A 70958-nucleotide genomic window follows, 5' to 3' on the forward strand; every position below is an offset into this window, starting at 1 on the left:
GCTTGGAACTGGGCTAATGAAGACGGGCAGACGCCATACACTGTGCGATGAGGGAAATTTTGCCCGGACAGCGGCACTACGGCCTACTCTTATATCGAATTCCATCTGTCAAAGGGATCTTTTACGTCCACTCCAATGTAGACACGGGACCTCGGTTTTTCGTCCCATCCGAAAGACTAGACAGCTGTCCTTGTCCGCCTCGAAAAGAATAGAGTCCCTATATATGATATAAACGAAGAAAGGGGATGGGGTGGGGCGGGGGTGGGGGGGATGAGGTATTTGACATTTTCATGTGGCCTCGTCCAGTCGATAAAACCAGTCAGTTAGTTCAGTCGAATAATCCAGTCGAATAAACCAGTCGAATAATTCAGTCGAAAAGTTCAGTCGAATAAACCAGTCGAATAGTTCAGTCGAATAATTCAGTCGAATAATCCAGTCGAATAATTCAGTCGAATAAACAAGTCGCTCAATATTAAGCAGCGGTGGCAGCGGGCTAAGATGATATGGTAGCAAATCATGCTCTTAGACATAGCTGAAGGAGCCGGGGCATGGGGTAGAGACCGGGGGGCTTCCCAACTAGTTTCAAGAAATGAAAAGAAATGAAATGGGGTTTAACGTCCTTCTGTTCTGCTTGGAACTGGGCTAATGAAGACGGGCAGACGCCATACACTGTGCGATGAGGGAAATTTTGCCCGGACAGCGGCACTACGGCCTACTCTTATATCGAATTCCATCTGTCAAAGGGATCTTTTACGTCCACTCCAATGTAGACACGGGACCTCGGTTTTTCGTCCCATCCGAAAGACTAGACAGCTGTCCTTGTCCGCCTCGAAAAGAATAGAGTCCCTATATATGATATAAACGAAGAAAGGGGATGGGGTGGGGCGGGGGTGGGGGGGATGAGGTATTTGACATTTTCATGTGGCCTCGTCCAGTCGATAAAACCAGTCAGTTAGTTCAGTCGAATAATCCAGTCGAATAAACCAGTCGAATAATTCAGTCGAAAAGTTCAGTCGAATAAACCAGTCGAATAGTTCAGTCGAATAATTCAGTCGAATAATCCAGTCGAATAATTCAGTCGAATAAACAAGTCGCTCAATATTAAGCAGCGGTGGCAGCGGGCTAAGATAATATAGTAGCAAATCATGCTCGTAGCCATAGCTGAAGGAGCCGGGGGCATGGGGTAGGGACCGGGGGGCTTCCCAACTAGTTTCAAGAAATGAAAAGAAATGAAATGGGGTTTAACGTCCTTCTGTTCTGCTTGGAACTGGGCTAATGAAGACGGGCAGACGCCATACACTGTGCGATGAGGGAAATTTTGCCCGGACAGCGGCACTACGGCCTACTCTTATATCGAATTCCATCTGTCAAAGGGATCTTTTACGTCCACTCCAATGTATACACGGGACCTCGGTTTTTCGTCCCATCCGAACGACTAGACAGCTGTCCTTGTCCGCCTCGAAAAGAATAGAGTCCCTATATATGATATGAACGAAGAAAGGGGATGGGGTGGGGCGGGGGGGGGGGGTGAGGTATTTGACATTTTCATGTGGCCTCGTCCAGTCGATAAAATCAGTCAGTTAGTTCAGTCGAATAATTCAGTCGAATAAACCAGTCGAATAATTCAGTCGAAAAGTTCAGTCGAATACTTCAGTCGAATAGTTCAGTCGAATAATTCAGTCGAATAAACAAGTCGCTCAATATTAAGCAGCGGTGGCAGCGGGCTGAGATGATATGGTAGCAAATCATGCTCTTGGACATAGCTGAAGGAGCCGGGGCATGGGGTAGAGACCGGGGGGCTTCCCAACTAGTTTCAAGAAATGAAAAGAAATGAAATGGAGTTTTAACGTCCTACTGTTCTGCTTGGAACTGGGCTAATGAAGACGGGCAGACGCCATACACTGTGCGATGGGGGAAATTTTGCCCGGACAGCGGCACTACGGCCTACTCTTATATCGAATTCCATCTGTCAAGGGATCTTTTACGTCCACGTCAATGTGGACACGGGACCTCGGTTTTTCGTCCCATCCGAAGGACTAGACAGCTGTCCTTGTCCGCCTCGAAAAGAATAGAGTCCCTATATATGATATGAACGAAGAAAGGGGATGGGGTGGGGCGGGGGTGGGGGGGATGAGGTATTTGACATTGTCATGTGGCCTCGTCCAGTCGATAAAATCAGTCAGTTAGTTCAGTCGAATAATCCAGTCGAATAATTCAGTCGAAAAGTTCAGTCGAATAAACCAGTCGAATAGTTCAGTCGAATAATTCAGTCGAATAATCCAGTCGAATAATTCAGTCGCTCAATATTAAGCAGCGGTGGCAGCGGGCTAAGATAATATAGTAGCAAATCATGCTCGTAGCCATAGCTGAAGGAGCCGGGGGCATGGGGTAGGGACCGGGGGGCTTCCCAACTAGTTTCAAGAAATGAAAAGAAATGAAATGGGGTTTAACGTCCTTCTGTTCTGCTTGGAACTGGGCTAATGAAGACGGGCAGACGCCATACACTGTGCGATGAGGGAAATTTTGCCCGGACAGCGGCACTACGGCCTACTCTTATATCGAATTCCATCTGTCAAAGGGATCTTTTACGTCCACTCCAATGTAGACACGGGACCTCGGTTTTTCGTCCCATCCGAAAGACTAGACAGCTGTCCTTGTCCGCCTCGAAAAGAATAGAGTCCCTATATATGATATGAACGAAGAAAGGGGATGGGGTGGGGCGGGGGAGGGGGATGAGGTATTTGACATTTTCATGTGGCATCGTCCAGTCGATAAAATCAGTCAGTTAGTTCAGTCGAATAATCCAGTCGAATAAACCAGTCGAATAATTCAGTCGAAAAGTTCAGTCGAATAAACCAGTCGAATAGTTCAGTCGAATAATTCAGTCGAATAAACAAGTCGCTCAATATTAAGCAGCGGGCTAAGATAATATGGTAGCAAATCATGCTCGTAGACATAGCTGAAGGAGCCGGCGCATGGGGTAGGGACCGGGGGGCTTCCCAACTAGTTTCAAGAAATGAAAAGAAATGAAATGGGGGTTCAACGTCCTTCTGTTCTGCTTGGAACTGGGCTAATGAAGACGGGCATACGCCATACACTGTGCTATGATGGAAATTTTGCCCGGACAGCGGCACTACGGCCTACTCTTTTATCGAATTCCATCTGTCAAGGGATCTTTTACGACCACGTCAATGTGGACACGGGACCTCGGTTTTTCGTCCCATCCGAACGACCAGACAGCTGTACTTGTCCGTTACTTATTGATGATAATCTTAATAATAAATTGTCAGTGCGCTTTGGACAGGAGGTATGATATCATTTAATTCCAAGTTTTTAGTAAACTTGTCTCTTTAGTTTTGAAGCATATTTTATTGATAGACACTGTGACTCATTCCATCTAGATAGCAATACAGAACTAAATTAAAATATTTTGCATAATGGTCAATATGAATTTGGTAATGGATCCGGGTCAATCAGTTTTCCTTCTTTTAGCTCTTTAATATTTATCACATTTATTTATGATATTTATCACATATACTTGTATCACTACGAAAGGTTCCAGATTTAATTTCAGTTAAGCTCTACTTTCAATGTACCTTTAAAAAAAAAGCGTCTATAGCATACCCCCGTTCTCGTTTTTAAGAGAGTAAGGGACACGCCATTTTCCAATATTATGCAAAAATTAATGGATTTATATGCCTAAATAGTATAGAAAAAATGATAAAATAATGTAATTATAAGCCCGAACCATTACATTAGCAACGGAAAGAAAATACCTCCGTCTGAAAAGTAAATGATGTTGTAATACTTACAGTATGGTCATCAATATCATCCATATTTAACGGCACATTGTGTTAATTCCATGAAATATTATAAAACACTACGTTCTAAAAACGTTAGGGGCACGTATTAACTGGCCTACTACTACTATGCTATGTGTTTAACGTCCACTTCCACATATATGAAATGTGTCCAAAAGGGGGCTGCTTTTAAGTATGTTTTTTTGTGTATTGCTTGTGAAGAGCTAGACTCAGTGTCTAGACTCTGAGTCAAACTCTTCTTCGGCAATACACAGAAGAGGCAATTAAGTAATAAATTAAAAAAAAAAAAAAAAGAAAGTAATAAAACATCTGTAACTAATTACGTTGTGAAAAAGTCTGCAAATTTGTGACAAAATTTGCAACAAGTCCAACTAATCAAGATGCAATACAGTTCGGTCTACAACAAAGAGAAACAGAATAATGAAAGAAGTAACAGGATAATAAAACCAGAAGAATGATCAAAATACCCCCCCCCCCCCACGCACACCAACTCTAAAACAAACTAAAATATCAAAGTATCACCTGTAAATAAATAGATGTCTTTGAATATAACGTTATTAACGAACTATATATATATTGAACTATCTATACCCCATAATCTTGTTTCATACATATACGAATTAACTAATTGTCACATATTTCTGATTGTATATACTATATAATAGTGTCGAAAGTTTATTATTCTTATATCCGTTAATTTTAGAAGGATATTGAACTTTCTTTACATAATATTAGGTGTTGTAACTTCAACTGTATAATAATGGGGAGCGCCTTGCATCTCTAATTGAAGATCTTTTTTTCTTTATTTTTCTTTTTTTAAATTTGTTTATTTACAGGCTCTTGTATATGATGGCACCCAATGATATGATGATATTCAAATATATAATTCCTAGAAAGCTCAGTATAGTGTAAGTTGATTCGTTATCATTGTTGATTCGATCTTGGTCAAATGTGTAACCCTTTCAACGCCCATGTATATAATATTGAAATCTGTATATACTTGTCATATGGCATTATGTTTATGTTGTTTTCACCTTTTTAAGTTTGTTGTTTGAAATACAATGTACTTATATTTCTGTAAATAATTTCTTACGGGAAATGAAATTACATGTATATAAGACCTGGAATGTTTTCAGACCCCATAAATAATGTATCTTTAGATTATGTATATTATATTGATTGAATAAATCTTGCTAGAAAAATTTACAGATCCAATTATTTAGTTTTATTCTTTTATTTTATTTCTATATTTATTTTAGAATCTTTTAATACTTTTAAAAGACTAATTAGAACTTATACCTAATGTCAAAAAACAGATAACTTAAAGTTGTTTTTGTGTACAAATTTTTTTCTTTTTTATCCTTTTCCATGTAAGCACTAAATATAACACATTGACACTGTGAGCTGGCTCAAATATCGACCGAATTATACGATTGAGTTATTTGATGAGACTTCTTCTTGTATCCTCATGCAAGTCGATAAAACAAGTCAGATACGTGAGTGTCGTTAACACTAATCCAATATGGGGTCATAGGGTAGTAGCTGGGGGGTGGGGGGCTTTCAAACTAGTTTCAAGCCCAATTTTTTTGGCAAAAGTAGTTTGATAATATAGGTATTTAAGCGATGCTTAAGCCATAACCGTAGGAGCCAGGGGATCGGGAGGAGGGGTGGGAGAGGTCTTCACCAGTCTTAAGTGATACATGTACTTAAGTAGATACTAATATTCCCCCGCCCCCCCCCCCCCCCCCACCTCGAAAAAAATAGAGTCCCTATATATGATAGAAAGGTGATGCGATGGGGATACGTGGGGATGAGGTATTTTACTTTTTCATGTGGCCTCGTCCAGTCGAATAATTCAGTCAAATAGTTCAGTCGAATAATTCAGTCGAATAAACAAGTCGCTTAATATTAAGCAGCGGTGGCAGCGGACTAAGATAATGTAGTAGCAAATCATGCTCATAGCCATAGATGAAGGAGCCGGGGGCATGGGGTAGGGGCCGGGGGGCTTCCCAACTAGTTTCAAGAAATGAAATGGGGTTTAACGTCCTACTGTTCTGCTTGGAACTGGGCTAATGAAGACGGGAATACGCCATACACTGTGCTATGAGGGAAATTTTGCCCGGACAGTGGCACTACGGCCTACTCTTATATCGAATTCCATCTGTCAAGGGATCTTTTACGTCCACGCCAATGTATACACGAGACCTCGTATGTCGTATGTCCGTCTTCATTAGCCCAGTTCCAAGCAGAACAGAAGGACGTTAAACCCCCATTTTATTTCTTTTCATTTCTTGAAACTAGTTTGGAAGCCCCCCGGTCCCTACCCCGTGCCCCCGGCTCCTTCGGGTATGGCTACGAGCATGATTTGCTACTAATTATTTTAGCCCGCTGCCACCGCTGCTTAATATTGAGCGACTTGTTTATTCGACTGAACTATTCGACTGGTTTATTCGACTGAACTTTTCGTCTGAATTATTCGACTGGTTTATTCGACTGGATTATTCGACTGAACTAACTGACTGATTTTATCGACTGGACGAGGCCACATGAAAATGTCAAATACCTCATCTTCCCCCACCCCGCCCCACCCCATCCCCTTTCTTCGTTCATATCATATATAGGGACTCTATTCTTTTCGAGGCGGACAAGGACAGCTGTCTAGTCGTTCGGATGGGACGAAAAACCGAGGTCCCGTGTGCACATTCGCGTGGACGTAAAAGATCCCTTTGACAGATGGAATTCGATATAAGAGTAGGCCGTAGTGCCGCTGTCCGGGCAAAATTTCCCTCATAGCACAGTGTATGGCGTATGCCCGTCTTCATTAGCCCAGTTCCAAGCAGAACAGTGGGACGTTAAAACCCCATTTCATTTCTTGAAACTAGTTGGGAAGCCCCCCGGTCCCTACCCCATGCCCCGGCTCCTTCAGCTATGGCTACGAGCATGATTTGCTACTAATTATCTTAGCCCGCTGCCACCGCTGCTTAATATTGAGCGACTTGTTTATTCGACTGAATTATTCGACTGAAGTATTCGACTGGTTTATTCGACTGAACTTTTCGACTGAATTATTCGACTGGTTTATTCGACTGGATTATTCGACTGAACTAACTGACTGATTTTATCGACTGGACGAGGCCACATGAAAATGTCAAATACCTCATCCCCCCCCCCCGCCCCACCCCATCCCCTTTCTTCGTTCATATCATATATAGGGACTCTATTCTTTTCGAGGCGGACAAGGACAGCTGTCTAGTCTTTCGGATGGGACGAAAAACCGAGGTCCCGTGTCTACATTGGAGTGGACGTAAAAGATCCCTTTGACAGATGGAATTCGATATAAGAGTAGGCCGTAGTGCCGCTGTCCGGGCAAAATTTCCCCCATCGCACAGTGTATGGCGTCTGCCCGTCTTCATTAGCCCAGTTACAAGCAGAAAAGAAGGACGTTAAACCCCATTTCATTTCTTTTCATTTCTTGAAACTAGTTGGAAAGCCCCCCCGGTCCCTACCCCATGCCCCGGCTCCTTCAGCTATGTCTACGAGCATGATTTGCTACCATATTATCTTAGCCCGCTGCTTAATATTGAGCGACTTGTTTATTCGACTGAATTATTCGACTGAAGTATTCGACTGGTTTATTCGACTGAACTTTTCGACTGAATTATTCGACTGGTTTATTCGACTGGATTATTCGACTGAACTAACTGACTGATTTTATCGACTGGACGAGGCCACATGAAAATGTCAAATACCTCATCCCCCCCCCCCCGCCCCACCCCATCCCCTTTCTTCGTTCATATCATATATAGGGACTCTATTCTTTTCGAGGCGGACAAGGACAGCTGTCTAGTCTTTCGGATGGGACGAAAAACCGAGGTCCCGTGTCTACATTGGAGTGGACGTAAAAGATCCCTTTGACAGATGGAATTCGATAAAAGAGTAGGCCGTAGTGCCGCTGTCCGGGCAAAATTTCCATCATAGCACAGTGTATGGCGTATGCCCGTCTTCATTAGCCCAGTTCCAAGCAGAACAGAAGGACGTTGAACCCCCATTTCATTTCTTTTCATTTCTTGAAACTAGTTGGGAAGCCCCCCGGTCCCTACCCCATGCCCCCGGCTCCTTCAGCTATGTCTACGAGCATGATTTGCTACCATATTATCTTAGCCCGCTGCTTAATATTGAGCAGCTTGTTTATTCGACTGAATTATTCGACTGAACTATTCGACTGAAGTATTCGACTGGTTTATTCGACTGAACTTTTCGACTGAATTATTCGACTGGTTTATTCGACTGGATTATTCGACTGAACTAACTGACTGATTTTATCGACTGGACGATGCCACATGAAAATGTCAAATACCTCACCCCCCCCCCCCCCCGCCCCACCCCATCCCCTTTCTTCGTTCATATCATATATAGGGACTCTATTCTTTTCGAGGCGGACAAGGACAGCTGTCTAGTCTTTCGGATGGGACGAAAAACCGAGGTCCCGTGTCTACATTGGAGTGGACGTAAAAGATCCCTTTGACAGATGGAATTCGATATAAGAGTAGGCCGTAGTGCCGCTGTCCGGGCAAAATTTCCCTCATCGCACAGTGTATGGCGTCTGCCCGTCTTCATTAGCCCAGTTCCAAGCAGAACAGAAGGACGTTAAACCTCATTTCATTTCTTGAAACTAGTTGGGAAGCCCCCCGGTCCCTACCCCATGCCCCCGGCTCCTTCAGCTATGGCTACGAGCATGATTTGCTACTATATTATCTTAGCCCGCTGCCACCGCTGCTTAATATTGAGCGACTGAATTATTCGACTGGATTATTCGACTGAATTATTCGACTGAACTATTCGACTGGTTTATTCGACTGAACTTTTCGACTGAATTATTCGACTGGTTTATTCGACTGGATTATTCGACTGAACTAACTGACTGATTTTATCGACTGGACGAGGCCACATGACAATGTCAAATACCTCATCCCCCCCAACCCCGCCCCACCCCATCCCCTTTCTTCGTTCATATCATATATAGGCACTCTATTCTTTTCGAGGCGGACAAGGACAGCTGTCTAGTCGTTCGGATGGGACGAAAAACCGAGGTCCCGTGTGCACATTGGCGTGGACGTAAAAGATCCCTTGACAGATGGAATTCGATATAAGAGTAGGCTGTAGTGCCGCTGTCCGGGCAAAATTTCCCCCATCGCACAGTGTATGGCGTCTGCCCGTCTTCATTAGCCCAGTTCCAAGCAGAACAGTAGGACGTTAAAACCCCATTTCATTTCTTTTCATTTCTTGAAACTAGTTGGGAAGCCCCCCGGTCTCTACCCCATGCCCCGGCTCCTTCAGCTATGTCTAAGAGCATGATTTGCTACCATATCATCTTAGCCCGCTGCCACCGCTGCTTAATATTGAGCGACTTGTTTATTCGACTGAAGTATTCGACTGAACTATTCGACTGAAGTATTCGGATGAACTTTTCGACTGAATTATTCGACTGGTTTATTCGACTGGATTATTCGACTGAACTAACTGACTGATTTTATCGACTGGACGAGGCCACATGAAAATGTCAAATACCTCATCCCCCCCCCCCCGCCCCACCCCATCCCCTTTCTTCGTTCATATCATATATAGGGACTCTATTCTTTTCGAGGCGGACAAGGACAGCTGTCTAGTCGTTCGGATGGGACGAAAAACCGAGGTCCCGTGTATACATTGGAGTGGACGTAAAAGATCCCTTTGACAGATGGAATTCGATATAAGAGTAGGCCGTAGTGCCGCTGTCCGGGCAAAATTTCCCTCATCGCACAGTGTATGGCGTCTGCCCGTCTTCATTAGCCCAGTTCCAAGCAGAACAGAAGGACGTTAAACCCCATTTCATTTCTTTTCATTTCTTGAAACTAGTTGGGAAGCCCCCCGGTCCCTACCCCATGCCCCCGGCTCCTTCAGCTATGGCTACGAGCATGATTTGCTACTATATTATCTTAGCCCGCTGCCACCGCTGCTTAATATTGAGCGACTTGTTTATTCGACTGAATTATTCCACTGGATTATTCGACTGAACTATTCGACTGAACTATTCGACTGAACTTTTCGACTGAATTATTCGACTGGTTTATTCGACTGGATTATTCGACTGAACTAACTGACTGGTTTTATCGACTGGACGAGGCCACATGAAAATGTCAAATACCTCATCCCCCCCACCCCCGCCCCACCCCATCCCCTTTCTTCGTTTATATCATATATAGGGACTCTATTCTTTTCGAGGCGGACAAGGACAGCTGTCTAGTCTTTCGGATGGGACGAAAAACCGAGGTCCCGTGTATACATTGGAGTGGATGTAAAAGATCCCTTTGACAGATGGAATTCGATATAAGAGTAGGCCGTAGTGCCGCTGTCCGGGCAAAATTTCCCTCATCGCACAGTGTATGGCGTCTGCCCGTCTTCATTAGCCCAGTTCCAAGCAGAACAGTAGGACGTTAAAACCCCATTTCATTTCTTTTCATTTCTTGAAACTAGTTGGGAAGCCCCCCGGTCCCTACCCCATGCCCCCGGCTCCTTCAGCTATGGCTACGAGCATGATTTGCTACTATATTATCTTAGCCCGCTGCCACCGCTGCTTAATATTGAGCGACTTGTTTATTCGACTGAATTATTCGACTGGATTATTCGACTGAATTATTCGACTGAACTATTCGACTGGTTTATTCGACTGAACTTTTCGACTGAATTATTCGACTGGTTTATTCGACTGGATTATTCGACTGAACTAACTGACTGGTTTTATCGACTGGACGGGGCCACATGAAAATGTCAAATACCTCATCCCCCCCACCCCCGCCCCACCCCATCCCCTTTCTTCGTTCATATCATATATAGGGACTCTATTCTTTTCGAGGCGGACAAGGACAGCTGTCTAGTCGTTCGGATGGGACGAAAAACCGAGGTCCCGTGTCCACATTGACGTGGTCGTTAAAGATCCCTTAACAGATGGAATTCGATATAAGAGTAGGCCGTAGTGCCGCTGTCCGGGCAAAATTTCCCTCATCGCACAGTGTATGGCGTATGCCCGTCTTCATTAGCCCAGTTCCAAGCAGAACAGTAGGACGTTAAAACCCCATTTCATTTCTTTTCATTTCTTGAAACTAGTTGGGAAGCCCCCCGGTCTCTACCCCATGCCCCGGCTCCTTCAGCTATGTCTAAGAGCATGATTTGCTACCATATCATCTTAGCCCACTGCCACCGCTGCTTAATATTGAGCGACTTGTTTATTCGACTGAATTATTCGACTGAACTATTCGACTGGTTTATTCGACTGAACTTTTCGACTGAATTATTCGACTGGTTTATTCGACTGGATTATTCGACTGAACTAACTGACTGATTTTATCGACTGGACGAGGCCACATGATAATGTCAAATACCTCATCCCCATCGCCCCCCTAACCCAACATATCATATATAGGGACTCTATTCTTTTGGAGGTGGACAAGGACAGATGTCTAGTCGTTCGGATGGGACGAAAAACCGAGGTCCCGTGTACACATTGGCGTGCACTTAAAAGATGGGGGCATATGGGGATGAGGGAAAAAGTCAAGCATGACTTTATTAAGCCGCGGTGGCAATAACTAAGATAACACCTTAAAGTTTTAATTTGAACAATCAAATTTGAACATGAGGGGACGTAAAAAATAAACAAAAACAATGATAAAAGATATTGGAATTAGTGCGTTTTTTCTTTAACTTATACAGATTACAAACGATTCCAAAATTTTAATAAGCCATCGACCGGTTTATTCGACTGACTATTTGTTTTGGACTTAGGGTCGACTCATGCATTTCTAGCAAAGGGACCTTTTAATCGAATGTTTTGTTGACAAAAAGAAGCCAGAGTAAAGAGAACAACAAGCGGGAAATGGATCTTCGTCCTTTGTGTAAATATGGCGAAAAGTGCTATCGTCAAAACCAACAACACCAAAAACAATACAGACATCCAAAATCGAAAAGGAAACGTGACGATGAAGTATGATTTTAAATCGAAATGTACTCGTTAACAGGCCTGTCATTTTAAATCGTCAAAAACAGAGTTGTTACATACATGCCACGGCATAAACCCAACGGCCCAAAATTTGAGTCAAAACGACCAAAAGTTTTGACCACGACCATGTTTTGTTTTTGACATACATGTACATTAGCAAATAACAAACACATGTAGCAATATACTGCTTGCCAGCCAAGTGGCACATGGGTTATGGAAAAATCATGGCCATAAATCATGTCATAACATTAACACCCAGGGCCAGGCCAAAAGTTTTTTTTTTGTTCTTCTATTTCAGTAAAGTACCTCTACCAGTTCCCATGATTGTAGGGACTTTAAAATTCTTTAGGGGATGTTCAGGGGGACTAGCCATGACCTTACATCAAATTTCAGCTGAATTGGTCTATAACTTTTTATTTTTGGGGGTGGAGGGGAGGGGGGTGGTGGCCGAATGGTTAGCGTGTGTGCATTGTATTAGGTCTAGTTTAGTGAACTGGCATGGTTTTGATTCCCTGGTTGTACGTGACAAGGAGTAGGGTCGCCTGTTCAACCGCATGGGTTTTCACTGGACTGGATCTTCTGGTTTCCTCCACTGCTAAAGACCTCTCTAGGCACAAGCAAATTATTGACAGAAAGTTGAACCATATGACCTGGTTCGTGTCGAGTGGACTTTAAACTCAATTCCTCTCTCTTTTATGCTTTGTTCATTGTATCATCATGGAAAGAGGCTATCAAATTTTTATTTTGAAGATTCGGACAACTAGCAGTACTGTTAGAAATAATTTTAATATTTTATAGGAGGATGAAGAATTAGTGAAGAAGAATAAAATAGATGATGAAGCTGTAGATGAGACGGAGGATAAAAATTCAGATGATGAAGATGTTAAAAAGAGTGTGGAAACTGGATCATCAAAAGCCGATTCTGAGAAAGAAGAAGAAAAAGAAGCAACCAGTCATTCTGGTATAGATCATTTAACAAGTTATAATTTTCTTGTCAAAGTAGTTCAACAGTTAATAAAACAAAGCATCTTCCTCTTGATCTTTCTAAATTAATATTTAATCTTGTTATAGAACTTGCCCAACACTTGTTAAGAAATATAATATAACAAATTTCAAAAGTAAAGAGATTTTGCTTGTTTAAGTTAAACTTTTATAGACCTAAATTAAAGAGATTTTGCTCCTGTAAGTCATGGAATTATTTTCAGACCTAAATTAAAGCGGTTTTACAACTTTTGTGTCATGGACAGAAAGACTGATTCTATCTCTGCATCAATAGAAATAAGGCAGATCAGGGGGTTCACTAATCATAAACATAGAAGATTTATAAAGTTTGCTGTCAATTTGTTTTTACATGGCTGTGTCTTTAATTAAACCTTTTCTATTTTAGCAGAGAGAAAAGAATCAGAGCCAGTTGATGAAGTTGATGACTCAGAAGCACCAAAATCACCAGAGGATATTAAAGAAAATATTAAACAGAAATATTTAGTAGAATTCGCAGAAGATTTCTATCAAATGTGGGAATTTTGTAAGAAGGAGAATCCTGGAAATCCAGAAGGTAAAAATAAAATCAGAAATTAGATATTTCATTTATTGATAGTAAATAAAAGATTACTCTCATTTTGCTTTGTAATTAATATTTCAATACTGGTATAAAAGATAACTTCAGCCTTTGTAGATTGGTCATTATCCAGTATTAAAATAATTTTAACAGACCACAACCCAAAGTACAAACTATTTTCACTTTTGATTAACAAATGAACACTCCGACATTAGAAACAAATAGTCATGCCATGTCCTATTCACATATCTGAATGCTGTACAATACTTTTTGAAAAAAAAATACCAACTTTCAGTTTCCCTGTGGGATTTGACTGTAACCCCAAATTCCACACTGGACAATCATGTCTATATCCTTGACTGAGTTACAGCATTAAGTGTTCGTTGTGATTATCAAGGATCAGTTTAGTATGTTTTATTTATTCGAAAATTTCAGACAAGGTTAATATATTATATTGTTACATATTTAAACCCATTTTTATTTACTGTATCATGTGAATTCTGGGACTGCTTCTTTAGATATTTTGTCTTTCATTTTGTTTCAGAAACATTTAAATCCTCATTAGGCTTTACCTTAGTGGGTCCGTTTGATATTTTGGCTGGGAAACATAAAGGTGTAAAGATAAACAGTCGGGGAAAAAGACCGAATTATTTATTACATTGGAGATATTATTATGATCCACCAGAGTTTACTACTATTATTAATGGAGACAGACAATCACAGTTTCACTTGGGTTATTATAGGTGAGTGAGTACCAGTGTATATTTGACCAAGAATCCCCCGTTTCACTTAGGTTATTAAAGGTGAGTACTAGTGGATATTTGATTAAGAATCCCAGTTTCACTTGGGTTATTATAGGTGAGTACCAGTGTGTATTTGACCGAGAATCCCAGTTTCACTTCGGTCATTATAGGTGAGTACCAGTGTATATTTGATCGAGAATCCCAGTCACTTGGGTTATTATGTGTATTGGTTTGGCTAAGTACATTACTGAAGGGTCCTAACAAATGCGCTTTAGGTTTTAGATCATAAGGTCTGTCATCAAGTAAAGTGGTTTCGATCCCACACTTTTACGTGACAAGGAGTAGGGATGCCTCTGTCTAACCTTGTGGGATTTCTCCACTGCTAAACAATATTGTAGGCCTACCATACATGTATGTTATTCCCGAAATGACCTTGTTTGTGTCCAGCGGACAATCAACTCTCTCTCTCTCTCTCTTTCTCTCAGTACATTACTTTTTTATTTATAGAACAAGAAAGATATGAAATAAACCTAGACTTTTTGTAAGTAAAATGGTTGTCCTGCTTAATATACAATACAGTAGATTTAGGTCTGCGTAACATACAATACAGTAGATTTAGCCCTACATTGTATACAATATGGTAGTTGTAGGTCTGGTAATATTGAGCAAAATCCCCAAACAAGTGAATAGATAATAAATACAATACCAAATTAAAGCCAATTGTGGGACTTCGAATATTGTGAAATCTTTAACATTGGGCCTGCTTGATTTTTCCGCCGATAGGTGAGCCGGTTTCTACTACGGCGTACGCCGGTCAGGTTACCGTATCAAAGCAAATCAAGTGACCGGGCTGATAAACAATATGGCGTCGAATAATGATATAATATTAAACCGGTTACATGACATGTTTTAATCAAAAACAGTATTCTTGAAAGTATGACCTGAAAGTGCCCGCAAAATAAGGAGAAAATTATTATTAGTTATGTTACTGAGAAAAAATAAATGACATTTGAACTTCTGGTTTTTTGAAGCTCAAATTCAACTTCAAAACATTTGGTTTAATTTTAACACTTTAAAATTAGTGTTTTATGGCATTCCTAAATAACGTGAATTTTTTCTCGTTGACATGTTCACCATCTTGCGCCGGTGTTTGCCGCTGCCGCCAAAGCGGCGCATTCGGCGTACGCCGCAGCCGAACTTTTGTCGACTTCCGGTGAAATCAAGTGACCTCGCGCAAAAACTGCTGAACTGTGGTCAGCCAGTATGCGCTGGTATTGACAAATCAAGCAGGGCCAATGATTTGGTTCTGTTTAGTATTTACAAAGATATGATGAATTAGTTTCTATAATAAAGATTTTATACTAAGAGGCTAATGCATATTTAAAGGAGGGGGGGGGGGGGGGGTGAAAAGCATAGAGCTGTAACTCCTGTAAAAATGAATCTATGCATTGTCCTCAAATTTTTTATGTGGTTAATTTTACAATAGTATCACTGACAACAAACAGAAATTTATTTCCATATAAATATCTAAATGAAGTGGACCATGATTTATGTTTTTTCAGAGATGACCCTGCAGAAATGCCAGCTTTTGTAGCAGCTAATTCAGCTAAAGAAAATGGTAACATAGTATTTCGAGGACAGAATTTGTTTGCTTCATTAAAGTTAGTAAATTGCAACTATATCTTGAAAATCATGCCAAAATTTTAAACAGCGTTTATGCAAGTTATGAATTTCAACAATTTCTTCATTGCATGGTGATTACCTTTCAAAACATGTCTAGTCGGTTGGATGGGATAAAGTACTTAGGTCCATCATTGGCATGCACGTAAAAGAACCCTTAACAGTTGGAATTCAAGGAAGAATAAGTGTAAGCACCTCTCTCTGTAGGATCAAAATTTCACTCGTAGCAGACTGCATGGTGTCTTCGTTAGACTTTTGGTGCAACAAAGTGGGACGTTAAGCCCCATTTCATTTAGTGTTAGATAAGAGAACTCATACAATTTGAATTGTTTTGATAGTCTTGTACTTAAGAACAAATTACGAGAGCCCATTGAAATAAAAATTAATAAAGTTATGAAAACAAGCAGCAAAGGAATTTTAGGACGGACAACAACAATGTTGATGTCTGCATTGATACTGGCAAGCTAGTAACATAATTGCTTTCCTTTCAGATATTTTCTAGAAGAGAAAATTAAATCAAAAGATGTGAGTTCTGACTTGAAAAAGAAAACAGAAAGTTTATTAAAGAGATTTCTAGAATATGCAGAGGAGCATGGGATGGACTTGGATTATAAAAGTCAGGTTACTAAAAATAGAGACAAGAAGGTTGTATGTAAAACGTTACATGGAGCAGGTATAGTTGTACCAGTAGATGAGAACGAAGTGGGCTATAGACCAGTACCTGAAACCCCAGGTAAGTTCATTTCTAGCTTTAAAAGCTTAAAATTAATAAGGTGAGATTTAAAAGTGATGCCAGAACAGTCTTGAAATATGTAAGTGTAATATATAATTTAATTGAACAGACACATTTGATGGATAAAAAAAATTAAATGAAATTTGATGTTTGGATTTTTTTGTGAAGTGGGTATCTGTTGAGATTAAATTTGTTTAAGGTTCACTGAATTGTCCAGCATGGTTTCCCTCAAGTGGTTGTTATGGTGCAAGATACAGTGCTCAGAAAGCAAAAGTGTCTAGCTGTTTGGAGGGGATGGAAAAACGTCCTATACTCTTTGGCATGCACATATGCCCGTCTTCAATAGAATTATTTGTGCAGAAAAGAAAGACGTTGTTAAACCCCATTTCATTTCCAATAATTAACTTCAGAGTTATGGCCCTTGATCAGTTTGAAAAATCTTGAACTGCCAGCCAACATTACAGTGTTGTGTTTGTTTTTCATTGCCTGTTAACCCAGCTTTGTATTTGCAGCTGATTTGTGGGTTTAGAGTTAAAAGTTAAAATTAGTACCATTTTAAGTTAAAAGTGATAGCAGGAAAGTCCTAAATTATGTTAGAGTAATATATAATTTAAATGTATAGATCTCTTTGATAGATACCTATCTTTATATTTACAGCTGATTTGAGGAAAATGTTGAGAAAAATAGCAGAGAGTAAAACTGATAAAGAAAGAGATAAGAACTTTGAACCTCTACAAGAATTAATAACATATATACAGTTTGCTAATGATGAGTGTGACTACGGTGAGGGACTAGAACTAGGATTAGATTTATTCACACATGGTGGAAGTGTCTTCCATACCACTATTTTATCTTTATTACCGCTAGCCTATCAGTTACTACGAAGAGATGAATATTCAAAAATTATTGAAGCTCATATAAAAAAACGAAGACATATAGCAGATTTAAGTGAACTGGTTTAATGTCCATGTTTCGGTGCTGATTTTTTTGATTGAGCAGAAGACTATTTGCGAACATTAAATATAAATTCATAAATTGAGTTTCAATAATTTTTAATCTGGTTAAAACACAGATCCTATTACGTTTCGTTTTTATAGTTCAAAATTTTGTTTTACTTGTCTGTACTACACTAGGATCTGGAGGAGATGTTATCATTGACGTGTTCTGGATGATTTGAGGGATTAGCCAATGAAACGGTCTGTTACGGCGAGTTCTAGGCCTTTTTATGCACGGATCTGAGGGTAAACCACTAGAAACGTCAACGCTGATTGATTAATCAATGTCTGACATCATATGGTCAAAAGCCGCTCGTTAGACCCCTGAAGTAAACTCCCACTGTAACTTGTCAGATCTTCATGTAGTGTAGGCCATCGAAAGTATAAAAAAAACGGAACGAAATATAGATTTGTATTTTAATCAGATTGAATAATTTGTTAATTTGCTAAATTATGCCATCTCAAAAAGTTAATGTAATCTAATCTTTTTAATATGTTCATTTGCTAAATCATTACTCCCCAGAAAGTTCATGTCTATTAATTTTTAAGTAAGTCGTACATCAGTGCATCTCAGAAGGTTAATTGTTGTCTATGAATTTGTTACATTCATATAATCTATTAATTTTTAAGTAAGTCGTACATCAGTGCATCTCAGAAGGTTAATTCTTATCTATGAATTTGTTACATTCATATCATCTATTAATTTGTTAATTAAATTGTTAATTTGATAAAACACTGCATCCACAGAATGTTCACACAACCTATTAAATTGTTTATTTGTTACATCATTGCATCCACAGAAGATTTTTTAATTGTTAATTTGATAAAACATTGCATCCACAGAAATTTCATGTAATCTATTAATTTGTAATCATTTCACCCCAGAAAGTTCATGCCATCTATTAATTTGTTAATTTGATTCATCATTTCAACCCAGAAAGTTCATATATTCTATATATTTGTTAATTTGATAGATCATTGCATCACCAAGATTTGTGTAATCTGTTAAATTGTTGATTCGATAAACAGCCTTCAAATATCCCTATAATCATTTAATTTGGTAATTTGATAGATCATTACATCACCAAGATTTGTGTAATCATTTAATTTGTTGCATCACCAAGATTTGTGTAATCATTTAATTTGTTAATTTAATACATTGTTACATCCCAGAAAGTTAATGTAATCTTTATAATGTATTTGTATTTCATTGTCCATTTAAACTTAAATGTAACATTGTAAGGTTATAAAATTGACATGTACTGATATAAATGCTGTTAACATCAATCTATTTTACACAACCGTATTAACATTGATAAAAGGCACTTTAATTGTCAAAGTTGGGGTCAGAATCGGCACCATGACATCCACTATGAACAGAATGGGATCAAGTGAAGATCCATTAATGTTTGCCTTCATAATTATTAGTCTAATTATTAGTGAATTATGAAATTGATTTAATATTTACATAATTTAGATTTTAATAATGAGTTGCATTCACATAAATAATGTTACTGTCATTGTGTATTTCCTTGTTTCTTTAAATAAAAAATGGCAGCTTATCAGCATAAACTGAAAATTCAGATAGTTACTTCTTGATCATTCATAGTAAGGGTGTTTCAAGATTGGAATTCATTTCCGTACCACAAGCAGTCGCAGATGTTACAAGGCATCTGTAGATGAAGGCGATTTTTAAGTGAGTAAATCAAAGTACAGTAAGGGAAGAAAGAGTTCATTTCAGTTTCAGGTTCAATTCCTTACAGGGAGCCGTCACATTTATCACAGGGCATCTGTAGACAAAAGTGATTTTATGAGCTTAGTAAACTTAAACATACATTATGCAAGAGCTAAGTCTGCCTATTACAGGTCTTTCTTTAGGCCTGAAATGTTATCTAAATTATTAATTCCAGACCATAATCAACTCTCGATGTCATCACTAGCCTGCGATGTTTATTGGATTAGGTTCCGATTTGCTGTTCTTTAAAATTTTGGGCTTAAATTAGTATTGTACAATGATGTTGGGATACGTGAGTGCCCCACTTGTTTCATATTCAGTTGGACAATCAGTTTTTAAATCCAGAGAAATTAATCTTTGGGCGAATACTGGTCACATTTAACTGTTTTGACATTTCTTACTATGGTTAATGTAACACTGATAATGTTTATTTTGGTTGATATGAAACAATTGTAGATTAATCAGTCCAGATCAAAGGGTAAAGGGGGTCAGGGTGGCTAAGTGGGTAAGACGCTGGCTCGCTAGCCTGGACGTCAGGGGTGTTCGATCCCTGCTTTGGCCGACCAGATTTTCCGGTGTGGTTCCCCCTTGTCAGTGATGCAGGACGGAGGGACTGACAAGGACAGCTGTCTAGTCGTTCGGATGGGAGAAAAAAACGAGGTCCCGTGTTCACATTGGCGTGCCCGTAAAAAAACCTTGACAGTTGGAATTCGATATAAGAGTGGCCGTAGTGCCGCTGTCCGGGCAAAATTTCCTTCACGGCTCACTGTATTGCGTATGCCCGTCTTCACTAGCCCAGTTCGGAGCAGAACGGTAGGACGTTAAACCCCATTTCATTTCATTTCAAAGGGTTAATGCTATATGATTTAAAGAGACACATTGAGCTAATTAAAGGTTAATTTTAAATAATATTAAGGGTTACCAACAGGATTAAGAATTTAAATTAGAAGTAATTAATTTCTGATCTGAACTATGACATACTTAGATTTGACGGATATAATGTACTTTATCCCAACCAATCCTCAACGAAGTACTGATTTTTTTTTTTCAACAGTTGGGGGTGGGGGGGGGGAATACATCAGTATTCCTAGAGGACATGACCATTATTTGTTTAGTAGTTATGTTGACAGCAACCAGTGTAATATTATTTAAAAATAGGACTTACAGCGTTATAGTGGTTTTCAATTTGGGCACTTGAAGAGAACCAATGGACATTTACATTAGTTATGTTGGTTTAAGGTGAATTCATGGGACATAAGAGACTGATGAACTTTTACACCTTTTAATGCAATATTACAACCCCGGCAATATTGCTTTCAAATTCCTTAACAAGTTTTATACGATAGATATCATGTAATGCTGCGGAAATAGATGATATATTTATATATTAAAATAACACAGCGGTTAACAAAATATAAGAGTCCGACTAGTATTTCCTTTTCCTTTATCAAAAACACCATATCCTCTCTTGTTTATGACATTAAATAGTGGTATGTACCGATAGTGACGTAATATATCTAGCTGACCAAATTAGGAAATGAAAAGATATAGGCCTACACGCCCATCTCCATGTAAGGGAATTTGTACTCTGTTTGGTCAAATTTAACCAATCAAATAATAAACTAGTGAGATGGCGTTATAGCCAATTCAATTCTTAGGAAGAACAGATGTAAAGTTTTCCAGCGGTTAGAGATCGAGTTTAGTGGGGTTGACAGGGACTGAAAGATATATTATATTTGAGTTTTAAGTAGACTTATACTTGTCAACTTTGAATCATGTTTGATATAAAAACATTTCTAAGAAAACTCCCGTGTTCCTGCTATATATATATATATATATATATATATACAATTTGGTTGCCGTAAGTAAGACAATGGAAGCCGAGACATTGTATTGGTAGTATAATATATAGTCAAGCAGTAGTAAGAAGTTTTTATATTAATCCCTTCAAGTGCCTGTGGTCGAAGTATGTGTAACAGGGATGGTGTCACACGTCGGATGTGGTAAGCTTTGGTAGTTTCGCTTTCCATATTCGACCAACTATGCTACAATAGTGCAAACATTTATTACATTTTTTGTTCAAAACATGTACCCATAATCAGATTATAACTTTAGCTGTTCGAATTATTTTAGTCTCGTGAACACGAGTACTGCGTTTCATTTAAATTTTATGGGATGGTAACCTTAGCTTTAGAGGACCCGCGAACAATCGTCATGGGCATCCGTAGGATTCAGAAAATCAATAGGATTTTTCGGCTCATTAACATAATCACTGTGTATCAAATCTAATTCAACCCGAAGATAACTTTAACCTCCAGGGCGTCCATAAGATTTTTCAAATGATTAATTCGGACAGAATTTATACGAAATCATTGAAATCGCTAAACATAAACACCGTGTATATATTTCTAATCAATTGGGTGATAACTTTATCCTTTAGAACAAGCAATTGTTGACACCGGACAGTCCATCGGCGGCAAAACGCACGGGGTAACCGTTCAATGTGGGCCTATAGAAATGACTATATACTATATATAAACCCGAAAGTACATATCCAGATATGTCAAAACTTAGGAAAACTGGGGACTTATTTAAGAACATATTAACTAATAAATATGGAGATTGCAGGCTTTTCATAGGCCAAGAGCTAAACTTTGTGCTATGATTCTTGTGCTCAGCCAATGAACCATCAGTATTCAAATTTAGTTTAAGTTTTCATTCTAGTTATTCTCTGTGGTGTTGAAACAACTTGTGGACGGGCAGATGCGACGACAATGAAACGATGGCGTATAATAAAAACAATTCTGTAAATGCAAGTTTTTAATTATTCATAACAAAGAAATACAAGCGTTTACAATCAAACTGAAATCAGTCAGTAATATCATTAATCAAAATACACATACATTCTCATAATTATATATATCAACACATCTCGTTTATTGGGATATAGCTCAATATAATGGAAATTTACGAAAACGTATGAAGATAATCCTGTAATTTTTTTAAATGCTGGGTTAGGTTGTGGGCTAGCTAACAAGGAAGTTCCGGGATCGATTGCGGTGGTGGCCGAGATGCAGAACCGGGGGTTGGCTCACTAACAAGGAGGTTCCAAGTTCGATCCCGATGTTGGCCGGGGGCTTAGCAAGGAAAACCGTTTAGATGAAAGAAAATTGAGGTTCCTCCGCGTATGCCTACTGTCCAAAAACGTGGCTGGCCGGGAAAGCCCACTGTTTGGAAACGTCGCTGTCCGGAAACGCCGCTGCAGGGGAAAAATTTATCACATTGCATGTGATGTGTCCATCTCCATTATATCTGTTGCTTAGAATGGTAGAACGTTTCATTTCATTTATTTTAAAATGTCCCCTTTGACATATTCAAACATATTCTGCGAGGAAGTCAGAATAATACCAAAAGAGTTAGAATTGTGCTTGGAATAGTTAGTGGTTTTCGTTTTACAAGAGAATAACTTTTGATCAATTGTAAATATTGTATGATTTTACCACTCAAGGGAGATAAATAACAAGAAAAGCAACATGAAGATGAGTAGCGCATGGGGATAAGTTTCGTTCTTAGTTTACAAACAACACTCGTTAATATTCATAGATAATGTATTCTTGCAACTTATATTCATGATCAAACTTTTTAATGACAGCAACCATGTATATCTTGATATCCGTGTACCAATATTCCTGTCATCCACAAAGAGGAGAGTAGCAAAAGAATCTACATGCAAAAATAAACAATTAAAGGACAATATTGGTGTCAGTCATTATCACATATGTGATAAAACTGGTTAACACGTTCCAAATATAACTTTAATACAGAGATCATTGCTACGATAGATGCGTTATGAAGATTTCAAAAAAAAGAAAGTGACAAAAGCAAAAGGAAAACACGAGTTATCCTTCTATATAACTGACTGAAGTGACGACTGATAACGGATACACGGGCAAATGTCTGCTCTCTAATAATTCCTTCGAAGACCAAGAGTTGTTATGTTAGGCTATGAGAGGATATCTGATAATTTAAAAAAGTAATTGAATGTCACTAGCCAAGGGAAAACGAGAAAAATAGGAATATTCCGTGCATTACCTTGTTTTTATTTATTCTATACTTAATAACAACATGGTAATGCACAGACTTCTTACTATTTTTGTCGTTTTGTAATCTCCCTCAAACCGACCAGACATACTTCCTTTGCCAGCTTTGCAAGCGCCACCCCTGGCGAGTGAAGGCCATCTTGAAAAATCGCGAAAGACGTACTCGGTCCACACCGGGAATCGAAATGGGGGCCTTTTGGCCTACAAAAGCTTCATCACACAAAAGGGAGAAAAAGGTGAAAACATATAATTAATTACTGATAGATGGTATTGATTGGCATGGTTGGGGTGTTTCATCTGGCTGAGCTTTTAAATACGTGTCATCTGTCTGAGCTGTTAAATACGTGTCATCTGTCGAATGAGTGTGCGACCCTGAACCGCTAGTGGACGAGACTGTTAAATACCAATCTGAACGATTGGTCGAATCTCTGTCTGTAATAACAACCATAATGAAAATAAGTAAATTAGATTAATCACCGTGAAGGAGTTCACAGGTTCGCTGATGCTGGGGGGCCAACCCCTTGATTGTATGCCTCAGAACTGTGATAGAGGGAGATATTTTAAATATGTAAAAACAGAAGAAATAATAATTTTAAATCCACTCGTTGCTTGGATGCCACATAGCTGCAATATTGTAGCTGCGTCCGTATCTTGCACGGAACATTATTTGGGTCTTTGCGCAAGTTAAAATAGTTTCAATTCCAAAATTTTCAACGTTTGCATGGAAATAAGTAATTATGTCACAAATAGTTAAAAGTGGAACACCGAAATCTTAAACTTATCTTACCGAACAGTTTTTCTGTATTTTTGAGCTGTTGTGAAATAACGTCGTGTTCTAATTTTGTTTCGGGGGACAGAAAAATGGACAGAAATTTCGCTTAGCAGTTTTTATCAAATCATATAATTATGCAGTAAGGTTTCACCTTTATTTCAATGGGTATTGGTTTACTATATGTCAAGCTATGTGCAGTACAGTTCGGGGTCAGTTTAATTGGACATTAAGAGAGTTATAGGTCAGTAACTTTTTTGTCATCAAATGATGATGACAATACCTGCTCAAAGGAACCATTTCTAGATGCCACCCTGACATGGATGTCCGCGGCCGTCGCCCCATCTACCCACTTCTCTGCAAGCCACTGGAACAGAACATACTCTGATTGATCTAAATTTCATCTTGGAAACACTAAAGATATTTATTTTAAGTACAATATAAATCGAAGTTACCGTTATCATTCCTACAGTTGTCCACGGCTTCAGCATAATGTGGTTCCTTCAATGTTAAATCACGACGCGATCGGTAACACTGAATGACTATAATGACAACGGCAATACCCAGGAGACATGCTAGCACACCGAGAGCAGGAGTTGTCAAATCTGTGGACTTCTTCGGACTTTCTTTCCTGAAAATTTTATATAATAAATGAAAAGGCAAGCTAGAAGTCCGGAAAAGCCATTTCCAGTGATCTGAGACAAGAATCCGTTTCTAAAGTGCACCCCTGGTCTAGATAGGGGAGGGTTCGTGCGCCGGGTGCGCACCCTACTAGATCCACCATTGGTTGTTGAGAACCGTCCGTAGGTATGAGAACAGTCGTGTTAGTTGCGACCCCGCTATTGGACACGAATTATCCTCATGATTTCCGGTGTGGTTTCCCCGTGTCAGCGCTCAGTGGTACGGGTGATACGTTGGCGTGTACGTAAAATAAACCTTGATAGTTGGAATTCAATTTCTCTCATAGCCCGTCTTTATAAGCCCGGTAGGTGCAGAAAGGTACGACGTTAACCCCCATTTCATACATGCAGTATGGCATAACATATTGTTTGAGAGTCACCATTGAAAACTACCAATAAGGGTAACTTTGGTCTTTAAACGAGTAGACTGTCCTCAACTGCTGACTGGGGAAAAAAACCCAGTTCAGTCCGGGGAATCATTCAATCTATTTTTTGTTATTTTGAACCTTTTAAATTGATGGAACTTTTATTGTATGTATACTTACTGCATCTTGTCAGGGAAACATTTGTTGCATGTATGATCTGTTAGACATACAGAATTATAATCTGTAACAGGGTAGGTTAACGAATCTTTATCGAAGATGATGCCTTGTGATTTGGACCATGACCCAACCTGATAAAATATCAAAATATATTCACTGTGTTGATTTATAAAAGCAATCAGATTGGAGAAATTCGATATTGGTTTCAGTTTTCTCCCCCAATAACTTCAATGTTAAATCCATGGTATTTCTTGGCCTGTAAGATCCGATGATCTTAATCTTCAGAACCACAAAGACATTAAAAATGTCACAATTATCTGAATAAAAATTGCGAAAGGGATTGACCATTACGATAGTTTGCTAGGCCCGTTCAAAAGAATGTATAGACAATGACGTCATTTTAGTAGGCGATCACCCTGATTTATGTCGGTTTATTTCCTAGATCCTTCCGCCAAATAAAAAAATCATGAATATTCACCAAAATATCCTTCTCCGATTTTAGACCAAAAAGTCAATAAAACCTATCTAAGACTGTATTTAAATTGAAAGGAATGTAAAATAAACCGAACCAGGGTTGAACTTACTTCTTTTCTGCACTAATTGAGGTTCTAGGATCCACTTTTATTTCAAATTCCAACGGCCAATGTACACAGGACCTTGGGATTTCGTCCCGAACCCGTTAACAACGGTATCGAAACTGGGACCTCTTCGTAAGTAAACCATAACCATGTCATATGCAACAAGAAACTGGGACTTCCTGGTGTGTGAGCCACCTTGGCTTCATCAAAAGGATGTCCAACCAGGTAAGCATCAAGTTACGGCAAAACACCGTGGAAGAGGGCCCGTGTTCAACTCGAAAGCGCTAAATCTTACATATTAATGCGTAGCAAGATATTTATATTTTTATAAATGGAGTGCAATGCCTACTTGTGTATATGGTTTTCCTCCTGCAGCAATATGCATTATTTTGTATTTGACAACACCATCACCATTATCATCAAAAACTCTTTCCTGGCTGCCTTTACCATATAAATCTAACTTCACATTCTGTAAAAAATAAAAATAAACGTACTAAATTCTAATTTTGACCAACCAAACATCACTTTTAGCTTTACTCCCAGTCATCATCAAACTGCGCATATGTTGGTCGATATTCTACGAAACCTAAGAGTGAATGAATGAATGAAGTTTCCTGCACCAACCGGTCTAATGAAGACGGGACGAAAGTTATTAAGAGCATTTGTTTATTTTAATAAAGAGAGAAAGAGTTTTCCTTCAGTACCAAGTCTATGATTACTACTTAGTTTCATTTTAATTCCTTTCTGTCTAACAATGGTCAGGATTCGGGTTGTCTACCAAAGGCTAAGAAACTAAAATGGTAATAAATTAATTAGTACTATAATGTACTGGATATGTACTGGACCATCTCCTGGTACTATTTTGGATTCGCTACAAAGAAAGGGATACATACCTTCTTCATGTATTCTGCCAACAGTGAGGGGTTTTGTTCAGGGCACGACGTTGCAGGCTGACCACATTGTGTAGAACTGAGAACATTTTCTAAGCCTTTAACCAAAGCCTTTGTTGAGGCCACAGCAAATGGTATCCATTGGTCATAAAGTGACTTCGCCAAACTTTCCAAGTCACACTCTTTGGTTTTACCAAGGACTTCGTCTTTCACAGCTCTTTGGAAACTTCCGGTAAATATGCACTTTCCTCCCTTTTCTAAGAATTGACGGAGCCATGGATCAGACGGGTCATTGATATTTAGCTTGGTGAGATAGGAGACGAATGCTGGAATGTTAGGCAACTCTAAAGCAATACTCAGAGACCCATAAACGTTGCGTTGCTGTTCAGGAATGACACTTTCTCTGCTTCCCCATGTTTCAGATCCAATAAATATGAATTCACTTTCCGCCATTCTCTCAGTCACAGCTTTTACAACTTGCTCAAAAACATGTGACCTTACAAAAGTCACCACTAACTTAGCTTGTGGAGTTTCTCTTAACTTAGCCAGCAAACCATTATACAAAGTGTATTCGGTGGTTACGGGAATTTGATGACCTATAACGCATACTCCTGCGTCCTTGCCAAGTTTCTCCAATGTGGAATGAGCACCACCTCCATAGGCCCCCTCGGTGTAAATAACTTGGATGATGTTTGAATCAAGGGAGGTAACTATATCAATAACGACTTTTGCTTGTTGGTCGTCTGCAGTAGGTATTCTCAGAAAATAGGGATAAAGAGTTCTGTCACTAAGAAGTGGGCTGGTCGAGGCGTAGGATACTTGGATGTAACCAAGTTTAGCCAGAACTGCAGCCATGGCCGCACTCATACTTCCGCTCATCCCTCCAACATAACCAAGAAATCTGTGATTAATCTCTGAACTTTTCATTCCGGGTCTGAGTTCATAAGTTCCTTTGTGTAAACGTAACATTTTGTCTTTAATTACAAGTTCAGATGCACACCCATTTATCACAATCAACCCTAATTTCTTTTTAGAAGATATCAATGTGTTGTTTGGGTTGTTAATCTCCTCAATAGCAAATTTGATGCTTTCGGCGATGTCATTCCCCAAAGAATCTCTGATGGTGTTAGTGCAGATTAATGCATTTGTTTCATCAGGTATAAATACAGGGACAACCGCCACAACGTACCAATCTCCTTCCACAAATATAACATGGTCAGATATATCAGACGGGATACATTTTATACAGTCAGTCCCGTTAGGACATTGAACAGATGGAAATCTGGTGTTTGGGCCTTGGCTCTCTCCCAAAGGATAACTACTTATGAGAGATCTGCTTAGACTCAGCGTCCCCAGTCTGTAATCACCAACCTGAAGAAGACAAACTACATCGGGTAGAAATATAGAAAACCGATGAAATAGAATCATTATTTTAGCGATTTTATTATTTCGTGCACATGCTTTTAGCGAATGCTATATATCTTCTTTCACATTAATTCAATCTCAGTTCAAGAGTTGAATGGCGCATCAGAATTTGTGTGAATAAATTGACGCGTGGTATGTAAAAGGTTGTCCATCCCTAGTTTACGGTGTTAAACCTTGGTACAGCATCGTATGGGTTTGGGAAATATAATATTGTCCTTGGGGTCGAGTTTAGTTTTTTTTTTACAAGTTTGTCTTACAGGTTTCTGTAGTCATCCTAACAAATAGCTTAGTAATCAGTTGAAACATGATCTTTTTGTCATGGTTAGCTCTGGTTTGTTGTCCTCCAGGCTTAAACATAAACGTTCGGGAAAACGGGTGCATTGAACCTTTCGCTAATTATTATTAGAACTATTGTAAATGAACTTTTTACCTTTATAAATCTGCAGTTTGTAACTCCAGTGCATTGTTGAAAGTTAAAGACTTCGTATTCTTGCCGATTCGGTTCGGAGTTGTAGTTAATTTCTCTGTTGGTTTTGAAAGTGATATTCTCAGCTAAGGTATTCTGGAACATTTGGGATGTGTATGGAAATTCTGCCGTAAGATTTATTTTTAAGTCGGCCATTTCATCAATATATGTTTGTTTAGATAAATGACGAAGTTGTGGACAAATGGTATTGCTACCACTACAATGCTTTTGACTCAGTTTCTTTAACAGATTAGCTAAAACCAAAACTGCTTTCACAGCGTAATTTACATACACAGATTGTTTAGAATCCAGAATCCCAGCATCGCCTGTTTCACTAATCCACGACTGGGAAAATGTTTTGGTCTTTATGTTTTTCCAGTATTCAGTAAATTCCTGTAACTCAATTTTAGGGGCACTTGTTACCAATATTCCTCTAGAAATGGAGAAATATTCTTGCCCAAGTCTCCGTAAATAAAGAGAATTCAGTCTATTGGATTCTGATAGGATTATTTCAATGTCACGGACTAAAGACGACGACTGGAATAATCCCAACAATTTCGTAATTAAATTCTCGGAGCCAATATAAATGATGCCACCCACTTTAAGATCCAAAATATTCTTTACAAATAGTTGAAACGTATCGTCACTATTTGTGTTATTAAACGAAGAGTAAACAGGAACGCAGATGCCTTTACCCGATGTCAGTTTTTTCAGAAGTTGAGCTGCATCTTTACCATAATCGTCATCTTCATAAATTATCCCTACGTAGTTCCATTGCAATTCCAACATTAACTCCAACATTACCTACAGAAAACAAACAAAAAACAGCAAAAAATGTACTTTTGTTCTTTTCTGGAGGCGGTCTTCATTAGCCCAGTCTGGGCAGAATAGTAGGACGTTAAACCCCATTTCATTTCATTTCTTTTCTGTAGGGGGCTCACTGTGCAATTGTTAATTTGTGTCCAGTGGCTTTTTATGACACCTTTATCGGGGACCGTCATTGGCCATTGTATAACACTACACTGAACTTTCAAATTCCCCCAGCCCAGTGATATATTTTGCGCAGCCATGGCAACTCTTTGGTCGCTTTCCCAGGTATCAAATGAACACAATTTCACAAGAAATGAAAATAATTAAAACTTACTTGAACTTGTACGCTATCAGGTGGAATAACTCGGTAAAAGTTCTTATAGAGGGATTGGTCTGCTAATTTAGTCGATGTGGCGCCAAAACTCAACATCAGCAAACGATCATTCTCGGGTAGGAGACTGAACAAACGAGAAACAGGTTTGGCCTCGGAACTTTTTGTTGGACTCAGTAAAGCTGAAACGTATAGTATCAGAAATGATAAGTTATATCAGGTGGCATTCGATACGCGATATAATGGAGTCCTGTGTATAAACAACCAATTAATCCAATAACCTGCAGTCAGTACGTCTTTAGGAAATTCCGACCATATGACATCAACTGGGGATTTCCTCGGTTAAATCCATAGTCGTATAAAATGAATAACTGCTGCGAAAAAACATTCAAGGAGCACGCTAAACATTTTGACCGAAAGCAATGGAATGGAATGGAGTTTATTGCCGCACCAACACTACACTGAACTTACGCTGTCGATTTACATTTAGCTCCGCTAGAGAACGGACACAATGGTATTTGACCGACATAACTCCTTAATCGACGATTTAAGCCGAAAACACTGAGTATTTTAGTATGTTTCGAGTATATATTCTGCTTTTATTTAGTAAACTGAAAAGTTTAATTAGTCTTTTAGCTTATACTAATTGTTCAATATGGCGGTCATTTAGGGCAGAGTAGATAGTTCTCTACATGTATGTGCAGCACTCACCAACACACTACTTCGATTACAGTTACGTGTGCACTCCGAGTTAGGAGTACGTGTCCGGACATTTCGCGTTTCCCTCACAGATAAACTCCTGTTTTCGGTCCCATCAAAACGACTAGACAACTAGACAAGCATCACGTTTTACCGATACACTGCCCCTCCGCAGCCAGCACTAGGGTGTAACACTTATCTAGCCAGGCCATTCACGCTGTGTATATGATCAATTAACTCTGGGACACCGTGTTTATATATCAAATACATGAAACTACAACATCTATGATATTACATTAGGAGTTCTTATAATATCTACAATCTGAGTTTAACAGGCCTAGAACTCAGGCCTAACGGATGAAACACCACATTGTCTCTATTCCAGTCTCGAACCAAGGGATGATAGTACGTCCTTCAAATAACCATGCATGATGTCTGAATTTCCCTTAGATTCCTAAAGGTGGCAAGGGCCACACACTTCTTGATAGTTCTACAGGTTCTCGCCCGGCCTGTAAGCCGAGGCGGGTAACGGTATATCTCATTAGGAAGCCCACGTGATGTCTGAAGGGAAATTTAACCCTGCTCTTTCTCATATGTGCCCACACATGCAACCTTTTTTTGTTTTGTTTGTTTACGTTAATATGTATGGAAACAGTCACTATGCTAAAGCACGGAAATGTAGATTAGTACTAAGCATTGCTATTCACAAAGTACATATGGATTTCTAGCTCAAGCAGTGCGTGTCTGTACGTAACAGAGTGTTCTGAAGCAAGGAAATATACATACCAAACAGAAATGGTGACTGGGAGATGTTGGAATACGTCTGTGATAAGTCGATAGCCGATGAGGCCGCCATTTCCGGTACACCACAAGTTTTATAAGCATGTATACCTGTCAATATGATTATATTTTCTATGTTATTTGTTTTTGGTAGACAATCTATATAAACACTAGTTAAATCAAATCAACGGATAATACCATTTGTGTCTCGAGATGGCACTATATAATTCTTTCTGGGAGATGCCCATGTGAATCACAGAAATTCACAAAGCAAAATTGTCAATTTTGTCTACCCAAAAACGATTGATTATTGTTATTTATTACATTCCTGTCCTACACAACTACAATTAAGCATATAATATCTACCGGACATGGGTAAAAATCATCTCTCATCTTTTTTAAATCAAAGCTACGGCCGACATTTTAAAACGGAAGAGGTCTGACATCCACTCGGCAAACCTTGGCAGAATTCGGTACTGTACATCTAGCCTAGGCTTTTACATTATGTATATTAAAGTGCGTATACCTCTAAATTAATATTATTCCTAATATTAGATATTAACAATACGAAATCTAATACAATATCTGTCCATTTCATCAATATTGATGTTGTTATCTTACAGAGACCATTGTAGGGGAATGTTTTCAACATATTCATTGTTTCTTAAATAGAGGTATATCAGGAGCCAATATACACCTTTAATATGTGCTATTTTCCTCTATTTTAATAAAAAAAAAAGAGTAGTGTTAGCTGAAGATCCAGTCCTGACCTTTGTATAGTGTTACATTTAATACATTTCCATATTTGTGTATTTTCCGTAATTTGAAGACTGATCTTTTGCAATAACCAATACGTTAATGTACTTCCGACTGGGTTAAAATGTTTGAACAAATCAGCCCGGGTCTATAATATAATACACTTATCTTCTATAGTTGTTCACTGATATAAAATCATTACAAGGGAAGTAAACAAAACTTCCTTGTCATTTTTGTCTTGTCCCAAATACAAATATTTGTTCGTTTATTAGAATCAAGATGTTTTGTTCGGTTCCCAAAATTGACTCCATAAAGACAAAATCAATGAATAAACAAATGTAAGGATAGATCAATGAAATTAAAACTACAACCTTTTTTTTTTAAAAAAAACGCTTACCTATTTTGTCACCACCATTTAGAAATCCGTTATTATTCAGTTTATCTATGATCCATCTCACAGCTTCAAATTCCTGTATAGAATATGGATCAGCGGTACTGGAACAACCACTGGATCCAGGAAGATAAACACTAAAAAATCCACCAATATATACACTGGCATCATCAGGATATCGTATCTCATCCAAAGATTCAGTTTCCCGTAACAACTCGAGAATACTCAGTATCACTACAAATTTCCACATGCCTCAACAATTTCTTTCTATGAAACCGATTGAAATTGCTGAAAATAGATCATATTATTGCATAAACACCTTAGGGGTAAATTGCCTTTTAAGGCAATATATCCAATTATATAGCGGAATTCACGACATAATACCATCTCTTAATCTTGTAAATGAAATAATATGGGGTTTAACGTCCAGCTGTTCTGCTCCGACTGGCCTAATAAAGACGGGCATGCGCCATACAGTGTGCTATGAGGGCAATTTTGCCCGGCCTACTCTTATATCTAATTCCAACTGAATGCGAAGGGATCTTTGCCAGAACAGCGGCGATTTTTATATTGAATTCAAGCTGTCAATGTGTCCACAGGACCCCAGTTGTTAGTTCCATATGTTCTATATTATGTTGTTCCTTGCAATTCCCCACTGACACCGGGATCGAACACAGGATCTCCAGGTTAGCGAGCCAACGTCTTACTCACTGAGCCACCGTGGTTCCCTATTATGACTTATACATTGATGTATTAATTTTAGAGAAATATATTTTGTTGTTTTCACTAATGATCTAGAATCTTTATTTCAAATGAATTTTATTCATTAATAAATTCGAGAAAGTCCAATCGGTTCATTTTATATTTTGTTCGTTTCAGTAATAATCTCGAATTTTTATCTTTAATGTATTTAATGCAAACGGTTCACTTTGATTCCCAATCTGATGACGCGACCTTCCACTACAACCGGCCAGATCTCCATGTAGTAGAGGCCATCGAAAATATAAAACTTCGAAACGAAATATAAATCTGTATTTTAATGAGATTGTTTGTTTCCAAAAATGTTTAAAATGCATTTTTAAGCGTACATACCTTCCTACCCACGTGCCCCCAGTGTCTTTTAGATACTGGGTGATCGGGTTGCTAGCCAAAACCCCGCAATTTCATTAGTCCCACCCTGGAAGACAGTTAAGAACAATGGAGAAAAACTCTTTACGCCAAAGAAAATACGTCAAGGAAATAAATATGCACAGATGTCCTCTGGGAACTCAATCTGGTTAAAACACAGATCCGTTCGTTCGTTCGTTTCTGGGGTTTTACGTCCACTTCCACCTAAGGTGATATCGTTTCGTTTTTATAGTTCAAAATTTCGTTTTACTTGTCTTTACTACACTTGGATCTGGAAGAGTTGTTATTTAACTCGTGTTCTGAATGGTGTCAGGGATAAGACAATGAAACGGTGTGTCACGGCGAGCTTTAGGCGTGTTTTGCACGGAACCGTTGGTAATCCACTAGTAACATCAATGTTGATTGATTAATCAAATGTCTGACATCATAGGGTCATAAGTCGGTCTTTTGACCCCTGACGTGACCTATCGCTATAACTTGTCAGATCTTCATGTAGTGTAGGCCATCGAAAGTATAAAAAAAACGAAACGAAATATAGATCGGTATTTTAATCAGATTGCTGGAAACTCACTAGTAGATTAACCTGTATTTGGTTTCTAAAGCCAATTTATGTCCGTTGTAGAACTAACTACTGGATCGTCGGCTTTGACTTTCAACGTAGTGCTTTTCCTGCGTGACCAAAAAACAACAGACTACTACAGTTCAGTTTCCTCCGGATTTTATTCTTTAAGTTACGGGCATGTGTTAGACACGAATCTCCCTCGTTCTCACGCATAGCATCTGGCTTTGATATAGCTGTTAAGATCGTCTGGGTGAGTTCTGTCTAATCATATCCCCGCCCCCTTTTAAAACATGCCAATAGCCCTAATTTCTTTACGCGATAGACTAAACAGTTCTTAAATATGGAATGGATATGCTCCGTATCTTGCATACCGGCAGGAACTATTACCTAATTTAATCAAATAGATACATTCCATCACCGTTGGTGCAGTTTCATAAATACGAGAGGATATGGTGTGTTTATGATAGCCAAAAAGGTAAATGGTCAGTCTCTGTATTTTGTTAACCTACTGTTCATTTTTATACGACCACATTTTCATGTGGACGTATATTGTCGTCGCCCCTGTCCGTCCGTTCACAATTTGTTTGTGGACACTCTACAGGTCACAATTTTTTATGCAATTTTGACGAAACTTGAAATATAGGTATATCTCCCAAAGATTTCGGTTCCTTTCGATATTGACATGTATCTGACCATAATTTCATGGATTATGATCCCTGTGATTGTACGAAAAATCATGTTTTTAGCTTGTGGATACTCTAGTGGTCACAATTTTGATCCGACTAAAAAAAAAAACGTTTTAGTATATCACCGTTACACACTAATGGATTATGATCCCTGTGATTGTACGAAAAATCATGTTTTTAGCTTGTGGACACTCTAGTGGTCACAATTTTGATCAGACTTAAAAAAAAACGTTTTAGTATATCACCGTTACACACTAATGATGGTTGAGTTCGAATTTTGTGAACATCAGACCAAAACTGTCGGACAAAATGGCCGACCATTGTACGCAAATAGTGCAGTGAACATCTGTTATATCAAGGTTGTGGACCTCCTAGAGGTCACTATTTTGGCTCGATTTTGATGAAACTTGAAATGCATGTTTATAACCCAAAGATCTTGGTTCCTTTCGATATTCGCGCATATCGGATCGTAACTTCCTGAATTATGACCCTTGATTGTACGAAAATTCGCATTGTGAGCTTGTGGTCCCTATAGAGGTCACAAGTTTTACGCGATTTAAAAAAAACGTGTGAATATATCACAGTTATAGACTAATGATGGATAAAAATTGTACGCAAATAGTGTAAAAAAATATGGTATATCAAGGTTGTGGACCCTCTAGTGGTCACAGTTTTTATCCGATTTGGATGAAACTTTAAATATATGTTTTTACCATAAAGATCTTGGTTCTTTTTAAAATATCCGAACGTAACTTCCTGGATTATGGCCCCTGATTGGTCGGAAAATCTCATTTTTAGCCTTTGGATTCTCTAGAGGTTGCAATTTTTTTTCCGATTTTAAAAACCATTTAGATATATCACCATTCCACCATAATGAAGGTTAATTGAATTCGAATTTCGGGAAAATCGAAATGAAACTGCCCGACAAAATGGCCACTTTCTGTACGCAAATTGTGTATAAGTATGTAATACAAAGGTTACGGACCCTCTGGAGGTCACAATTTTCATCCAATTTTGATGAAACTTAAAACATATTTTTATATTCTAAAAATCTCAGTCCCTTTTGATATTTACGCATTTCAGACCATAACTTTCTGGATTATGGCCCCTGATTGTACAAAAAATTGTTTTTGTTTTCAGCTTGTTCTCTATCCATCTCTTGCAAAATGTGGGCCTATCCTGCCTGGCAACTGCTGGTAATATCATCTATTGCCGCACACTGATCACTAGGTCACTGCAATCAGTGGGAGGGATGACATTGGTGCGGGTTAATTAGGTCACAATATTAACCTTTTTCCTACTTCAAATTAAATTCTAGAACATTTTTTGAAGTATTATAAATATAAATAAAGCTGTTTGAAGGGTCTCCGTATAAAAAAAATAATTCCTATTTAGTTTAAATGGGTATATAAAATGAGAAAAAGACACCCTTCTGTCCCTACCAGTAATGTAATGTGACGTCACATGTAGAAGGCATGTGAACTTAAAAAAAGGTTAGTCATCTTATATAGAGTATGAAGAAGGCTTTCCCTATGCCTCCGTGAAACAGATTGATATTTCCCTAATCTTACGTGATTTTTGTTCATGTAAATGCTAAATTCGTATTTCTAACTTTTAATTTCTAATTTTGATCTTGGTCGTTGATCAATAAATTGCATACGGTTTTTTTTAAATTTATTTTTAAAAAGACCTTTCAAAATTTCCCAAAATTTCTCAAATTTTCGCTTTATAATTCTAAAGTTAAAAATAAGAATTGAGCATTTATATGACTAAAATTTGGAAGTTAGAATTTGGAATTATGGCAGGCTTTTCGATCCATATTTCATTACGTTGAAATAAGTGAATGTGGGGGTTATTTTTGTTTGTTTTTTACATGCCTGTAAATATGCTTACAAGATTTAAAGATTTCTGTTTAGGGATTGAAAAATTAAATAAAATCGGTTTAACGTCCTATTTTTCTGATAATGAGGGAAATTTTTTCCCTGCCATGGGGGTTCCCACTTCTTCTTCGTTGACTTCCACATTCCAAGGGTTCTGTTACCTGCACGTCGACGAGTACACGAGTGGGCCTCGGCTTTTTGTCCCATCCGACCCAGGAACTCCGGGTTACTGAACCTCCACAGCTTTAGGGACTGGGGGACCGGCCCTTTGTTTAATTACAAGAAATAGTATCAGTAGTGTGTGAAATGAAATGGGGTTTAACGTCCTACTGTTCTTCTCAGACTGGACTAATGAAGACGGGCATACGCCATACAGTATGCACGGGCAACGGCGCTACGGCCTACTCATATTGTATTCCAACTGCCAAAGGATCTTTTACATGCATTCCAGTTTGTGAGACCTCGGTTTTTCGCTCTATCCGAACGACTATAATTATGTTGTCTCTTGCCAGGCCCTCTGTAAAAGAAACCTTGGCAATTGGAATTCGAAGAAAAGTAAGCGGTAAAGCCGCAGTCCGGGAAAAATGTTCCTCCCAGCACAATGTATGACGTATGTCCGCCTTCATTAGCTTGGTTGGTGCAGAAAAGCAGGACGTGACCCCCATTTCATTTCATTTCATAATCACGTCGTCTAATACCTCGACCACATCGGCGTGTATACTGTTATATTGTAAAAATATATAAGGTATAGGTCCTAATTATATTTTGCGCTATGCATGATCAAAGATGCATTTTGTAAGATTTCGATAAATAGCTGACATGACAGTTCTCGCTATAATAGTTAACAAATAGATAATGAAAAGGGGATAAATTGAACATCTCAGTCAAATTACTTCATTTTGAGCGAATTTATGGCTTTTTGAAAATTAAGGTAGTCTCGATCGTCATTGCTAACGTTATTACGATAATAAGCAAAGTCACGATTATCAATTTTTTAATTAAATTATTAACCGGCAATTATTGAAAATCCCAACCAACCATCTAGAGAGTTGATAATTGGCTTGGGATGTGAATAAATGACTAATTAATGATACCATTTGAGGTCAAACAAAAGATCTGCAATAGACAGAATTAGCTCTTACATAATGCATCTTTAACGAGGTTGGACAGGGGACCCTACTTCTTGTTGACTCAATGACAGACTTTATGATGCAACGCGCACGCGCTAACCATTCGGCCATCTACCCCCCCCCCTCTTGGACCGATCCCGTTTCTTGGTTATGCCCAAGAGGGTAAATTCGATCTAATTCCTAGCCACATAAGTAAAATCGATAAAACTGTCCTCTTTTTCAAACAAATTTGAATAGCTATTTTAATTTACATCGAAATTCTTTTCTAATTTAAAAAATATGTTTATGTAAATATAAACTTAGGCCTACCTTTACGGCTTGAGTCAACAAAATGGTGTATTAAAAAGTACTGCTATGCTAGTTTATTCGACTACTTTCCGCAATGAGGAACTAAATTTGAAAACACACGCAAACATTACAAAACCAAAGGATAGGTTGCAACGAAACATAAGCCCACATTAGCTAAGTCGTCTGGGGATTCAACAAGGGTTGTCGCATATATCTTCTTTTGACAGAGATGTAAACATTTACAACACACTAAAATCTGCCCTATTCTAACATTTAGCATACAAAACATTTAATATCAATTGCCATAATAATCGAAAATCCTTGAAAATCGCTAGGCTTTTTCGTCTTCCTGACCTTAAACACTGTATAAATTTAAAGCCAATCGGATATTAACTTTAGCCTCTAGAGCGTCCACAAGATATTTCAAAGTGATCATGGGCCATAACTATGGCAGTAATTATCGGAAATCATTGAAAATCAATAGGCTTCCTCGTCTCATGACCTTAAACACTGTGTAAATCGTTGAAAATCAACAGGATTCTTCGAATATTAACGTTAGCCTCTAAAGAGTCCACAAGATTTTCAAAGTGATCAAGGGTCATAACTCTGGCAGCAATTACCGGAAATCATTGGAAATCAATAGGTTTCTTCTGCCAAGATCTTAAACAGTGTGTATAAATTTAAAGTCAATCATATATTAACTTTAGCGTGCACAAGGTATTTCAAAGTGATCATGGGGAGTAATTATCAGAAATCTTTGGCAATCAATAGGCTTCTTCGTCTCATGACCGTCAGCACTGTGTATAAATTTAAAGTGAATGTTTACATTAATATTGTCATTGCCAAGGAATCATTCCCGATACTCGTCTAATACGCATGTGGTTGATTATTTAATTGCTATCTCTTCGTTCGCCATTTTCAGGTCAACCACATCCATAAGTTAATTTTCATTGTATATTACACTTTTGCACAACACTTACAAATGGGGGGGGGGGGTATCCGAATGGTTAGCACGTGTGTGCTGTATCATAAGGCCTGTCATTGAGTCAACTGGCGTGGTTTCGAATCCCCGGTTGTACGTGACAAGGATTAGGGTAGCCTGTCCAACCTCGTGGGTTTTCTTCGGGTCCTCCGGTTTCCTCCCACTGCTAAAGACGACTACGCGCAAGCGAATTATTGAAATAAAATTAAACCATATGTTAGTCCAAAAATGACCTTGTTTGTGTCGAGTGGACTTTAAACCCCATTTCTCTCTCTCTCTCATACAAATGCATTGAAAATAACATGTCAACAGATATATTGACACTGATCTTCTGAAATCGATCCTGATAGAGATATGTCGCCTTTCTTTAGAAGTTTCAAGTGAAAAGAAAGGATAGTATACGTATACGTATTACATGATTAAAAGGCACATATGGCTCGATTATTCGGAATCTTAAATGAGTCTAAAAGTGAATATTAATGTAATATTTTTTCTTTGTTGATCACAAATGGCACCCGAAACCACATAGTATACGACTCGTGTAGGAGCTACTGATTTTAAAATGTTCATTGGGTCTTAAATATTGGAACAGGTCACTTCTTTGGCTAATCCCTCACACCAACCAGAACGTGGGTTATATAACAACTCTTCCAGCTCCTAGTGTAGTAAAGACAAATAAAGCGAAATTTTGAACTATAAAAAGCGAAACGAAATAGGATCTGTGTTTTAATCAGATTTCTATAACAATGACTAAATGCAATAACCCCGAAAGTACATTGTCAATCTTAACAGTGTCGAAAACTGGGGTGCTATTTACGAAAATATTAACAAATTTTTTTAAAAAATGCAACCTTTTCATTGGCCAATGAACCGTCAGTATTCATAAAATATTTCAGTTAAGTTGTCATGAATAGGGCCCAAGTGGATTACAAAGTCAATAAAGGAGGGACTGTAAGGAGATATCTTCCACAATGTCAAATCTAATCTAGATATTGCGTTACAGATTTCATTAAAACTGTTTACCATTTTCCAATAGTTATAAAACATCGATTTGATGTATATTTTGAGTGATTTTAGAGGATCAGGATTCATCTCTGTATGTGTTTACAAATGGAATCAGCAGCCAATGATACAATTTGTGGGAGGGCAGGGGTGACGACTCTAAAATGATGGCGTATATATAATAAAAACAATTATTTAAAGTTCAGTAAATTCAACTATTTAATTATTCATAACAAATAAATACACGTGCTTACAATCAAACTCAATTCATTCAGTGCTAAGCAACGAAACATGACATTGAAATCAATTCCATACAGATCGTGAGACTATTAGTGTAAAGTTACGCCTCATGACGTAGTTTATTTTGGAAATGAAAATAAATTCTGATGTGTTAAATATAGCCATCAAATATATCTACGGGCTATTCACTTCCCAAGTACTTTCAAAGGGTTGGGGTTAGCGTTAGCCCTGTTTACATTTCGTGACCTATGTCTAAAAATTGAGCTGGCCTTCTCATTTAGCACTAACCTCCTGAGTGTCAAGTTAGTCAAGGGGGATAAATCTAAATAACCAGGCTACCTGTAGTTAACAATCTGTTGTAACTAAAACTACATACATGTACCTGACCAATTTAAAATATATGTATTCCATTTCCAACTACTTTCAAAGCCAATTTATTTATAAGGGGCGAGTTTGTTTGTAGACGCCATTCATTAGAAGGTCGACTTTGTTTGTGGATGCCAATTTGTAAGGGGTTACTTTGTCATGGTTATGAAATTTTAGTATAATGAATAGGAAGTAATATTTCTAATACAAACATAATCCATGTGGCCGAGACCAATTTAAATAAGTTGATATTTAATTTATAATATTCTTTGGTAATAACGACTTTTCTTCTCTTACTCAGTTATCAATAACAATATCAAAATACAACAAACCAAGACCTTAAACTTAAAGCAGTCAATCATCATTTGAAAGATTTTCAATTCCTTACAAACTACAATATTACCATGGTTCAATGCCATTCAGTATTTACAAAAATATGATGAATGGAAAATTTCCCAACATTCTGCATCTGCCAATGCCATCTATGAGTATTGGGTACTCATATTAAATAGCCTCTTTTTAATCAAAAGGAATCCAAGCCCGGGAGATTATCCACGGTTCATTTATGGTTTTGTTTTCTTAATTAAATATTAAATGTTAAATAATCAATTTGTTAATATTTTACCTTGTTTAAAGATACATTATCATTGACGTGTTCTGGATGTTGTTAGGTACATGTATTAGCCAATGAAACGGTCTGTTACGGCAAGCATTAGGCGTGTTTTGCACGGAACTGTGGGTAATCCATTAGAAACATCAATGCCGATTGGTTAATCAAATATCTGATGTCATAGGGTAAAAAAAGCGCTCGTATGACCTCTGACGCGACCTACATGTCTCGCTACAACATGTCAGATCTTCATGTACATGTAGTGTAAGCCATCGAAAGTATAAAAAAACGAAACGAAATATAGATCTGTATTTTAATCAGATTGAGCAGCTTTGAACAGCAGTAACTAACGAGGAGAAAACCAAATGTTCAGTCAGAAATTAATTAATGTAAATTAACAAAGTTGATTTAGGAACAAATTCAAGCAGTTTTGCTTTTTAACAAAATATAAGAACTTCTTAAAATTTATTTCAAGTGTGTCTTTTGGTGTTGATACAAGTTGCTACGCATAACAAATCCTTTTGAACACACAGAGCATATGTGGGGTTTTTCGCCAGTATGTCTCATCTGATGATGTTTATAGTCCCTTTTGTCACTATAAGATTTTCCACAGCCTGGCACATCACATTTGTAGGGTTTGTTACCAGTGTGGTTCATCATGTGCATTGTCAATTTAGAACGCGAAGTGTAACCTCTTTCACATTCCATACATTGGAAAGGTTTTTGTTCTGCATGTACCAGAAGATGATTCCTAAGATATCCCTCAGCCCTGAACGATTTGTTGCATTTTAGACATTTAAAGGGAAGCTCACCCGTATGAATACGAACATGGATATCTAAATCACGTTTCCTTACAAATTTGCTTCCACATTCATCACATGAGAAAGGTTTATCTCCAGAATGTATCATGGCGTGATCGCGAAGATGGGTGCTATCGAGGAACCTACGATCACAGTGTGCGCACTTAAATCGCTTGGGTTTTACCCCAGTGTGATGACTCATGTGATTTGAAAGCTTGGTCGGATGTGTAAACATCTTGTTACAGATTTTACACTGGTTACATGAATTACCGGCGTGTGTTAGACCATGCTTGATCAAATTTCTGTTCGTATTAAATGTTTCATCACAATCATAACACTTATAGACTTCTTTTCCTGGATGAACAAATGCACAATGATCCTCTATTGCATAATGATATTTGAAAGCATCTGGACAGTGGAGACACTCAAACATTACAACTGGATACTCTGAATCCTCCTTTGAATCCTCTGCATCTGGACTACATGTAGCTTCATCAACCTGTATTTCTTCAATTGCTTCTTGGGGCAATTCCTCTGCCTTGGGTACAATGTTTGTTGCAACATCTACTTTGTTGTCAAGAGTTGCAGACTCACCTGAAACACTTATTAATGCTTCTTTTTCTTCTTTTGTTTGTTCCGATAGGACTTTGTTGGTGTGGATCTTAACTGATTCCTGACCAAATGTGACAATTACAACATCATCAACTTGACTCAGGTGAGCTTCAGAATCACTGGAAACTCCTGCAAGTGTCATTAGATTTGAAAAATCATCTTCACTGAAAACAATTTGTTGAGAACTCTGGACTTCCATTGCCGTGTTCTCTTCTTGGTGGATATAAGTGGTTGAAGCTGCTTGTACAAGGCCTTGGTTATCATTTTGGTTCCATGGGTCAATGTTTTGTGTTTGCCAATTACCGGCTGCAGACAACACATGTAGTGGTATATTTACATTTTCCCAATTGTTTTCAGTCTGTACTTCAACATTTGCTTTGCTGGGTACTTGCCACTGGGTGTCTGCAGTCTGGTCATTTGATTGAACCTCCATTTGTATTTGGACCGGCTCTTTACTTGCTATCTGCCAATCTTGTCCCGGGGCAAGCTCTGTGCTATTAAGGGCCTGACCTAGAAGTGAATATCCCTTTTTCATATTATTCTGTGAAGCATACTTCTCTTCTTCTGTTACCTCTTCAAAATGGTTGTAAGTTTCAGGAACTTCCAAAAATCGTTCAGAAGAGTTCCATGTGGTACCTGTAGAATCAACTGTTATAACAGACTTAGAATCCGGCTGTTCCATCACTGATTCAGTCACTACAAAATTGTTTGATTGACTGTCCAGTATGGAATCAGGGTTAATTATCTGTTGTTTACCATTAGGGTGATTAATGATAATGTAGTGGGAATCTTCAGAGGATACATGCAAAGGATGTTCAAGATTATTATCAACTTTCTCTTTAGGACAAGTGGCATTTACAACCCTGTTCTCAAGAACCTGTACTGGTACTTGATTTCCATCCTTCTGGAAGTAGTACAAGTTATTTTTTCTTTCTCCACTAGTGTTAGAGTTTGTTTTATCGGAAACAAGTGAAATAAATCTATGACATGGTTTCTCATTATGTTTTCTCAGCATAGATCTTCTTGCAAAGGTTCTATTACAATTCGAACATGCATGCCGCTTTGTGTCCAACTCGCTATGGGTTTTCAGGTGCTGATTGAGGTTACTGATGTAGAAGAACCGTCGACCACATTGCGGACACTGATGTTTCTTCTGTCCTTCATGCAGAATTAGATGCCTTTGCAAACCATCTCGCGTTGTCATTCCTTTCCCACATCCAGGAATTGTGCACATAAAAGGTCTTTCACCTGTATGACCCCTTTGATGAACCATTAACCGGTACTTAGAGATGAAGGCCTTCTCGCATTGGTCACATTTATGATGCTTCTCCTTGTGAAGTAGGCGGTGATGCCTTAAAGATTGTCGAGATAGAACCGCACCACAAATGTCACATTCTGTTTGAGATGGAAGCATCGTGTTATCTGAATTCTTACATTTGATGATGGGTCCATCATCAGAATGTTTTGCCAAAATATGATCTCTAAGTTGGGACTTGTACCCATACCTTACATCACAGTGAGGACATTTATAAGGTCTTTCACGACTATGAGTTCTAAAATGTTCATCTAAATGACTTTTACACTTGCAAATTTTTTGACAAACAGAACACTGGTACCGATTTTTACCATTGTGTTTGAACATGTGTTCTACAAGATGGTCTTTAGAAATACAGACTTTTTGACAAATATGACATTCAAGATCAGTTTCTCCTTTGTGATTTTTCATGTGCTTGGTTAAATCCCCCTTATCAACAAAACTTTTTCCACATTCTAAACAGGAAAAAGATCTTTCTCCGGTATGTACACGCTTGACATGGCGTACCAAGCAGTAAGGGTTTGCAAATCGCTTATCACATTCCTCACAAGGGTAATCTTTATCAGATGAATTTTCAGCTTGATCATCCTCTAGATTCTTTTCTTTTGATATTCTCTCAGATTTCCGCACAGTGTAGGTTTTGCAGCTTTTGAGGCCCGACTGATGTTTCTTCAGCTCTTTTTTATAATAGAAGGATTTATGACACTTTGTACATTCATACAGATTTTCCCTGGTGTGGAATTTCAAATGATTGTCTAAAGCAAGTAAACAGTCAAATTTTACATCACATTGGGGACACTGAAACTCTGTTGCTTCATCATCTATTGTTTCTGATTCGTCTTGCTCAGGTGATGCCATTTTTTCCCCTCAATCCTGGAAAGAAAATTTTAAAAAAATAAATGGAAAAACAACATCAGCCAATTTTTTACAGGGTGAATACAAGCAGGTGCTTTATCTATATTCAAGACATCTTACTGACTATTACTTGGGTCAGGGATAGACTGGGACTGGGTGTGTGAAATGTTTTGAAATCCTTATAAATTTGTGTTTTATAGACTGTAAATGGTGCTGCCAAGGTATCCTTATGTTTCTAGCACACAAACTTATCAATTCATCAAAAACAATGTAAATTCAAGACTAAAGAGCCCCCAAAACAATGTGTGAATAGGACTGGGGTTTGCAAGACATCTTCAGTTTTCTTCTTTCTTGGGGACACAAATATTTATTTGCCGTTAGGTTTGATAATACTGTAAATCATCAGTTGTATTCGACTGTGGACTTTATTAACAAAATACTGAGGCTCACCCGAGTTGGAATTCGAAGAAGACCAGACGGACACATATAACCACATAAATGAAATGAAATGGGGTTTTAAAGTCCTACTGTTTTGCTCTGACCTGCTCTGACTGGGCTAATGAAGACAGGCATACGCCATACAGTGTGCTACGAGGGAAATTTTTTGCCAAGATAGCGGCTTTACGGCCTACTTGAATTCCAACTGCCAAGGGATCTTTTACGTGCACACCAATGTGTACACCCCCCCCCCCCCCCCCGCACCACTGACAAGGGGAAATCACCCTGGAAAATAACGATGAACTTTCTCAGCTAACATCGGGATCGAACCTGTGACCTCCAGAGGCTAACGAGTCAGCGTCTTACTCACTTAGCCACCGTAACTCCCCTCCATATGAAAATGACAATAAAAACAAATGGAGATTTAAGGTCAATGTCCTACTTTTCTGTACCGACTGGGATAATTAAGACGGACCATATATATGTTAATCTTAAAATTACCAACAGTAGTGTTGACGAGAATTCAAAGTTTAAATGAAATGAAATGGGGTTTAACGTCCAACTGTTCTACTCTGTCTTGGCTGATTAAGACAGGCATACGCCATACAGTGTGCCAAGAGGGAAATTTTGCCAGTGCTACGGCCTCTTTAAATCTAATTCGAACTGCCAGGGGATCTTTCACATGCACGCCAATGTGTACACCGGACCTCTTTTTTTGTTCCATCCAAACGATTAGACCGCTGTCCATGTCAGATCATCCGTCCTGCACCACTGAAAAGGTTCAAAGTTTAAACCCCATTCCATTTTCATTCAAGATGTTTTATATATATATTTAGTTATTTACATTCAAGATGTTTTATATATAGTTATTTTCATTCAAGATGTTGTATATTTAGTTATTTACATTCAAGAAGTTTTATATTTAGTTATTTTCATTCAAGATGTTTTATATTTAGTTATTTTCATTCAAGAAGTTTTATATTTAGTTATTTTCATTCAAGATGTTATATACATGTACAGTCGTTGCTGTTTGTATTTCAGAGGAGAGCCAAAAAAAGCTCCCCTCAATCAACAAAATGAAAAAATCGCTCCCATCAAAAAACTCTCCCAGTTTTGATGAGGAAATAGAAATCAAGTAGAGTGTTCTGATGTTTAGTAGAGTGATTAGTTATGCGCATGGGAAATGGTTCTAAGATTAATAACTGCATGTAATGGGGTCATTCCTGGTTTCATAAATGATAATAAACCCCAAATGACTATGTAAAGGAGAGTGATTTTAAGTTTTAAGGGAAGGGGAAAAAAACTCCCCTCAGTCAACATTCAGGTCAAGAGCAGGTGCTCGAGAGCGATCACTCGCCTTAAAAAACAATGACTGCATGTATGTAGGTACATATACATGTAGCCTATATTTCATGTTCACCTCACAGAGTGGCTCAATGACTATGGTGCTGGCATACTAACCAGGAGGTGCCTTATTTCAACCCAGTATTGGGCGAGAAAGTTCCAGCTTGAATTTCTCTTGTAAGTGGTGCAGGACCTCCAGAGGGAAAAAGCATTTAGTCTTTCAGATGGGACTTTTATGTAATTTATTTGTAGGCTTGTATTACATGTACATTGTACATCATCCGATTGAATACAAACCATTGGTATTTTGATTTTGATTTCTCAATTAAATAAGCAATCAGAGTATTAGCGTGGATTAAAGATGCATTATGTAAGATTCAGATAGAGCTGGCAGTTCTCGCCTCTTTACTTAAAAGGGCTGTTTGGAGAATAGCAGAGTCTCGATTGTCATTGCTATCGTTGTTTTGATACATGTAGTAAACAAAGTCTTGATTATCCATTTTTTAATTAAGTCATTAACCATTGATCGTGTTTAAATCCATTGAAAATCAAAAGCACCCGATGCCATAGAGAGTTGATTATGGTCTTGGCAAGTAAATAAATGTTTAATTAAGTGTAATAATTTATATATATAACATTAAAAGCCCAAAGAAAGACCTGCATTAGACAGATTTAGCTCTTGCATAATGCATCTTTATTAAAGTGGCATTACGGAAGATTAGATAAAGAGCTGACAATCAAAAAAATAGAGCATGTAACAGGAATATGCTAAAAATTTCAGTCAAATTAGTTCACTTAATAACATTATGTCAATAAATGTCTAATTAATATTTTATATAACATTTTACTCGACGCAAACTAGGTCATTTCGGGGACATACATATGGTTCAATTTTATTTCAATAATTTACTTGTGCATAGGGGTCTTTAGGCTTTAGCAGTGGGAGGAAACCAGAAGTCATGGAGAAAAACCCATGACAGACGACCCTTCTCCTTGTCACGTATAACCACTGAATCAGGGAATCGAAAACACGCTTGACTCAATGACAGACCTTACAACACGTACACGCTAACCATTCGGCCATCCAACATCCCATTTAATGACAGTTCTAAGTGATCATGGTAATATATTTATATTGCTTTTAAGCGCTAGGCCTATCTCCAGCGAAACAAATAGGCCTACGCTGCCAAACCAGATATGCCCTTTTACTGTAGGCCTATTTTTAAGTCAAATTTAGTCATGAATATCTTTCAGTTATAATCGGATGAATGTGCACTGATTTTACATGAGTATATGTGTACCTTTGCATTGGTCAATTATTATGTAAAGACTGTTTGTTCTTTTTCTCAGCATTTGTGACTAAACCTAAAAGTAAAACTGTGTGCCTAGTTAATCGCGCCTAATGAAAGCACCCCGAGAACATTTTAACTGCCCAACAAGTTTAAATCTGAACAATATGATTTTTCTACATATAAAATCATATCTATACAAACCTTTAATCGTTACTAATAGGGTGACACGTATTTCATTCCAATAAAAACTTTTATAGCAATCAGAAAAGTATCAATTGAAAGAAATTGAAACTAAAATTTGTGCATTCGGAACAGCTTTGCTTTTGGCGTTATGGCGAGAAGGTGTGTTCGATTATATTTCCGGTTTTTTTTTCCAATCCGGTTCAACCCGTGGTTATTGATGTCAGTTTCATGTTTAAAATAACACACATCTCGCATTCTGTTAAGTAAAGGTATCCGTGTTTTTTTGTTAACTCTGTCATTCTGTTATTGCGAATCTACATTGGACTACTGCAAACTGAATATATTTTCTTTTTTAAAACATTAGTTAAAACTACACAAAGACGATGAATCGAACTCAACCTCTGCATAAGGGCGGTAACTCTGCTAATCCATCTGGACGGATTCAGACTAACAATTCTCTCTACATTGGCAAAAAAGTAAATCCATGCCTTTCCATGCCCTTAGTCTAAAAGTAATAACACTTTGTTGAACATTCCGGTAATCCTAGTCTTTCTGACCTCAACGAGCCGAACACTTCATATTCATCTTTTACAAATATTGAAGGGTGTTTACAGGGGCGGATTGGGCCATCGAGCGATCGGACAAAAAATGAAAAAAAAAAAAAATTTTTTGTCCAATTCGTCTAAAAAAAACCTTTTCTGCTGAACATTATATATAGGGGGGGGGGGGGGTATTGGACCGGCCATGGAGCGATTGGGCCATCGGGCGATCGGACAAAAAATGAAAAAAAATTTTTTGTTGTTGTCCAATTCGTCTAAAAAAAAACTTTTCTGCTGAACATTATATGGGGGAGGGGGGGAGGTATTGGACCGGCCATGGAGCGATGCGATGATGATCATGTTGTATGTGGGGCCGCCACGCCATCATAGAGTCTTGAATGGGCTGGTATAATAGACTTTCTGGGTCGGGTGTGCTGGGTGTGGGCCGAAATTCGGAATCCTGCAATGGGGATTCCGAATTTCATCCGAAAATTTCATCGGATTCACCCGACACTGTCGCCCGCAAATTTACTAATTATTAAGTTGTGGGGATACACCAGAAACGTCTGCCGATGGTTCGTAACCAAAAAAAAAAAAAAAAAAAAAAAAAAAAATCAATTTTAAGGCCTCAGCAAAATTTGATGATAGCTGGTCTGCTGGCTGAATATGAGTGCGTGACGATTTCCGGAGGATGGTGTTTAAAAAAACATTCCTTGACATTTTTATTATTTTCAGAGATGAAATTACAGAATTGGGATGTCGGGAATGGTCTCAAATTGCGGGAAATGGCCTCCCATTTCCAAAAATTCAAAAATGAATTTTGTCCCGTACGCCTATGTATGTCCACTCCCACTCCGTGAAGGCAACCTGTTATTCAATATTCCTAACTGGTTAATCAAATGGTCAAAATTTTCTTAACTAGTCCCATTTTTTAACCAGTTAAATTCTCTTGACTCTTGACGATACAATGATAATCGTACGTTAATTAATAATATGACGATATGATAATTTCACAGGTTGATGGTTGTAAATTACTTGCAGGTCGGGGTTTTTGGCCTAAATTAATCGATTTATGAGATATATTATTTGACAGAGATTATAATCAGATATGCCACCAAATCGCATATTTGGGGTTCATTTTTCAAAATTTTCCAGGGGGAGAGCCTCCACAGCCCCCTTCCGGGCTCCGCGGTCAGTAAAAGGGGCCGCTCAGACACGAGAGCGGCCCCAATCCGCCCCTGGGTGTTTACCGTGTTGATTGTTTTCCATGCCCCGGTTATAGCAATCTATACTAATGTCCAAAAGAAAGTACACACTGTGCATTTTGTGCTGCATCAACCAAAGTCGTTTTTCCATGGTATACGGTATTTGGGTAGAATGTCAATTTGTTTCACATTTTGATTTTGCTTAGAAATGTTGAGTTTGGACGCAAGAGACAAACTCAGTAATGCTTTATCAAATGTTTTTAATCTAAACAAAACTTAGTCATACTTTTAGTGTGTATACTTTTTTTGTACATCAGTATATATATTTGGCGTCATTTTCGCACGTGTTTTCCCCACAATGTTCAGTAGTGAATATTCATTCTTCGCTTGGCCGCTACAATCACTGACAAGGATGACGCAACACAATCTTCTTTTGCAAGTAATGAAGGGTGTTTACCATTTCGATTTTTTTTTGCATGCCCCGGTTTATATTTGGCTTTCCCAATCTGATCAGCAAGTGAATATTTGGGAGTAGGCTATATCTGGATAAAACAAATATTTCCTATTTAGTGTAAATGGGTACATAAAATAGTAGCCTACTTGAGGTGTAAGTAGTTAAAAGAAGGCATATGTATTACCCAATTCATGTTTGTTTACTTCCTGGTCCTTCCTCAAAATCATGAATATTCACCAAAACCATACATAAAATGTAAAATCGAACACTCCCTTGACTTGATCCCGCCCAAAAAGTTAACATAAACTTCCATGCAAAAATGAAAGGGAGAGAGCGAATTTCTATAACTAGACTATCTACAGGGGAAACTACCCTACACAAGATCTTTAAAAATGCATTATGTAAGAGCTAATTAATCTGCCTAATGCATGAGATCTTTCATTTGGCCTCAAATGTTATATAAACAGGGGCATGCATAACTATTTTGGTTGAGGTTTTTTTGGTGGGCGGGGGGGGAGTGTTTAGCAAATATGTGACCGACTGCTGCACAGGCCCCCAATACGAATGATGCAGCCACGAGCGGATCACCTTTGGCGCAAACGTTCTAGGCGGGGTGGGTGGGGCCGCATGCTTAGCTGGAAAAATTTTTGAATCTATAGTCCCTGAAATGCCATTTCTTGAACTTTGGGGAAGATTTTGCAGAATTCTGATGGTCAAAAAAACCCCTTGTAACATGAGTGAAATTGAGTACTACGCATGGGAATTCATGATATTTATTATGAATTTTGCACGTACGTTGTACAATACATGTACAGTACTTCTATTGGCACTGGCATAGTCAGGGTTTTCACCGTATGGCGGAAAGACCCTTTTGGTGCCACCATGTGCACACAGATAGTTTCAACCTATTTGACCAACTTTACCGTGATAAAGGAAGAAATAAGCAATCAAATATTTAACAAAAGGGAAAGGCAAAATAATTAAGTAATGGGTAATGTAGACCAGACCCCAAGGTAAAATTACAACCCCCACTCAGTGCTCATAGGTAACTAAGGTGTCTAGGTCATCCAGTTGTTTGAATACAGTTTGAGGGATAAAAGAGAGAGAGGGAGAGAAATTGGATTTTAATGTCCACTCAACACAAATTAGGTCATTTCTGGACCAACACACTGTTCAATTTTATTTCAATAATTCACTTGTGCATAAGGGGTCTTTAGCTGTGCGAGAAAACCGGAGGACATGGAGAAAACCCTACTCCTTTCACATACAAACCATGACACGTGACTCAACAATACACCTTATGATCTAATAAACCATTTGTCCACCCAAATCTCCTCTGGGGGAAGAGGAAGTAAAATCAAACTGCTTCACTCAATGACAGACCTTATGATCTAGTGTGCACACGTTAAACCATTTAGCCACCCAAACCGTCCTCTGGGGGAAGAGGAAGTAAGATCAAGCCACTTGATTCAATGACAGACCTTATGATCTAACATGCACGCGTTAAACCATTTGGCCACCAAATCTCCCTTTGGGGGAAGTAAAATCAAACCATTCTTATCAAATGATCTTTAAATCATTTAAAGAACAATTAAATTTGAAGAGAAGTAAAGATTTAATTTTCAAAGTAAAGATTTAATTTTCAAAGTAAAGATTTAACTTTCAAAGTAAAGATTTAACTTTCAAAGTAAAGATTTAACTTTCAAAGTAAAGATTTAATTTTCAAAGTAAAGATTTAATTTTCAAAGTAAAAATTTAATTTAGATAACAACATTTTCAAAATAATTTAGATAACAATATTTATTAATGTGAACGGTGAATTGTTTCATGAGCTAACGCTAACAATCTTTTTGAAGAGAAGTAAAGATTTAATTTTCAAAGTAAAGACTTAATTTTCAAAGACAGTAAAGACTTAATTTTCAAAGACAGTAAATATTTAATTTTCAAAGTAAAGATATAATTTTCAAAGTAAAGATATAATTTTCAAAGTAAATATTTAATTTTCAAAGTAAAGCTTTAATTTTCAAAGTAAAGATTTAATTTAGATAACAACATTTTCCAAAAAAATTTAGATAACAATATTAGTTAAAGTGAACTATGAATTGTTTCATGAGCTAATGATCTTTTTGGAGTGTGATTGTTTATTTAATTTGAAATGGGTTTTATGATGCTGTTCCATATTACTAAGGATGAGAAAAGCTTTTGCGCACACTATTAGTTAAGTGAACTATGAATTGTTTCATGAGCTAATGATCTTTTTGGAGTGTGATTGTTTATTTAATTTGAAATGGGTTTTATGATGCTGTTCCATATTACTAAGGATGAGAAAAGCTTTTGCGCACACTATTAGTTAAGTGAACTATGAATTGTTTCATGAGCTAATGATCTTTTTGGAGTGTGATTGTTTATTTAATTTGAAATGGGTTTTATGATGCTGTTCCATATTACTAAGCATGAGAAAAGCTTTTGAGCACACGGGGCATCTGTGAGGTTTCTCTCCTCGATGTTTCATTTGATGATACCGATAGTCTCGGACTTCAACATATGATTTATCACATCCAGGTTCTAAACACTTGAATGGTTTGTTTCCGGTATGGTTTCTTGTATGCCGCATCAACTTTGATCGAGTTGTGTATGATTTATTACACTCTCCACATGGAAAAGGCCGAACGGCTGCATGGACTCGTGAATGGTACCTCAAAGATATCTCAGATCTAAATTCCTTGTCGCATTTATCACATTTGAAAGGGGAAACTCCAGTGTGGAGCCGATAATGGATAATGAAGTCGCGTTTACGTACAAATCGGTGTCCACATTCCTTACATTCGATTGGTTTGTTTTCTGGATGAGACAGCAGGTGGTTGCTTAGCTCACTGTTGTTTTTAAACTGTTTATCGCAAACTTCACAAGAGAACAGTTTACCCGAGGTATGTTTTTCCACATGTTCCGTCAATTGTCCAGGATGGATGAACATTTTATTGCAAACTTTACACTGGGTACAAGAATTTCCATCATGGTGATCCTTGCAATGTTTTTTCAAAACTCGCTGACAGTCGAAAACTTGACCACAATCAAAGCATTTATGAATGTCCAGAGTAGGATGGACAGATGTATAATGTTTGATTAAAGCGTGGTAAAACCTAAAATTTTCTGGACAGTAACGACAATCATATATGTAAAAATCCTTCAAGGCATCCGGTATTTCCTTTACTTCATTATATGCTGAATCAAGAAGGTTTTTCTCATCAGCCAGTCCAATATTTACATGTTTAATTTTTTGTGATAATGTTTTGTTCATGTGAATCTTCACAAATTGTTTACCACCTGAGACAATTACAATATCAGCATTGGATTTTATATTATCTGCTTCATCAAGATCAGTAATACATGCAGCATCAACAGAAGTCCCTACATCATTACCAGCATCAGCACTTACAGTGTCACCATCCAAAATTATTTTACCTTCAATGACATCAACAGTAGCAGTACATGTTGGTTCATGAGTATCAGAAATTTCTTTTTCAACATCACATTTGGAATCTTCAACTTCAGAAACAGAGATTGCTTTAACATCTGCAGCATCAGCATCTACATTTTCCACATAAGAAATTATTCTTCCATCATTTGCAGACTCTTCAGCAGCTGCAATATAATTAACATTCTCCTGTGCAACACCAACATCTTCATATTCATCAGAAACTTCCAGCTTTACAATGGAAAGATTAATAGTACTAAACATATTATTTATTTGTCCTTTGACATTAGACGATGTATCATCAATAATTTGAAAAATATTGGCAGAATGTTCACCAACATCAACGTTATTATATTCAGCTACAGTTTCTGTCTTTATTATTTTCTCCAAGATAGTTTTGTATTCTTCCTGTTGTGGTTCCTCGTTGCTTGTCTGAACCATTTTGTTACACTTTTTCTGGGCAGACTTGGAGCGTGATGGTCTTTTCCGAGTTGGATCATTTGTGTGTATCTTAACATGTTGATTCAGGCCCCCGACCAAGAAAAATCCTTTACCACAATAGCTACAGTAATGATTTTTGATACCCGCATGAACGGCCATATGTCTGTTATAAGCATTCTTTGTGCGTAATCTGTTATCACATCCAGGAAACGTACACGGAAAAGGTCTCTCTCCAGTATGGCCCATTTGATGGACAATCAAATGATGTTTTGAAACGTAAGATTTGTCACATTGGTCACATGCATGTCGTTTGTCCGTGTGACGAAGTAGATGTTGTCGGAAACTTATGCGAGAGATAACTGCACCACAAATGTCACATTCTCTCTGAGTACCATCCATAATTTGGTCAGAAAGCTTGCATTTTATTCCAGTTCTATTGTCTGTATGCTTACATCGGATGTGAGCATTTAACTGGGATTTGTTTTTGTAATTGATGTTACAGTGTGGGCACTGATATTTCCGTGCATTGGTGTGTACTGTTCCAGCATGTTCCTTGGCGTGAGATTTTCTCTTAAAATCTTTTTGGCAAACAGCACATCTGAACATCTTTTTATTTTCAACCAGCACCATATAAAATTCGTCAGCTTCACTATTAATTAATGTGGACTTTTGATCGATTTGAGAATCTGAGCTAATGGATTCCGAGACATTGACCATTGAATCGCCATTCTGCGCATCAGTTTCTACCTCAGTTACCTGGGAAGTTCCTCCACACTCGGGGCTCAAAGTCAAATGCTCCTCCAAATATGTCTGATACAGAAATGATGTATGACATACTTCACATTCGTATGGATTTTCTTTTGTGTGGAACTTTAAATGGTTATCTAGGACCAACAGGCAGTCAAACATGAGATCACACTGAGGACATTTGTACAGAGTTGGTGTACTCTCTTCATCATCCATTTCTCTTTCCTTCTTTTGTAACACTAAACCTTGTCCTTTCCACTTCTGAAAAATAGAAACATTTCATATGTAATGCTACAATTCAGTTATAAAGGGGTTTTCCCATTTATCAATGCGGATCCCATTACAGGGAAATTAGAGGGTTGGGGCTGGGGGGGGGGGGGATTCTAGAGTTTTCTGCTTCAAGGTCCAGGTGTGGCCTGTTACCTTTGGCTTGTAGTCATGGTTTCGATCTCTAGGGTGAACGTACAATGTATGTGGCTTGGACATAGGGGTGCGTTCTTAAACTCCCACAGGAAACACCTCTGCATGTGACCTAAGATAATAAAAATAAGAAAACTTGTCTGCGATACATGTATTACCCTTAGTAGAAGCGGACGTCACACCCTAATAGAAGAAAAAAAGAACAAGGTCATCCAGCCACACCATTTCAAAGATAATTGTTTTGGTTTTTTTTTTGGGGGGGGGGGGGCGAAATGGGGTTTAACCTCCACTCGACACAAACTAGGTCATTTCGGGACTAATGTATGATTCCATTTTATTTCAATCATTCACTAGTGCATAAGGGTCTTTAGCAGTGGGAGGAGACCGGAGGACCCACAGAAAATCCAAGAGTGGGGAATCGAAACCACGCCACTCATTGATAGACCTTGTGATTTCACACGAACACGTTAACTATTTGGCCACCCAACACTATAAGAACTCTTTTTTTTCTGGTAACAGAACACCTCGAAAAGGCCCTAAAATCAATTGTTACATGTACCAGCCCCGCTCCTCCGCCACACTATCCATATTGATAGGCAGGCAAAAAAAAAACACTACTCCACTCCAACATCTATCATTTTCTCTAAAATGCCTATTTCAGTTATTTCTAAATTCTTGCTGCTAATTATTGAGATATTTATAATTTGTCTGTGACTATGATCATCGCAAATTTTGTTCGACATTGGCCCTTATTTTCTGGTTATTCTCTTTACCTATTTATGTAATGATAATTGTAGTGGTAGGTTACCTTGGGGCAGTCTATGCTTACTCTACAATGCATGGACCCTTTTTTTTTTGTATAAACAATATTTTATTTAGGTTGTCTTAATGGGATTGGGGAACAGGCTTAGCCTATGTAAAACCTCTCTCCCTGAATAATTTATATATATAATATTATTGCAAATAGGTGTATATGCATAGTTGAAATGGCAAACACATACATATTATATAAATATAATAGAATGGATGGAAATGTACAGTATATATAATAGGTCATGCGTATTATTGATTTGGTACATGTAGGCTCCCATTTCAAATTTTGTGGGTTGGAGAGTCTGGTAGGGACAACCTATAGTCTCTTTACTCAATTTCACCCATCATTTTTTTGAGTCAAGAATTACCCCTGCGCTGCAGATTACATGTTGTATTTGTGAAACGCAAATTAATGGACCTGCCATATATGCCACTACCTAATTAAGAAACCTCATCTCTCAACCCTCCATGTTTCGAGATGGTATCATCTAGTTTTACCTGACAAAACCCCAATGCAAATCAGATTGGGCTTCAATAATGAAAACTGTCAATTTTTTCTTCAAAACAACAATTGATTATTCAATTTATTGTTCTTTATAACATTTCTGCCACATCCAACTACAATTTGAATTACAAATCATCTCTTAAATCGAAGCAAATTTTAAATTTGACATCTTTATGTCATGGAGGCGGGACTAAGAATATGCAAAAAGTATATTTCAACATTTTAGCTATGAATCCGTGACATCTTTACGTCATGGAGGCGGGACTAAGAATATGGAAAAAGTATATTTCAACGTTTTAGCTATGAATCCGTGAGTGGTAGCTACCCGACCCCATCCATCAGTATTTCATTGAAACTAAACAGTACTTTGCCCCAATGAAATATCGAGGGTCTTGTTATTCGAGACTAAGGTCAAGAAATCTTTGGTATGGCCGTTTGAAAACAACAAACAAAACACAATTTTAACTACCAATCCACAACTTATGAAATGCACCACCTGCAAATGGAGTTTTCTTATTCTATCTACCTTGAATATAAAATATGACTGAAAACAAGATAACAGGCACAACCTTTCCCAAAACTTTGACGTCCGCTCAAACAGGAGAGTTTCGCATCGGCACTTCTCGTTTTGTTGTGTTCGAAACAATTTTGGTAAATACAAATTCAAGTAATGTACGCATGCGCGGGAACCCTTCACGCGTGTTAGTATGGACTATGGACCGTCAATGTTTACAGCATAAATACAAATAGATCAGAATATGCGAATCTTTACTTTATTAGCTATATAGAAAAACAATTATTTATTGATCTGTTAAATGCTAATAATTATAATGAAGCACCGGTTCAAAATTTGACTGAAAATCTAGATTGTGATTCATATATGACAATGTCCATCAAACGAACGCGTGTAATGAACGGGGGGACAACTCTTAACGAATACAACAATAATTTTTCTTCTTCTTTTGTTGCAAACATAAATGATAAAGTTGAATGAATAGATTTAAAACAATTTTCAGACTTTAATGGTTGTTAGGTAAATACTCTTGGCAATAGCGCCAATACTCTTTTGTTATCAAATAATCTATATTATAATAAATGTAGCAAAACAATCGGGATTTTAAGCCCGAGATGACACGGGTGATTGATGTATTGTGTCCTTCCGTTCGATTTCTCCTTCATCAGTCATCTCTGTTTACAAAGTGTTTCAAAACTTTGCTAGTGGGAAATCTGAAGTTGAGAAAAAAAAAATTGTTAAATAACATGTATTTTTTAAAACTTTAAATAATAATGTTAAAAAACAGTAGGCTAATAATTTTTTGTGAGGCTCATGGCTCATGCCTTTCAACATAATAAAGGATCATTCATGTCAAATGACCACTGGCACTGGATGGAATTGGATACTGACCCCTTAAAAAATCTGAAAACTACATAATTAAAGTAAATTCCCAGTTTGCAGTTTTGTAGGTCAAATATTGGTGGATATATACATTGCCTACGATTTCAAATTTTCTTTTTTCTGTTTTGTTTGCACCTCTGTTGTGGAAGCCATATATATGATAAGACTTTGCCTTGCTAAACTGGAGGTTCCATGTTCGAACCCTGTGTTTGCCGAGAAAATTCATCATCATTTTCTGGCGTGGTTCCTCGTTGTCAGTGGTGCAGGACTGAGGGTGTAGCAACTTTAGCAAGGGACATCATATGCAAAATATTTCTCATAGCACACTGTAGTGTGGCCAGCCTATGCTCTTCATCAATTAGCCCAGTTGTAGTAGGACTTTAAACCCCATATCATTTCATTTCATTATCAGCTCCGTTGATTTAAAAGAACACCCTAACTTGGCAGTCTAATAAAGCTATGCACATTGTTTACGATTTCGGGGGTTGGGTGGTTGAATGCTTAATGCGTGCGCATTGCATCACAAGGTCTGTCATTGAGTCAAGTGGCATGGTTTCAATTCACCACTTGTACATGACAAGGGGTAGGGTTGCCTGTCCAACCTTGTGGGTTTTCCCCGGGTGCCCCGGTTTCCCTCCCATGGCTAAAGACCCCTATGTGCAAGTGAATTAATGAAATAAAATTGAATATGTTAGTCCCAAAATGACCTAGTTTGTGTCAGTGGACTTTAAACTCTTTCAGTCACAACCCACCTTGGGAGGTTCGTATGGTGAAGTGGGGTTTAACGTCCTACTGTTCTGCTCGACTGGTCTAATCAAGACGGCCATACGCCATACAGTGTGCTATGAAGTAAATTTAGCCTAGACAGCGGCACTACCCTTCTAGGGATCTTTTACATGCATGCCAATATGTAGCCTACACCGGATCTCTTTTTTTTTTGTCCCATCCAAACGACTATACGTTATCCCTTGTCAGCTGCCCTCTGTCCTGCACCACTGACAAAGGGGAACCATGACAGAAAATCCTGATGAACTTTCTCGGTCAACATATTGATCGAACATGAAACCTCTTACTCACTGAGCCACAGTTGCTCCCGTATGGTGAAATAGTTGATCCCTCTAGATTGCTAAAAACTGAATCTTATGAAGTGGTCTAACAGTATAACAATCGCCTCAGCATATACCTGTACATGTATGGAAGGACAACGTTGCCAATATTATTTCAATGTTCACTGTACAAACTGCGTATGTCTGCAGTTCAAAATACATATTTTAGTTTTACAATTTGCAATTCCCATTGCTCCACAATACCATTGTTAAAATACAGAATACACTTTTCAATAATACTAAATACAGTATAATAGTTATTTTCCACATTACACTTTTGCATAATAGACAAATGCATTACAGAACTTAGTATATTAGAACATATACCTTATATGGGATCTACGACGAAACTCATTTGCATACGGAAAAAATCCAGACTAGGACGGAAATTAATAATTTACACGATCAATCTGCAAGGTTAATTGGCAGAGATCAAGCTGGCATACGATAAGTCACTATACAATAAGTCGGTTTACCATTCAATAAGAGGGAATCAAGCTACCATGCAATAAGGAATTTGCTGGATGACCATGACTTTTGTCAATCGGACTTATGGCTAATCGGAGCTGGCGCTGTAGCCTGTAGGTCGCGTGTTCGACCCCTGCATTGGCTGAGAAAGTATATCATGATTGTTCGACGTGGTTTCACCTTCTCAGTGACGCAAGAAAGAGGGCCTGACAAGGACAGCTGTCTAGTCGTTCGGATGTGACAAAAAAATGAGGTCCCGTGTATATATTGTCGTGCACATAAAAGATCCCTTGGCAGTTGGAATTCGATATAAGAGTAGGCAAAAATTTCCCTCATAGAACATTGTATGGCATACGCCTGTCTTTATTAGCCCGGTCGGAGCAGAGCAGTGGGATGTTAAAAACCATTAGGCTGACCTTAAAAATATCTTTGTTTCGCCTAACGCGACCGACTAACTAAAACCACCCCCGACTTAAATTATTTTATTGCACTTTTCCGCGATCTTTTTATTTTATTTTGTGTGTCAACCTGAAATATATCACGAGAGTTATTTCCCTTTACTATGGCTATGGTTTGATTCATTATTGAAACTAGTTGATCAAGACGAAAGCATCATAGGTGTCGCTTCTCAACAAAATGGTTGTAGACGAAAGCACGTCCATTCCCACGAAATGATTCTGCCTCTATTTTTCTCGAAAACGGATATTGAATATCCGTTTTCGAGAAAATTGAAGGCACAACCCGCACGATCGTTAAAAAACGTGTTGAGGGAGTTTCAAACGTCAGTTTCTGGCAATTCGTGTGCGAGTCGTGCATCACGAAAAATCTCGATGTCATTGATTTGTTTGACAATAAAAGAAGACGAATGTTTGCACCCGGAAAATTATCAAGCTGTCAAATTAGCTCTTAAAAAAAAATCTGAAAAAAAACCCCGACCTACCGACCCTTCTCCTCGATTGTGGGTCGGGTTTGGTGAAACAAAGATATTTTTAAGGTCAGCCTTACATTTCATTTTATATTTTCAAAGTATGTAAATATAAATATGCCAGAAAATTATTTAAATATTTGAAAGGAGAAATGAACTGCTCTTTAGTGATACATAGCATGATATATAGAATTTGTATTAAGACAGGTAAATGTATGTTTAGTTTAAATACCTCCACCCTGTCATTTAATAGAGTTTCGTACCACCTGACATTAATTGTTTTTATTTCCCCTTGTCAGTGTTACAGGATGGAGGGCTTGACAAGGACAACTGTGTAATCGTTCGGATTGGACGATACAACAAGGTCCTGTGTACACATTAGCGTGCATGTAAAAGATCCCTTGGCAGTTGGAATTCGATACAAGAGTACTTAGGCCACACTGCATGGTGTATGCCCGTTTTCATTAGCCCAGTCGGAGCAGAACAGTAGGACGTTAAACCCCATTTCATTTCATTTCAATGATTGTTTTCCGAAGGCCTGTAAATATGACCTGTAAATTTCCTTCCTAGATTCCTAGTCCAGACTTCTCCGTATGCAAATGAGCCTCGTCAGAGATCCCATATAAGGTATATGTTCTAATGTACTAAGTTTTATAATGCATTTGTCTATTATGCAAAATGCAGAATGGAGAAGTGTATTGTGCAAAATAACTATTATACTGTATTTAGTATTATTGAAAAGTGTATTCTTTATTTTAACACTGTGACATTGGTATTGTGGAGCAATGGAAATTGCAAATTGTAAAACTAAAATATGTATTTTGAACTGCTGACATATGTATTTTGCACCGTGAACAGTGAAATAATATTGGCAACGTTATCCTTCCATAGTACATGCAGATATGCTCATTGGATCAGATATACAGGTATAAAAGTTTTAAAGGTAACAAAGTTACTCACTTGACTGAAATGGTTACTTTTTATCAATTTCAGATCCTTTAACAGAGGGATAGTGCCAAAGAAATTCTTCTAAAATGAATAATTGTGATCAAAGTTCAAGCAAAAAAAAGGGAAGAAAAGGTGGAAATGGAGGCTGACTTTGATATAATAAAACTAAAAACAGATTTCCATTCTACATCCTCAAATTCAGAATCTTCAATCAACAAAAATAAACCTTCAAGAACCAAAATGAAAAGTGACAAAAAAATAAAACTGTACGTCTGTCCTGAATGTGATGTAGAGTTACCCTCCCATGCATCTCTGAGACGTCATATGAAAATCCATTCTTCTGACACAAGTGTTCATTGTACCAAATGTTTTGAAGTTTTTGCGCAAAGATCAGGTTTAAAGCGACATGAGTGTATTATGGTACGGAAAACATTCTCCTGTAACGAAATAGGCTGTTCAAGAACATTCACTGGCATTCGTCACTTAAAACAACACCAGAGGAGCCATGTTAGCGACACCAGTTTGAAATGTAGTCACTGCTCCGAACAATTTCTTAAAAAGTCCCAGCTAAAACATCACATCAAAAAACACTCTGATGTCAGGAATTTTCAGTGTGCACAATGCGGTAAAATGTTTCGGTTTAAATCAAATTTGACCTCGCATATGAACAGCCATAATGGAATTAAACCTTATAACTGTGAATTTTGTAGCAAAGCATTTCAAAGTTTAAGCGAACAAAGAATTCATCATAGAATTCACTCAGGAGACAAGCCATGCATGTGTGAAATTTGTGGACAGTGTTTTATATCCAATTCTGCACTAAACAGACATAAAAGAATGCACCATATGAAACAACCTCGACTTACTTGTAAGATATGCAAGAAGCAGTATTCTACGAAAAGATTTTATGAAGATCACATGAAAATTCACAGTGGAGAGCGGGACTTTGTTTGTGAATATCCAGGTTGTAATAAAAGTTTCTATCATTGTCGTGGTCTAAATTCCCATATCATTGTTTATCATGCTCGTGAAGAACGCAATAAGTTCTCTTGTCCAACTTGTGGAAAGCAGTGTTTATCCCCAAGTAAACTTGAAGAACACATGGTAAACCATACAGGATTAAAGCCTTTCGTGTGTTCAGAAGAAAACTGTTCTAAAACCTTTGCTACTAAGACTGGTTTGCAGCGCCATTTATTCATACACAAGGGAGTTAAGCCATTTCAGTGTGAAGAATGTGGTCATAAATTTACTTTTAAAAGTCATTACAACCATCATAAAGAGAGCCACCATTTCCTCCAACAGTATCAGTGCACCAAATGCGACACCACAGCCACAAAAGTAACTCAGTTAAAAAAGCACTGCCTGAAACATCACTTTGGAATTCAATGGAAGAAAAATATTTTTCGTTCATTGGATGTAAGGATTGTTAATGAAGTCAATAAGTGTATCAAAAAGCTAATCAAACCGGCAGCCACCTCTTTAATTACGAGTTCTACTTCAAAGATGACAAACCAAGCCAACGGATTTGAGAGTACTTTAGAACAACAACCTGTTAAGACACTTCCTATTGATAATGCCACTCCAGTGATAGAAGGTTTGGAAAAAAATGAAAATTTATTAGAAGAAGAACTGCACTTAACTGCAGTAAAAAATAAAAACGTACATTGGCTGGGAAAAAACAAAGAAAAAAACAAAGATTTACTGCAAAGTCTTCTGTCTGTAAACCTGGAGAGAAATGATAATTTACTTGAAGAACACTTAAATATGGAAATTGAAAGACTGAAAAATAAAGCGACCCAATCTGAAGATGTTGCATTTCTGGAGACTGGGATAATTGGCAACATTGAAAAAAAAGATGAAGAACAATTATCTCATATTTATATAATTGACAAAAATCCAGTTCAGGTCCCTTCTTTACCTGTCAGCAATCCAGTCACAATGCAGTCTGTGAAGAACCAGCCATTGATAACCAAACCTGTAGAGACCCAGTCTCTGAAGAACCAGACTGTAATGATGAATCCTCTGGATAACCAGTCTCTGAAGAACCAGCCCTTCCTGACCAAACCTGTGGAGACTCAGTCTTTCAAGACAAAAACTACAAAGGTTGCTTCAGAACAGCTGAACTCTGCCTCACTTCAGGTAGTTAAGGACCAGCCCGTAAAATGTACTATTACCGAGCCCCACAAATCAAACCCTGTTGAGGTTAAATTAGTTATGATAGCGCCAGTAGAATCTCAGTCTTCTGAGACTGGGTCCGTTGAGACAAAATCTTCAAATTCCCAGTCAATCGTAGAGAAACCAGCCCAGTTTGTTGAAGACCTGCCTGTTGATACCCATAACTTTAAAAGAAAACATTTGGAAACCCAGTCCTCCAAGACCAAGTATGTTTTGGAACATCCCGTTGAGACTAAAACTATTGAGAGCCAGCATATCAAAGTCAAGTCCATGGAACTTGAGACACAGCCTGCTGAAACCAAATTTGAAGAGTGTCAATCGATCGAGACCGAGTCTATCATTACTCCTCATTTTGAGCCAAAGTCTGTTGAAGTTCAGTTTGTGGAGGTCAGTCCTCATCCCCCCAATCCTGTTGAGATCCTTTCACCCAGTACCTTGCCTCCGGGAACTGAGAGTATCGAGGTTCAGAAAGACTGCACCACCACTGTTTTTATGAAAGAACAAGTAGTGGAATTTGTTCATGAGGCAGAGCAGCTTGATCTACTAGAAGCAACAGAAGATTATGATGTACCGTTCTATACCGAAACAATCGTCACTTCAGATGCTATAGCAGACACCCAGTCGAATCCCATGGATTCAAAAGACTTAGTCATGCCTATTTCAATAAACAATCCTGAAGTTGGTGGTAAACCCCTAGACTTATTTCTAGAAGAAGATGATCATTCTTATACTGAAATCTTCTGCTCTCCGGAGATGGATGAGATTCGGTCTTTACCAGAATCTGTTGCACCACATAATGTTGTGCACAGTAATCTGTTTCTCTCTCATAGGGTCACAGAGAGGATACACATTAATCATCCAACTAAGGGAACCATCAAAATATCAAAAATGCGTCCGATTAAAACTGAGGAAGTGGGAGAAAACACCGAGGTTGACGAGACCATTGTTATATCTGTATCTGGTGTTTTTGAAGGTAATGAAGTAGATCGGGACAATGAACAAGACATCACCAAAATAAACATAAAAAATGATGACGAATTTATGAGTGTTCTTAAAAAGATGAATGTTCCAGTTCATGAGCTTGATAAACTGCATCTGCCTTATGAAAAAGATTCAAAATCTATCTCGGGATCACTCTTTTGTCAGGATTGTGGAAAATTCTTTAAGAGTGAACAAACCCTGAAAAAGCACAAAAAGCTTCACATTGAGCGACAGCAATTAACTTGTTTAAAATGTGATAGAAAATTTGCAGATAAAGCAGCGTTATCGCTTCACAAACGAACTTCTCATGTTGTTAAAGACAAAAAGTGTTCGCAGTGTGGTAAATGCTTTCAATATAACAATCAGCTCCTTGAACACATGGACGCCCATTTAGAAGGAAAACGCTTTATGTGTGCTTCTTGTGGAGAAAGCTTTAAAACTAAATTAGGGCTTCAAGGACACAAAATATCTCACCACAAAATCAGCGTCAAGGAAAGTAGCCGCCAAATATATGTTTGTGAAATCTGTGGAAATCTGTTAAGAGCGAAAACAGCTTACGAAGACCACATGAACATCCATGCGGAAAATCCCATCCAATATCAATGCCAATTTCGAGAATGCAACAAAACATTTTTGACGCTAAAAAGTTACAAGGCTCATGGAAAATGTCACCAGGAGAAAAAACGCTTTGCTTGTTCAGTTTGTAGCAAATCTTTTATGTTTAAAGCCAAATTGGATGAACACATGACAAAACATACGGGTATCAAGCGATTTGCCTGCACGTTTCCTGGCTGCGATACTAAACTTGGAACGCGCACGGGACTTGAAAGACATTTAATTCTACATTCTGGAGTGAAAAAATTCTTCTGTAAAAATTGTGGAAAGTCTTTTGCATTTTTGGGCCATTTGAATGCTCACGTTGCCAGTCATTCGGGTGAAAAGCGCCACTGGTGTAAGGTTTGTGGAAAGGGTTTCACTCGGACTGGCGGTTTAAATAAGCATCTGAGGTTGAAAAATGGCTGTTCTAGATCTGAAAATGCCGACACTATAGCTATAGCAACACAAGGTTTAGTAGAGTTGTGTGCCCAATGATAAACTTACATGTATGATCAACCTTTATTAAAACTGGAGGACAATCTCACCACACACAAACATTCAAATTAATGAACAAAAATAGTACTATTAAATAAGGTGAATGGCTCACGGGCCGGCCGTTAGCATTGACTTTGAGCTGTTTTTCTTTGGTAATTCTAAAAATGACATAATGTCACACATAGCTCTTAAATATTACAGGGGCCGAGTGCAAACGGTGATTGATATTTTTTTAACAAAAAAACTATACAGTCTTCTCATCGTGTCATGTAATCGTTCAAAACAAATCAGAACGATTACATGACACGATGAGTAACCCGAACTTACATGTACGTCTGACACGGAATACTGGAGATTGCTTTAGGTGTTTGTCCGAGAAAAAAATCGATTTTGATTTTTAGCTTTGGCATCAGGGACTGTTTTGGAAACCTCCAGGATAAAATAACTCTTTGGATGTGGTCAAAACAGTCCCGTTTTTGGTACCGGGACATAGGGAGATCTTGTGTTTCAGCTAAGATTTATTCACTTCAAACTTGAATTACTGAATATTTACTGTTGGAATGAATAAGTAATCGTTTATATACACGGCTGGCAAAATTTGATAAGAATAACATATTTTATAGGAGGCCCCATTACACACCAGGATATTTTAGTATTGGTGCTTTTTTTGTGAATTTTGGGAGGTATTTTTCTATTAATGAATAGCTGAGATTTGGGAGTGCTACTACATGTATATGTAATCACCGACAAGGACCGACAAGGAAAGATATGTTATAGATATCCAAAAATTGACAAAATTATTATCTTGCGACATGAAAACCTCCCAACGTTCTAGTTGGTGACTACTGACACCATTTTTTTTTCAAAATTTCAATTATCCATAATCTTGTAAATTTTGATGATATTATGATATGATTTGTATAATGTGCACATCTGTCCTTGTCGGTCAATTTTTGCGGTACTTTGAGCTTTAATGACCAAAAGGAACGCCATTGTCAATGTTCCTACAGATTGATCTTTATCTTTGTTACGTCAGTTTCGTCTTCCACAAATTTAACGGTACCCAGTTGTAGCTGGTACACACTCAGTGGAGTCTTTAACTAAATTCAGATTGTACGTGTATTTATCTACCTAAGTATACAATTTGTTATTTATTTTGTTTTTGAATAAAATGTTTGTTAAATATTGTCGAAGGTTTAGTCAACGACTTTATTGGGTACCTTAACCAATTGTAACGTCCCAATAAAATTCTTATTTTTATAAAATAACAACTTCGATAACATATGGCACAGATTTGATAAAATTGGACATACATGTAAATTATCCATTTAAGAAGCTTTATCAACCAATAATACATTCTATAGTAGATATCGCTTGTGTGATATATTTCATAATCTACACTGCGATATCTCCTTAGGAGATATCGCTTTACATGAATTTGATTGGTCAGTTGAAAAGGAACTACTTTTTTTTTATTTTCAAAGAACAGTTCATTTCTTATTAAAAGTAACTTTTTTATTTATTAAAAATTAAATATTGTTATGCAAATGACTTTGATGGAAACACTGGGTCAATATAAAGGACTTTGCAATGGTTGAATTGCTGTCAAAAAATGATGTATCACTACGCCGTAATGTTCAGATAAAGTGAAATCTACAGCAAAGAATTATATTTATCTATTTGTGCATGAAAGAAGGGATTGGGTGATAAATAAAATCTCCTACTCGTCTTTTTTGATATCAAAAAATATCAACACTCGTTGATAAAGTAAAAAAAAACAAACTCGGCAGAGCCTTTTTTGTTACTTTATCAACTTGTGTTGATATTTTTTGATATCAAAAAAGACTGGTAGGAGATTCTCTATTTTATAACTCATGCAAAATTTGCTATTTCTCGACACTTGAACCAGTTATAAACAATTTTCTGATAGCTATATGCTCGTATTGGTCCATCTGTTGATTGGAAATAAAAGAAAATCACCAGAATTTTAAACAAATAACGAAGAAAGTTCATTTGTGGGAAAAGAATTTGTTTAAAAGGTTCAAAATTTGGATCTGAAAATAAACCCCAAACCAGGCTCTAGTCCAGGAACTAGCAAACATTTAATTAGCATCTGGGGGGTTGGATGGCCGAATGGTTAGCACGTGCGTGCTGTATCATAAGACCTGTCATTGAGTCAACTGGCGTGGTTTCGAATCCCCGGTTGTACGTGACAAGGAGTAGAGTCGCCTGTTCAACCTCGTGGGTTTTCTCCGGGTCCTCCGGTTTCCTCCCACTGCTAAAGACCCCTACGCGCAAGCGAATTATTGAAATAAAAATTAAACCATATGTTAGTCCCGAAATGACCTAGTTTGTGTCAAGTGGACGTTAAACCCCATTTCTCTCTCTCTCTTCAATTAGCATTTCGAGTACAAAAGGTTTGAGGCCTGGGAATAGTAGATGCGATCGCGATCCCCAGACACACAGCTTTTTAAGTAATGCTTTTGGGGACACCACCAGGGGGCACTGTTCACATTACGGCCCATTGGTTTTGTAACACATCTTGAGTACATCCACGGTACCTGTGGCACAATGTTCATTAGGATTACCAATCCACCTTAAATGCATATCTCAGTATATACATTCAATAGAAGCACAAAATGTTTCTTCCTCGGAACCCCCTTGGGCAACATCAATCCTTCTGAGTAGTCAATTAGGGGTATTACCCCAATTCTGAGTAGCACAAAATAGGTACCAAACTGTTCCCCGCGGTCACCTGGGGAAATATAAATCAATCCTTGCTACCACCTGGAGAAATATAAATCCTTCTGGGAAATCCGTTTTGTGTTTTAACCCATTTCTGACTAATTCAAGGTCACCATTTGTCGGTGCACGCCTGATCTATCTTAAATGTCTCATCACATACCTTCAGCTATAAACGATTTTTTATACGTCCACATGGAAATGTGGTCTTATTGTGCCATCGTCCCTGTCCGTCGTCCACAATTTCTTGTCAACACTCTACAAACTGCATTTATTATGTGATCAGTTCTAGAGATATGTTCCTTGTTTCACTTTGTAGAAATTTGTGAAAACCCTAACGACTAGTTATGATCTGATCTGTACTAAATTTACATTTATTATTTAAATTAGTAAAACGTCGCGTCGCATTGAATTTCAGCAATTTCCGTTAATTACTTCTAGAGTTATGACCCATATTTACTTTGTTAAACGCTCAAACGACTTAAGTTATCACCCGAACTGTATTAGATTTACGTGCACCATTTAAATTAGTAAAACGAAGAAGCCTATTGAATTTGAAGCCCTTGTTTCAATTTGGTGAACCCTGTGAACGCTCTAACTACAAAAGTTATCACCCGATCTGTATTAAATTTACATGCATTATTTAGATTAGTAAAATGAAGAAGCCTATGGAATTTACGTTGATAACTTCTAGAGCTATAGCCCTTGTTTCATTTTGGCGAACCTTGTGAACTCTCTAACAACTAAATTTATCATCCGATATGTATGAAATTTAAAGATACATTATGGGGGATAAGATTACGAGTTGGCAGTTCTCACTATAATAGTTAAAAACTACATAATGTAAAGGCAACTTGCTGAAAATTTCAGTCAAATTGATCTACTATGAACCGAGAACTAAGCGGATGAAAGTTCCGCTTAGCCTCGATCATCATTACTGAAGTCGATAAGACAAAACTAATAGTCTTGATTATCCACTTAATTGTTAATCACGAAGGTCAGTTTTGCAGCAAATCGGACTGTAATCCAACAAATATCGCAGGCAAGCCTTGACATCGAGAGCTGATTATGGTCTGGATAAGTAAGAAATGTCTAATTAATAGTTTTTATAACATTTCAGGCCTAAAGAAAGACCTACAATAGGCCGATTTTGCTCTTGCATAATGTATGTTTAAATGTATTATTTAAATCACTAAAACGAAAAAGTATTGAATTTCAACAATCTTCAACAATCTCCGTTAATAACTTCTAGAGTTATGGCCCTTGTTTCACTTTGTCGAACCTTGTGAACTCTCTATCGAAAAAAGTTATCCTCTGATATGTATGAAATTTATATGCATTATTTAGATCACTAAAACGAAGAAGTCTATTGAATTCTTGTGAACATTTGATATAAGTGTTTTGCCTGGCAACCTATCTTTGCATAGCCTTATGCTCATATAGATCCGTCTATTGATTTGAATTTGAAAAAAAAATCTGAATTTTAAACAAATAACAAAAAAAGTTCATTTTGGGGAAAAAAATTCGTTTAAAAGGTTAAAAAAAAATTTGATCTGAAAATAAATCCCGAACTTCACGAACTCTTCTCTTTTTTTTTGAGATCAGGTTGATAGGCTATAACTGTGTTAGTTCTGATAGGCTATTCCTTCACATGTCAACATTTAAACATGCATTATGCAAGAGCTAAATCTGCCTATTGCAGGTCTTTCTTTAGGCCTGAGATGTTATATAAACTATTAATTAGACATTAATTAACGTATCCAGAACATAATCAACTCTCGATGTCAGCGCTATCCTGCGATAATTGTTGGATTATGATCCGATTTCCTGCATAGATTTAACGATTAAATGGATAATCGAGACTATGATTTTTATCGTACCTACTTTAGTAATGATGACCGAGGCTATGCGGAACTTTCGATCGCATATTTTTTGGTTCATAGTGGATCAATTTGACTGAAATTTTCAGCAAATTGCCTTTACATTATCTAGTTTTTAACTATTATAGTGAGAACTGCCAACTCGTTATCTAATCTCCCATAATGTACCTTTAATTTGTATATTCTGAGAGCGGTGAGAACTGAAACTTCTGTTTTAAAACACTATTATAGAGCAAGGCCTGTACTATAGATATTTTAAGGCACAACTGCACTCTAACATATAGCCGTTAAACGTCAAAATGTTCTATAAATATTTTATAGTGCAACTACCCTTTTATATGCACCCGTTTCGACGCAAATGAAATGAACTGAAATAAGGGTTTAACGTTCAACTATTCTGCACCAACTGGGATAATGAA

The 70958-nt window shown here is 37.8% G+C and overlaps 5 protein-coding genes across 6 annotated transcripts; 2 read left to right on the top strand and 3 right to left on the bottom strand.

The window, feature by feature from the left end:
- The first annotated feature begins 14245 nt into the window (after positions 1-14245).
- LOC126830177 (histone PARylation factor 1) lies at positions 14246-19141 on the top strand. Its single transcript, XM_056103001.1, has 4 exons — positions 14246-14269; positions 15717-15815; positions 16326-16567; positions 17225-19141. Exons 2-4 carry the CDS (start codon positions 15733-15735, stop codon positions 17527-17529), a joined length of 630 nt encoding a protein of 209 aa, XP_055958976.1. The 5' UTR covers positions 14246-14269; positions 15717-15732; the 3' UTR covers positions 17530-19141.
- Positions 19142-22205: 3064 nt separating this feature from the next.
- Positions 22206-29548, bottom strand: LOC126830173 (uncharacterized). The gene is made up of 6 exons (XM_050560482.2): positions 28712-29548; positions 26860-28227; positions 26316-26435; positions 25392-25519; positions 24622-24797; positions 22206-23829 (listed from the first exon to the last, which is right to left on the bottom strand). Exons 1-6 carry the CDS (start codon positions 29546-29548, stop codon positions 23648-23650), a joined length of 2811 nt encoding a protein of 936 aa, XP_050416439.2. The 3' UTR covers positions 22206-23647.
- A 10825-nt stretch (positions 29549-40373) lies between these two features.
- On the bottom strand, positions 40374-48391 carry LOC126830169 (zinc finger protein 160). Its single transcript, XM_050560470.2, has 2 exons — positions 48246-48391; positions 40374-44988 (listed from the first exon to the last, which is right to left on the bottom strand). Exon 2 carries the CDS (start codon positions 44971-44973, stop codon positions 41854-41856), a length of 3120 nt encoding a protein of 1039 aa, XP_050416427.2. The 5' UTR covers positions 44974-44988; positions 48246-48391; the 3' UTR covers positions 40374-41853.
- A 3837-nt stretch (positions 48392-52228) lies between these two features.
- On the bottom strand, positions 52229-57468 carry LOC126830172 (zinc finger protein 320). Of its 2 annotated transcripts, none has more exons than XM_050560479.2 (2): positions 57396-57468; positions 52229-55349 (listed from the first exon to the last, which is right to left on the bottom strand). In XM_050560479.2, the coding sequence occupies exon 2, from the start codon at positions 55302-55304 to the stop codon at positions 52797-52799; it is 2508 nt and encodes an 835-aa protein (XP_050416436.2). In that variant the 5' UTR covers positions 55305-55349; positions 57396-57468; the 3' UTR covers positions 52229-52796. The 2 variants fall into 2 exon arrangements, with proteins under 2 accessions (XP_050416436.2, XP_050416435.2); XM_050560478.2 differs by having other exon boundaries at positions 57353-57458.
- Positions 57469-57765: 297 nt separating this feature from the next.
- On the top strand, positions 57766-67104 carry LOC126830168 (uncharacterized). Its single transcript, XM_050560469.2, has 2 exons — positions 57766-57859; positions 61715-67104. The coding sequence occupies exon 2, from the start codon at positions 61808-61810 to the stop codon at positions 65915-65917; it is 4110 nt and encodes a 1369-aa protein (XP_050416426.2). The 5' UTR covers positions 57766-57859; positions 61715-61807; the 3' UTR covers positions 65918-67104.
- The last annotated feature ends 3854 nt before the right edge of the window (positions 67105-70958 follow it).

This window comes from Patella vulgata, chromosome 8 (assembly GCF_932274485.2).
Source record: "Patella vulgata chromosome 8, xgPatVulg1.2, whole genome shotgun sequence".
Taxonomy (NCBI): domain Eukaryota; kingdom Metazoa; phylum Mollusca; class Gastropoda; family Patellidae; genus Patella; species Patella vulgata.

What these genes read in the sequence shown, in the direction of transcription:
- LOC126830177 (XM_056103001.1), top strand. Translation starts at nt 15,733, where the DNA reads ATGCCAGCTTTTGTAGCAGCTAATTCAGCTAAAGAAAATGGTAACATA. An exon ending in AATTTGTTTGCTTCATTAAA is followed by an intron (nt 15,816 to 16,325) that starts GTTAGTAAATTG and finishes CTTTCCTTTCAG; the next exon opens with ATATTTTCTAGAAGAGAAAA. An exon ending in ACCAGTACCTGAAACCCCAG is followed by an intron (nt 16,568 to 17,224) that starts GTAAGTTCATTT and finishes TTATATTTACAG; the next exon opens with CTGATTTGAGGAAAATGTTG.
- LOC126830173 (XM_050560482.2), bottom strand. Translation starts at nt 29,548, where the DNA reads ATGTTGGAGTTAATGTTGGAATTGCAATGGAACTACGTAGGGATAATT. An exon ending in CAAACTGCAGATTTATAAAG is followed by an intron (nt 28,228 to 28,711) that starts GTAAAAAGTTCA and finishes TGTCTTCTTCAG; the next exon opens with GTTGGTGATTACAGACTGGG. An exon ending in TGTTTCCCTGACAAGATGCA is followed by an intron (nt 24,798 to 25,391) that starts GTAAGTATACAT and finishes TAAAATTTTCAG; the next exon opens with GAAAGAAAGTCCGAAGAAGT.
- LOC126830169 (XM_050560470.2), bottom strand. Translation starts at nt 44,973, where the DNA reads ATGGCATCACCTGAGCAAGACGAATCAGAAACAATAGATGATGAAGCA.
- LOC126830172 (XM_050560479.2), bottom strand. Translation starts at nt 55,304, where the DNA reads ATGGATGATGAAGAGAGTACACCAACTCTGTACAAATGTCCTCAGTGT.
- LOC126830168 (XM_050560469.2), top strand. Translation starts at nt 61,808, where the DNA reads ATGGAGGCTGACTTTGATATAATAAAACTAAAAACAGATTTCCATTCT.